At 43.6% G+C, this 70,016-nt stretch overlaps 1 protein-coding gene and 1 pseudogene across 9 annotated transcripts, besides 12 other annotated features; one reads left to right on the plus strand and one right to left on the minus strand.

Annotated features, from left to right (window-relative positions):
• Positions 379-1,006, minus strand: CCND3P1 (cyclin D3 pseudogene 1; annotated as a pseudogene).
• Positions 15,784-15,903: an enhancer, noted in NCBI's record as "active region_3209". NCBI's record gives its function as "activates an Ori minimal core promoter by ATAC-STARR-seq in GM12878 lymphoblastoid cells {active_cell/tissue: GM12878}" and the evidence as "EXISTENCE:reporter gene assay evidence [ECO:0000049][PMID:35858748]".
• Positions 15,944-16,013: an enhancer, noted in NCBI's record as "active region_3210". NCBI's record gives its function as "activates an Ori minimal core promoter by ATAC-STARR-seq in GM12878 lymphoblastoid cells {active_cell/tissue: GM12878}" and the evidence as "EXISTENCE:reporter gene assay evidence [ECO:0000049][PMID:35858748]".
• Positions 28,789-28,848: an enhancer, noted in NCBI's record as "active region_3211". NCBI's record gives its function as "activates an Ori minimal core promoter by ATAC-STARR-seq in GM12878 lymphoblastoid cells {active_cell/tissue: GM12878}" and the evidence as "EXISTENCE:reporter gene assay evidence [ECO:0000049][PMID:35858748]".
• Positions 29,356-30,237: an enhancer, noted in NCBI's record as "H3K27ac-H3K4me1 hESC enhancer chr10:30721100-30721981 (GRCh37/hg19 assembly coordinates)". NCBI's record gives its function as "activates a minimal SCP1, AML or CMV promoter by ChIP-STARR-seq in primed H9 embryonic stem cells {active_cell/tissue: H9 hESC(primed)}" and the evidence as "EXISTENCE:reporter gene assay evidence [ECO:0000049][PMID:30033119]".
• Positions 30,909-31,048: an enhancer, noted in NCBI's record as "active region_3212". NCBI's record gives its function as "activates an Ori minimal core promoter by ATAC-STARR-seq in GM12878 lymphoblastoid cells {active_cell/tissue: GM12878}" and the evidence as "EXISTENCE:reporter gene assay evidence [ECO:0000049][PMID:35858748]".
• Positions 31,089-31,328: a silencer, noted in NCBI's record as "silent region_2267". NCBI's record gives its function as "represses an Ori minimal core promoter by ATAC-STARR-seq in GM12878 lymphoblastoid cells {active_cell/tissue: GM12878}" and the evidence as "EXISTENCE:reporter gene assay evidence [ECO:0000049][PMID:35858748]".
• On the plus strand, positions 31,206-59,018 carry MAP3K8 (mitogen-activated protein kinase kinase kinase 8). Of its 9 annotated transcripts, none has more exons than XM_047424624.1 (9): positions 31,206-31,563; positions 31,822-31,933; positions 36,101-36,459; positions 44,967-45,134; positions 47,443-47,704; positions 48,823-48,929; positions 55,269-55,421; positions 56,440-56,686; positions 57,891-59,018. In XM_047424624.1, the coding sequence occupies exons 3-9, from the start codon at positions 36,124-36,126 to the stop codon at positions 58,019-58,021; spliced, it is 1,404 nt and encodes a 467-aa protein (XP_047280580.1). In that variant the 5' UTR covers positions 31,206-31,563; positions 31,822-31,933; positions 36,101-36,123; the 3' UTR covers positions 58,022-59,018.
• Positions 31,769-31,868: an enhancer, noted in NCBI's record as "active region_3213". NCBI's record gives its function as "activates an Ori minimal core promoter by ATAC-STARR-seq in GM12878 lymphoblastoid cells {active_cell/tissue: GM12878}" and the evidence as "EXISTENCE:reporter gene assay evidence [ECO:0000049][PMID:35858748]".
• Positions 32,159-32,208: an enhancer, noted in NCBI's record as "active region_3214". NCBI's record gives its function as "activates an Ori minimal core promoter by ATAC-STARR-seq in GM12878 lymphoblastoid cells {active_cell/tissue: GM12878}" and the evidence as "EXISTENCE:reporter gene assay evidence [ECO:0000049][PMID:35858748]".
• Positions 32,333-32,870: an enhancer, noted in NCBI's record as "H3K4me1 hESC enhancer chr10:30724077-30724614 (GRCh37/hg19 assembly coordinates)". NCBI's record gives its function as "activates a minimal SCP1, AML or CMV promoter by ChIP-STARR-seq in primed H9 embryonic stem cells {active_cell/tissue: H9 hESC(primed)}" and the evidence as "EXISTENCE:reporter gene assay evidence [ECO:0000049][PMID:30033119]".
• Positions 32,871-33,406: an enhancer, noted in NCBI's record as "H3K4me1 hESC enhancer chr10:30724615-30725150 (GRCh37/hg19 assembly coordinates)". NCBI's record gives its function as "activates a minimal SCP1, AML or CMV promoter by ChIP-STARR-seq in primed H9 embryonic stem cells {active_cell/tissue: H9 hESC(primed)}" and the evidence as "EXISTENCE:reporter gene assay evidence [ECO:0000049][PMID:30033119]".
• Positions 32,959-33,048: an enhancer, noted in NCBI's record as "active region_3215". NCBI's record gives its function as "activates an Ori minimal core promoter by ATAC-STARR-seq in GM12878 lymphoblastoid cells {active_cell/tissue: GM12878}" and the evidence as "EXISTENCE:reporter gene assay evidence [ECO:0000049][PMID:35858748]".
• Positions 34,662-34,861: an enhancer, noted in NCBI's record as "active region_3216". NCBI's record gives its function as "activates an Ori minimal core promoter by ATAC-STARR-seq in GM12878 lymphoblastoid cells {active_cell/tissue: GM12878}" and the evidence as "EXISTENCE:reporter gene assay evidence [ECO:0000049][PMID:35858748]".

Here is a 70,016-nt window from a genome sequence, read left to right on the forward strand (position 1 = left end):
GAATTGCCTATTTTGGACATCTCATATAATTGAAATCATACCATATGTGGTCTTTCATGATTAGCATCTTTCATTTAGCATAATAGTTTCAAAGTTCATCCATGTTATAGTGTGTTTAGTACTTTATTCCTTTCTATGGCTGAATAATATTACATTGTTTTTATTTTTTATTTTATTTTATTTTTTTAGAAGGAGTCTCACTTTGTGGCCCAGGCTGGCCTTGAACTCCTCGGCTCAAGTGATCCTCCCACTTTGGCCTCCCAAAGTGCAGGATTACAGGCGTGAGCCAGCATGCCAGGCCATATTCCATTGTATTGATATATCTCACATATGGTTATCTGTTCATCAGTTAACAGGCATTTGGGTTGTTTTCACAACTGGATGGTGGGTACATGGCAAAGGTGTAATCTGTAGCACAGACAGCCAAAAAGATCTGGGCATGCTTTTTGACCAAGGCCTGTCGGTCGGTGCAGAATGAGGGCCAAGAAGTCATGAGCAATCACAGCGGCCAGGTCCCATTTGAGCTTCCCCAGGACCATCACCTCCCAGTCCCGCAACTGGCAGGGAGAGACAGCGTGGTCGGTGTAGATGCACATTTTCTCAATGGTCATGGGCCCAGTCTTACGCAGCTTGGAGGCCAGCCGCATGGAGACCGCAACCAAGAGCTGCAACTGTGCCTTTCGGGTGGGTGGGGACGTAGGACAGGTAGCATGCAGGTGGTTCATGGCCAGGGGAAAGACTTCCTCCTTACAGCACTGCTCCTCCTCACAGCACTGCTCCTCACACACCTCCAGCATCCAGTAAACCAGCATCTTCCGCATGTGCGGCTTGCTCTCCCTTTGCACGCACTGGAAGTAGGCGCAGTGCACGCAGCGCTACTCCAAGGGGAGCAAGCTCTGCAGGACGCGCTGATCCCCTGGCGTCTGCGGGTCCTCGAGCCTTCGCAGCATAGCAGCTCCACACTCGGGCAGCGCACAGGCAGGGCGGGAGTGCAAGCTAGCGCCCATCATTTGTTTCTAAGTATTGTCATTCTTTGTGATACTATTAAAAATAGAATTATATTCCCAGTTTTGTTTTGGGGTTATTCATTGTACATGTAAAGAAATTGAGTTAATTTTTGTATATTGATCTCATAGTCTACAACTTTGCAGATTATTATTATATTAGTTATAATAGGGTTTTTTTGTAGATTCCTTAGGTTTTTCTATATACAAGATTGATACGGTTGGGCATAGTGGCTCACGCCTGTAATCCCAGCACTTTGGGAGGCCGAGGTGGGCGGATCACGAGGTCAGGAGATTGAGACCATCCTGGCTAACACGGTGAAACCCTGTCTCTACTAAAAATACAAAAAATTAGCCTGGCATGGTGGTGGTGGGCGCCTGTAGTCCCAGCTACTTGGGAGGCTGAGGCAGGAGAATGGCTTGAACCCGGGAGGCAGAGTTTGCAGTGAGCTGAGATCGCGCCACTGCACTCCAGCCTGGGCGACAGAGAGAGACTCTGTCTCAAAACAAACAAACAAACAAACAAACAAACAAAAAATATTTGCCAGGCGTAGTGGCAGGTGCCTGTAATTTCAGCTATTCAGGAGTCTGAGGCAGGAGAATCGCTTGAACCTGGGAGGCTGAGGTTGCAGTGAGCCAAGATCACACACCACTGCACTCCAGCCTAGATAACAGAGTGGGACTCCATCTCAAAAAAAAAAAAAAAAAAAAAAAGAATAAGAAAAAAAAGATTGATATGGTTTGGCTGTGTCTCCACCCAAATCTCATCTTGAATTGTAGCTCCCATAATTCCCATGTGTTGTGGGAGGAACACAGTGGGAGATAATTGAATCATAAGGGCGTTTCCTCCATACTGTTCTCCTGACAGTGAATAAGTCTCTCGAGATCTGATGATTTTATAAGGGGTTTCCCTCTGGCGTGGCTCTCATTCTTTTCTTGCCTGCTGCCATGTGAGATGCTCCTTGCTCTTTCGCCATGATTGTGAGGCCTCTCCACCCATGGGGAACTGTGAGCCAAACCTCTTTCCTTTATAAATTATCCAGTCTTGGGTATGTCTTTATAAGCAGCATGAGAATGGACCGATCATGTCATCTGCAAATAAAGATAGTTTTATTTTTTCTTTTCTAATCTGGAAGCTTTTGTTTCACTTTCTTGCGTAATTACCTTGGCTAGCACCTCTAGTACAATGTTGAATAGAAGTGGTTGGAATGCAGCTCCTTGTATTGTACCTGACCTTAAAAGAAAAGCATTCAGCCTTTCACCATTATGTATGTTAGCTGGGATGATCTGTAGATGCCCTTTGCCAGGTTGAAGAAGTTCCTTCCATTCTGTTTGTTAATAATTTTTATCATGAAATTTTGTCAATATTTTCAGCTTACATTGAGATGATCATATGGTTTTGTCCTTTATTCTGTTAATAAAATTATATTGGTTAATTTTCAGATGTTAAACCAACCTTGCCTTCCTGGGATTAATCCCAATTGGTCATGATATGGGCCTTTTTTATATGTTGCTGCATTCTGCTTACTTATATTTTTGCCATAACCTCTTAACTTGTTTGCATCTCTATTCCAAGCTCCTTACATTCTAGTCTCAGCACACTGGCTAGAGTGTTGTGATCATGCTACACTTCTTTTTTATATCTTCCAGGGGCTTCTTTCATACTTGAGTAAAAGATAAATTCTATATATATATATATATATTTTTTTTTTTTGAGACAGCGTTTCCCTCTGTCATCCAGGCTGGAGTGCAGTGGTGCAATCTTAGCTCACTGGAGCCTCCAGCTCCTGGGCTCATGCAATTCTCCCACCTCAGCCTCCCAAGTAGCTGGAACTACAGATGTGCACCACCACACTCAGCTAATTTTTGAATTTTTTGTAGAGATGGGGTCTTGTCATGTTACCCAGGCTTAAAAGCTAAACGCTTGCAAAACCAAATGTGAACATGCTTCCTACATCCTTTCTAGCACATTTCCTGGCACTCTCTGCCTCAACTACTTGGCTTTTGCTATACTAATCTCCTTTCTATTTCTCAAACATCCAAGAAAATTTCCACCTCAGGATATTAGCGCTTACTGTATTCCCTTCCTGGACGTGTACTCTCCTATATGGCTTACTCCCTTTCTTCCTTCAGGCTTCTGTTCAAATGTTGCCTTATTAGAGAAGCATTTTCTGATCACCCTATAAAATAGCAACCCTTTTACCTCTAAGCATGGCATGATATTCTCCATTCTCCTAACTGCTCTTTTTCCATAGAATGTGTTACTATGACATTCTATATATATATATATATATTATTATTATTATTATTATACTTTAAGTTTTAGGGTACATGTGCACAATGTGCAGGTTAGTTACATATGTATACATGTGCCATGTTGGTGTGCTGCACTCATTAACCCGTCATTTAACCTTAGGCATATCTCCTATTGCTATCCCTCCCCCCTCCCCCCACCCCACAACAGGCCCTGGTGTGTGATGTTCCCCTTCCTGTGTCCATGTGTTCTCATTGTTCAATTCCCACCTATGAGTGAGAACATGCAGTGTTTGGTTTTTTGTCCTTGCAATAGTTTGCTGAGAATGATGGTTTCCAGCTTCATCCATGTCCCTACAAAGGACATGAACTCATCATTTTTATGGCTGCATAGTATTCCATGGTGTATATGTGCCACATTTTCTTAATCCAATCCATCATTGTTGGACATTTGGGTTGGTTCCAAGTCTTTGCTATTGTGAATAGTGCCTCAATAAACATACGTGTGCATGTGTCTTTATAGCAGCATGATTTATAATCCTTTGGGTATATACCCAGTAATGGGATTGCTGGGTCAAATGGTATTTCTAGTTCTAGATCCCTGAGGAATTGCCACACTGACTTCCACAGTGGTTGAACTAGTTTACAGTCCTACCAACAGTGTAAAAGTGTTCCTATTTCTCCACATCCTCTCCAACACCTGTTGTTTCCTGACTTTTTAAATGATCACCATTCTAACTGGTGTGAGATGGTATCTCATTGTGGTTTTGATTTGCATTTCTCTGATGGCCAGTGATTATGAGCATTTTTTCATGTGTCTTTTGGCTGCATAAATGTCTTCTTTTGAGAAGTGTATGTTCATATCCTTCGCCCATTTTTTGATGAGGTTGTTTGTTTTTTTCTTGTAAATTTGTTTGAGTTCATTGTAGATTCTGGATATTAGCCCTTTGTCAGATGAGTAGATTGCAAAAATTTTCTCCCATTCTGTAGGTTGCCTGTTCACTCTGATGGTTGTTTCTTTTGCTGTGCAGAAGCTCTTTAGTTTGTCTTTCCTCAAGTAGAATATAAGCATAAATTAATTCATTTAACTATATATTGGACAACTATTACTCATTTATCAGGCAAGCGTGGTGGCTCATGCCTGTAACCCAGGCACTTTGGGAAGCCACATTGGGTAGATCACCTGAGCCCAGGTGTTTGAGACTGGCCTGGGCAACATGGTGATGAAACCTCGTCTCTACCAAAACTACAAAAATTAGCCCAGCATGATGGTGCATGCTTCTGGTCCCAGCTACTCGGGAAGCTGATGCAGGAAAATCACCTGAGCCAGGAAGGTGGAGGTTGCAGTAAGACAAGATCATGGAACTACGCTTCAGCCTGGGCAACAGGGCGAAACCCTGTCTCAACAACAGTGACAAATTTATTACTATTGGCAATGCTGTAGATTCTGGGAATACAATGGTGACAAAAAAAAACAAAAAAATCCTTCCTTTTATAGAGCCTAACCTATAGTGAAGAGAGAAATTCAATAAACAAATCCAAGTAAAATATGTAGTATGTCAGTAGTGATAAGTGCTATAGAGAAATTGATGCAAGAAATGTAGAGATTGGGGTGGGGAGGAAATGGGGCGATGTAGGTCAAAAGATACAAACAAGCAGGCCGGGGGCAGGGAATGGCTAATGCCTGTAATCCCAGAACTTTGGGAAGCTGAGGCGGGTGGATCACTTGAAGTGAGGAGTTCGAGACCAGCCTGGCCAACTGGTGAAACCCCATCTTGACTAAAAATACAAAAAATTAGCCAGGCATGGTGGCACATGCCTGTAGTCCCAGTTATTTGGGAGGCTGAGGCAGGAGAATGGCTTGAACCCAGGAGGTGGAGGTTGCAGTGAGCCGAGATCGCACCACTGCACTCCAACCTGGGCGACAGAGAAAGAGACTCAAAAAAAAAAAAAAGGAAAAAAAAAAACAGATACAAACAAGCAGATATGTAGGATGAACTAGAGATCTAATGTACAACAAACACTGCAGTTAGTAAAATTGTATTGTATTAGGGACTTTTGTTAACTAAGCAGATTTTAGCTGCTCTTGTCATAAAAAAGTAACTGTGAGATGGTAGGTATGTTGATTTGCTTCACTGTAGTAACCATTTCACTGTCTATATGCATCCTATAACATCATGTTGTAAACTTCAAATATACACAATAAAATTTATTTGGAAAAAAAGAAATATAGAGGTCACTGATGTTCTTTCTAAAAAATAAATAAATAAATTTTTTGTAGAGATGGGTCTCACCATGTTGCCCAGGCTGGTCTCCAACTCCTGGCTTCAAGTGATCTTCCCGCCTCAGCCTCCCAAAGTGCTGGGATTACAGGTATGAGCCACCGCCCGCAGCGTCTGATGTTTTGTTTGTTTGTTTTTGTTGTGCAGGAGACTGAAGTTTTATTATTACTCAAATCAGTCTCCCCAAGCATTTGGGGATCAGAGTTTTTAAGGACAACTTGCTGGGTGGGGGGAAGCCAGTGGGCCAGGAGTGCTGATTGGCTAGGTAGGAGATGAAATCATAGGGAGTTGAAGCTGTCCTCTTGCTCTGAATCAGTTCCTGGGTGTGATGTTCTTAATGAGAACATTTTCAATGGAGAAATGGGCATTTAAACCTTACTGGAGTAGATTCAAATACAAATGAAAAGACAGAAATTAAAACAGAGCACTGAAAATGATTTTAGGGATTTTACTATAAAGTTGAATAGAGAAATGGGGTGTGAAGAAACACCATGTTTGTATGTTGATCAAAATTATCCAGAATAAATAGAAAATAAGTGATATGGAAGAGAGAAGAGAAAGCTGCTGAGCTATGTCCTTGTGTAAGTCTTGGAGAGGGATGGAGTCTAGTTCCCAAGTAGAGGAAATGGACTTGATATAAGGCCTAAATGGGATGATGTAGGCAGGTGGTATATTTGTTAAACGAATCACTGACAGTTCATCATAACAGTAAAGTATTTGCCCAAGGAAATTCCACCCGATGGCATAGCATCATAGGACTTCCTCTCATCTTCTTTTTAAACAGAGTCCATTTTTGTATGGCACATACTCAACAGGGTTGTAGTCTATAATAAAAATTTAAAGTTCAGGTTCAACTGCTGCTTGTTATGATTTCCTGAAGGCTATTGCAACAGTTATTTTACTTGGGACCATTTTTTTTTTTTTTTTTTTTGAGACAGAGTCTTGCTCTGTTGCCTAGGCTGGAGTGCAGTGGCGTGATCTTGGCTCATGCAACCTCCACCTCCCGGGTTCAAGCAATTTTCCTGCCTCAGCCTCCCAGGTAGCTGGTATTACAGGCACCTGCCACCATGCCCAGCTAATTTTTATATTTTTAGTATAGATGGAGTTTCACCATGTTGGCCAGGCTCCTGACCTCAGGTGATCCACCCGCCTCGGCCTCCCAGAGTGCTGGGATTACAGGCGTGAGCCACTGCGCATGGCCTACTTGGGACCATTTGTCATGTGATATACTAGGAATCCAACTGAAAATCATGTAAATTTCGTTTTTGTTTTGTTTTTTTGAGAGTGTTTTGCTCTGTCACCCAGGCTGGAGTGCAGCGGCACAATCTCGGCTCACTGCAACCTTCTCCTCCTGGGTTCAAGCAATTCTCCTGCTTCAGCCTCCCAAGTAGCTGGGATTACAGGTGCCTGCCACCATGCCCAGCTAGGTCTTTTTTAAGACAGGGTCTGCCTCTGTCCCCAGGCTGAAGTGCAGCGGCACAATCTCGGCTCACTACAACCTCTCCATCCCAGACTCAAGTGATCCTCCCACCTCAGCCTCCTGAGTAGCTGGGACAACAGGCACAGGCCACCACATCCGGCTAATCTTCGCATTTTTGGTAAAGATGGGGTTTCGCCTGCGTTGCCCAGGGTGGTCTTGAACTCCTGGGCTCAAGCAATCCTCCCACCTTGGCCTCCTAAGGTGCTGAGATTACAGGTGTGAGCCACCTCACCCAGCCTCTAAATCATGTAAATTTTAAATGCATATTCATGCCTTTTATCTAACATTTCCATTTCTAGGAATTCACCTTATAGACAGACTTTCACAAGCATGCAATGTCATATGTAGAAGGATGTTCACTGCAGCATTTTTTTGTGATGGCAGAAGAATGGAAACAACTTAAACATAAGTGATTCACTACATAAACTTTCGTAAAGACATGTTACAGAACTCTCTTCCCTATTCTAAGGAGGGATGCACTTGTCTAGAGAGTACTTGTGGCGTGGGAAGACTTTAAATTTTTTACTCCATATAAGTCTGAATTATAAATATTTTATAACGAGCATGTATCAATATATTTTTGCCATTAAAAATAAATATAAGGCCGGACACAGTGGCTCACAGCTGGAATCCCAGCACTTTGGGAGGCAGAGGAGGATGGATCACTTGAGGTCAGGAGTTTGAAACCAGCCTGGCCAACATGGTGAAACTCTGTATCTACTAAAAATACAAAAAATAGCTGGGCATCATGGCATGTGCCTGTAATCCCAGCTACTCAGGAGGCTGAGGCGGGAGAATTGCTTGAACCCAGAAGACGGAGGTTGCAATGAGCTGAGATCGTGCCACTGCACTACAGCCTGGGCAACAAACTAAGACTCTGCCTCAAAAACAAAAATAAATAAATACATAAATATATTGGGCCAGGTGCAGTGGTTCACGCCTGTAATCCCAACACTTTGGGAGGCTGAGGCAGGCAGATCACTTCAGGTCAAGAGTTTGAGACCAGCTTGGTCAACATGGTGAAACCCCATCTCCATTGAAAATATAAAAATTAGCCAGGTGTGGTGGCACACATCTGTAGTCTAAGCCACTTGGGAGGCTGAGACAGGAGAATCACTTGAGCCCCAGAGGCGAAGGTTGCAGTGAGCTGAGATTGCGCCACTGCACTCCAGCCTGGATGACAGAGTGAGGCCCTGTCTCCAAAATAAATAAATAAACATAAAAGCTAAATACATAAATAAGTAAATATATTGGGCCAGGCACAGTAGCTCACGCCTGTAATCCCAGCACTTTGGGAGGCAAAAGCAGGTCAATTGCTTGAGCCCAGGAGTTTGAGACCAGGCTGGGCCACGTGGCAAAACCTCGTCTTTCTACCAAAAATACAAAAATTAGCCAAGAGCAGTGGTACATGCCTGTCGTCCCAGCTACAGGACAGTTTTGAAACACATGAACTATCACAATCTTGCAAATTCTATGAAACTGTGTCTTTTATTTTTAAAATCATGAAAGTTTTGCATTTTCTCCATTACTTCTATGTTTGTTACAGTATAACAATGACACTTTCCCTAACTATACAGTTAAATTACTTCACATTTCTCCTCAAATTGGCTGAGTAAAATTGAAAGTCCTCCACTCTCATGCCTTCCCCCAGCCCTGACTGCAGAGATTCCTGAGCTCTTATGTGAGATGCACAGCTCTAATGCTGGGGGCTTCTTCTATTTTTTGTTTTTGTTTTTAGACAGATTTTCGCTCTTGTCACTCAGGCTGGAATGCAATGGCTTGATCTTGGCTCACTGCAACCTCTGCCTCCTGGGTTCAAGCAATTCTCCTGCCTCAGCCTCCCAAGTAGCTAGGATTACAGGTGCATGCCACCACACCCAGCTAATTTTTGTATTTTTAGTAGAGATGGGGTTTCACCATGTTGGTCAGGCTGGTCTCAAACTCCTTCCTCGGCCTCCCAGAGAGCTGGGACTACAGGCATGAGCCACCGCACCCAGCCAGGACTTCTTGATCTCCTTTGTCAAATGCCTGAGTGTTCAATGAATGATTGAACATGTCAAAGTCAAATAAAATATAGAGATGAATTTCTACGTTTAAAAAGTCTTATTTGGGAAGCAAAAATTGCAATTCGAGCACACAGGCCGGGTGTCCTTCAATTTGAAAAACAGGCAGTTACAGCAGCCAGGTTTGCAGAGAATTGCATTCTTGGAGCAATGTTTTGTACCCTGAGTGCTTTTTCACTCCTTGCTTCTCCATCTTTAATTGGATATAACAAGGATGATCCAATTTGTATGATCAACTTCCATGAACATTATGTTGTCTAAATAAGGAGAAACTCCTATGGATAAATTGCCCTTAGTAACCAAACAGTTGACTTCACACAGCCATTCAGTTCACACTTAAAAGGAAAGCTCACAAACCTCTTTCACTGGCTTTAGACCAATACATGTAGAAAGATTTACTTATACATTAGGGAAGCCAAAATATATGTTTATATTAATTCCATTCATTTATTCATTGCTTAAGTCCAAGGAGAAAATTTCATAGTTCTGTTCCTTGTGGCTTAGCCTAGCATCTTGAAAAAGGATAATCCCTAAGTATTAAGTAAAGATCAGGGGATCTTCAAGGTATAGTATAAAAGGCACTGGCCTGGGAATCAGAAGAAGGGAATCAGAAGAAGTGGGTTCTAGTCCTCCCTCTACTAGGAGCCTACCACCTGTCATTAGGAAAGAAATTTAATGTCTTTTTCTTTTTCTTTTCTTTTCTTTTCTTTTCTTTTTTTTTTTTTTTGAGATGGTGTCACGCTCTGTTGCCCAGGCTGGAGTGCAGTGGCACAAATCTAGGCTCACTGCAACCCCTGCTCCCTGGGTTCAAGTGATTCTCATCCTTCAGCCTCCCAAATACCTGGACTACAGGTGTGCACCACCATACTTAGCTAATTTTTGTATTTTTAGTAAAGGCAGGGTTTCCCCATGTTGGCCAGGCTGGTCTGGAACTCCTGGCCTCAAGCGATCCACCTGCCTCGGCCTCCCAAAGTGGTGGGATTATAAGCGGAAGGCACCATGCCTGGCCAAAAGCTTATTTTAAAATCATATTTTCTTTCATTTAATCTTTATGAGTGGATTGTAGAAACCATGGAATTGCTTAAGATTGACATGTTTTCTGAACTAAAATGAGTGAAATGTGTATATTCATCATCTGACAAGCCAGTTGTTTAATGTAGTCAACATGCTTGTTATGTAATCACTTCTGGTTGTATTTCTAAATTCTGGGCCTCCCAACTTCTCTAGCAGGTCAAGCCAGGAGGACTTTCATGAACTACATCAGCATGCCAATCCCAACCATTCACTAAGATTCACTCTTAGATTTTGCTGGGAAATATAAGATACAAATAAAATTGCCAAAGTGACTCCTCATGGTTATATTATGCAGAGAGATAGACTGTTGTTATGTTGTTTCCTTAGAAATCATTACAAGCTGCTTCACGTGTGTGTGTGTGTGTCACAGTATATTACATGTGCAATATATTATACATGCAATATATTAAAAGATACAGGTTGGTCACTGTGGCTCAAGCTGTAATCCCAGCACTTTGGGAGGCTGAGGTGGGTGGATCACCTGAGGTCAGGAATTCGAGACCAGCCTGGCCAACATAGTGAAACCCTGTCTCTACTAAAAATACAAAAATTAGCCAGGCGTGGTGGCACACACCTGTAATTCCAGCTACTTGGGAGGCTGAGGCAGGAGAATCGCTTGAACATGGGAGGCAGAGGTTGTAGTGAGCTGAAATCACACCACTGCACTCCATCCTGGGCAACAGAAAGAGACTCCATCTTAAAAAAAAAAAAAAAAAAAGATTAGCAGGGCCCATTATCTCTTTCCTGAACTTTGTCTGTATCAAATTATTCAAGAATCTCATGGCCTGACACGGTGGCTCACGCCTGTAATCCCAGCACTTTAGGAGGCCAAGGCGGGCAGATCATCTGAGGTTGGGGGTTGGCAACCAGCCTGACCAACATAGAGAGACCTCATCTCTACTAAAAATACAAAATTAGCCAAGTATGGTGGCACATGCCTGTAATCCCAGCTATTCGGGAGGCTGAGGCAGGAGAATCGCTTGAACCTGGGAGGCAGAAGTTGCGGTGAGCCGAGATTTTGCCGTTGCACTCCAGGCTGGGCGACAAGAGTGAAACTCTGTCTCAAAAAAAAAAAAAAAAAAAAGAATCTCGGGCACAGGCTTTGGCCATCCAAATGGACAGTCCTGTTAACAAACACCAAAGAAAGAACTGATAAATCTGGTCATTTCTGACAACACGTGTTTTCTGCCACTGCTATTTCTATTATGGCCACATGGAGTCACTGTTGAAAACTGTCCAATGCTTTCTCACCCAATGCTAGGATGAAGCAATGCCCTGCTGTTTCAAATGTCCTCATAAAAACAGCTTACATTTACTTTGAACATACTGTGTGACAGTATTGTGTTGTGTCTAATTACATCACAATATGCCTGTGAATGTTGTTGTTATCCCCATTTTATGGATATGAAAATTGAGAAAATTAAGCAAAATGACCAAGGTCATAGAATAAGTGGTGATTCCAACACAGATTTGACTGACTTTCTAATCATTGTGATTATAGGTCCATCCCTTAAACTTGTTCATGCTTTTTGATCTAGTAATTCCATTACTAGAAATCTATCTGAATTAGAGATGCACATGAAGGTACATACAGGAATTTTCAATGCCATATATGTAGGAAAGTTAGAAGCAATCTACAGTTCCAATGTGAGGAGGGGACTACTTAATTTGTAATCTATCCACAGATTAGAATACTATTAGATTATAAATATAGATCTCTATTTATACATATGTTACATATAATTTATATGTAATATATAATATGTATTATACTACATATTTATATTATATATAATATAATTTATATGTAATATATGTAAATATAGATCTCTATTTTTATATGTTACATATATGTATACATCATATGTATATATCATATTTATGTTACATATGTTATATCATATTTACATGTGTTACATCTGATATATATTTTATGTAACAATATATAAACATGTGTAATATGTAAACATGTATATTATATATAACACATATATACATATTACATTGTATGTAACATATATGAAGAGATCTAAGTTTATATGTATATCACATATATATGTATATTTACATATATACACACGTATATACACATACACACACATATACACATACACACACACACACACACACACACACACACACACACACACACACACATATATATTTTAGAGACAGGGTCTACTATGATGCCCAGGCTGGAGTGCAGTGGTTGTTTACAAGCACAATCATAGGTCACTGTGGCCTAAGACTCTTGGGCTCAAGTGATCCTCCTGCCATAGCCTCCAGAGTAGCTGGAGCTACATACATGCCACCATGCCCAGCTAACATATTACATTTATTAAGTGATTAATATTAATATTAGCCACTTATAGTTCTAAGCATTTTAGGTATATTGGCTCAGTTAACACCCACAAAACCCTAGGATACAGGTAGTAATAGAATATTTTATCTAGCGTAAGAAATCATCATTATGAAACACTTCATTATTTTGGCCAGGTGTGGTGGCTCACACCTGTCTGTAATCTCAGCACTTTGGGAGGCTAAGCCAGGGGGATCACTTGAGACCAGGAGTTCGAGACCAGCCTGGCCAACATGGCAAAACCCCGTCTCTACTGAAAATACAAAAATTAGCCAGGTGTGGTGGTACGCACCTGTAATCCCAGCTACTCGGGAGTCTGAGGCACGAGAATCACTTAAACCCAGGAGGCAGAGGTTGCACTGAACCAAGATCACGCCACTGCACTCCAGCTTGGGCGACAGAGCGAAACTCCATCTCAAAGAAAAAAAAAAAGAAGTAGCATTAACAATTTTCTTATTTCCTCTGTGATTTCTTTTTCTAAGCCGTTGTTGCTATGGAGACCATGAAGAATCAGTGAGACTGAAAGTCATGTACCAGTGCCCATAGGCAAATGTTTTAAAGTGTGAACATTGGATTTTGGAATCTGACACTAATGTTCTTGCAGTTTGGCTTTGTGTATTCCCAAGTAAGTTTTCTTTCTGTTTTTGGGAGACTATAGTTTCTAAAGTTGGTCCAGGGAACTGATTCGTGAGTCAGAAGTATTTGGTGAGCTTACTAAAATATAGATTTCTGGGCTGCACCCTTAGAATTACTTCATCAGAATATCTAGAAGTGCGATTCAGGAATCTGTATTTTTTTTAAAACAAGGTTTAGCATTTATAAATGGTTTTAGCTAAAGCATGAGAACCATTACTGAAGACCATCACTGGATGTGTGCCAATAATTCATGGAATTCTAGATTTACTTTTTAATTTACTTTTCTTTCTCTCTTTTTTTGAAACAGAGTTTCACTCTGTCACCCAGGCTGGAGTGCAATGGTGTGAACACAGCTCACTGCAGCTTTAAACTCCTGGGTTCAAGCGGTCCTCCCCCGTCAGCCTCCCAAGTAGCGAGCCTCCATACCTGGCTAGTTTTTGTATTTTATGTAGAGACAGATTGTCTCCATGTTTCCCAGGCTGGTATCAAACTCTAGAGCTCAAGAGATCTTCCAGTCTTGGCTTCCCAAAGTGCTGGGATTATAGGCATGATCCACCACACCTACTCTTTGTATTTAATTTTCTGAAAAGGATATGGTCTTCTTTTTTCATTTTATTTCATTTTATTTTATTATTTTATTTTTATAGAGACAAGGTCTACCTATGTTGCCCAGGCTGGCCTCGAACTCCTGGGCTCAAGGGATCCTTCTGCCTCAGCCTCCCAACGTGCTAAAATTACAGGCATGAGCCATAACGCACAGCGCTAAAGAGTATGTTTTACCACATGAAAAACATCTCATCAAATCCAGTTATTGCTGGAGTTAAGCACTTTTCTCCATGCAGACCAAGTGGATGCTTTTTTTCTATGCTTGCTTCCATATTAATTTTTGACTTAGATTTCAGAGACTTTTATTAATTTACTTACATGTGATTTTCAACTGTGATCCCCTCTTTAGTAATGAGTTCTATGAACTTAGACCCCAATAATTCCATGAATTCAGATGCACAGTCACTCATACAAGTACAGCATTACTCATTTCTATTATTTTGTTTGTTTGTTTGTTTGAGATGGGGTCTGACTCTGTTGCCCAGGCTGGAGTGCAGTGCAGTCTGGAGCTCCCAGGCTTAAGTGATCCATCCCCTCATCTCGGCCTCAAGAGTAGTTGGCACTACAGGTGGATGCCACCATGCCCAGCTAATTTTATTTATTTATTTATTTATTTGTAGATACAGCGTCTCCCTATGTTGCCCAGGCTGGTCTTGAACTCCTGGGCTCAAGCAATCCTCCCCACTTGGCCTCTCAAAGTGCTAGGACTACAGGAGTGAGCCACCGCGCCTGGCCCACTATTCCTGCCACATTTAGTACTAACTCATGTCTTCTTTTCTTCAGAATAAGAAAGGAAGAAAAGTGTCCTTGGAAGAGACAAGAGACAAGAGAGATTGCTGTCCCGTGTTTCTTTCCTCTGCAGGCTGTTGTATCCTGTCAGAGCCATCTGTCACTGGATCTCTTAGGAAATGCTACTGCTGCCAGACTGTCTTGTGGGCAGAAGTGCCTGTACCTGCCAGTGGTTGCAAGGCAGAGGAAACAGCCTCTAGTTGGATGGGGACCAGCATCTGGGAAATACTCTGACTCCACTCCTGGGGATAGAACCCATGTTTTCTTCCTGGGTCAAGCCACTTCTCGTTGGTCTATGGCAATCCAGCTGGGTTAGGAAAAGAAAAGCCCGCCTGGGCAGCCACATAGCTAAAGGCTCAGGACATTAAACACTAGGCTTGCTCTTCTTTGTCCCAGTGTATTAAAAAACAAACACTCCATGTAGTTCCCTGAGACACAAAAACAGGCCTTTAAACTGACCTTTCTAAAGAAACTGTTAGCTGGGCATGGTGGCTCACACCTGTAATCCCAGCACTTTGGGAGGCCGAGGCAGGCAGATCACTAGAGGTCAGAAGTCCAAGACAAACTTGTCCAACATGGTGAAACCCCATCTCTACTAAAAGAAAAAAAATTAGTGGGGCATGGTGGCAGGCGCTTGTAATCCCAGCTACTCAGGAGGCTGAGGTAGGAGAATCGCTTGAATCCAGGAGGTGCAGGTTGCAGTGAGCCAAGATCACGCCACTGCACTCTAACCTGGGTGACAGAGCTAAACTCTGTCTCAAAAATAAAAAAGAAAGAAGGAAGGAAGGGAGGGAGGGAGGGAAAGAAAGAGGGAAGAAAGAGAAAGGAAGGAAGGAAAAAAGGAAGGAAAGAAAGAAAGAAAGAAGGAAAGAAAGAAAGAGAAAGAAAGAAAGAAAGAAAGAAAGAAAGAAAGAAAGAAAGAAAGAAAGAAAGAAAGAAAGAAAGAAAGAGAGAAAGTAAAAAAGAAAGAAAGAAACTGTTGCCAGGGGAGGTGACTCAGGCCTGTAATCCCGGCACTTTGGGAGGCCAAGGTGGGCAGATCACCTGAGGTCAGCAGTTTGAAATCAGCCTGACCAAAATGGTGAAACCCCGTCTCTACTAAAAGTACAAGAATTAGCCAGGCTGTGGTGGCGCACACTGTAATTCCAGCGACTCAGGAGGCTGAGGCGGGAGAATCGCTTGAACCCTGGAGGTGGAGGTTGCAGTGACCCGGGATTGTGCCACTATACTCCAGCCTGGATGACAGAGGGAGACCCTGTCTCAAAAGAAAAGAAAAGAAAGAAAAAAAGAACCTGTTAAGATCTCCTAAAGCCTCTGCAAACTATGTCAAACATTCAATAGTTCCTTAGTTGGGTATTTTCTTAAAATTTTCCTGTTTCTTATCAATGTTAGATATTTTTCCAAGAACTCAAGGGAGATTTGCAGTGGGATAATCCAGTTCACATGGTAAAAATGAAACCACTACCACATAGCTTGTGATGCAATAAAGTAAGTGAAATAAAAGAGGCACAAAAGGAAACCGGAAGTTTCCATATCTTAAAAAGAAAAGCCACAGTGATAAGGCTTCAACCTGCTGAGTCGGTTACCCAGGTTTCTCCAGGCACTGGAGAAACCTCCATGCGGGGTTTCTGTTACTAACAGAGCCCTATTGAGTTGAAAGAAAAACCCATCCACCACCAAGCGCTACTCTATTTCTCTGGCATCAAGAAGGTTAACTTTTTTCACTCTATTTATGCCTTTTTTTTTTTCCTATAATCAAGGAAAGTAAAGCTCAAAGGGATTAAATAGCTTTTCTAAATCAACAGCTAGTATCAGGCCAAAAAAGAAAAAAATTGGCATCTGGATGTTATATAACACTAAAGCCCATATTTTTTTCTTTTACCTCAGACTTTCCACCAGGGACTAAAACAGGTTCAAATACTGTGTAATTGATTGTATTTGATTATGGTGTATTTATGGGGACTATGTAAAGCAACATTTCTTTATAATATTATTTTCTTTTCTTTTTTTTTTTGAGACCGAGTCTTGCTCTGTTGCCCAGGCTAGAATGCAGTGGCAAGATCTGTCCATATCAATTAATAACAAAATTGAAACACGGACTTAAGTGACAAATGTTTATTCATCCACAGTGACTTTTGACTTATACCAGGCTGCTATAATCTAGAACATTATGTTTATGTGAGCGTCACAGTCTCAGAAATATTCTCCCTGACCTAAGTAAGTTCTAGTCCCAAAGTATCTCTCCCCATCCCATTCACTTCCTTCACCTTGTTCATTTCCTCTTGAAACGTGTCATAAATTGTGCACTTATGTGTATTTATTTATTTGTTCAGTGTCTCTCTCTCCCTGACAAAACTCTAGACTCCATGAAGGCCATTGAGTTTTGTGCACTGCTGCTCCCCAGCACCTAAAACTGTGACTGGCATATACTACACACTCAAATATTTGTTGCATGAACGGATAAAGGAGCAGAATTGTCTTTTAAACGATATAGTGGTTATTCTTTTCTTCTCACTTGCAAAGCTGATTTTAGAAGCAGGTGCCAGAGATAAAGGTTACAAAATCTTAATATCTGTGCTTTACAAAATCAGAACGATGTTCACTAAAATGTTGACAGCAATTATTGTTGATCTGAGTGTTGGGATTGGTGGGTAAATTTCATTATCCCTATTTTCTAGCAAGTCTTTAGTAAACAGGAATTGTTTTGAAATCAGATTTAAGCTTTTAAAAAGTATAAACTCTTGGTATGCTCTCTAATTTGCTGTTCTTCTGAGAGCAGTTAGAGCTATAATCTGTGCATCAGGATGGGGAGCATCTGAAGTTTCCCCAAATGTAACTAACTAGAGCCAAGAAGGTACATCTCAATATTCCAGTATCTCCTTCTGCCAGGAGGTCTCTGCACCCAGACTATGCTCTGTGAATCTTGGATCTGAGGGATAAAACTGGGGGACCCAACTGGGCAGCAGTTGACTTAGCTAGAACCACTCATGGTGGTGGGTTTCAGGCAAACAAGGATGTGGGAGGCAACTTGGTGTCAACTGAGGGCTGCATGCATAAGTGAGGGGGACTGGCCAGTGGCTTCATGGTTGACAGCAGCCCATGAGTAATGTGGGCTGTACCTCCAATACCTATAGCAATCCCTGGGGCCCACTGATGTGCGTAAGTGTCTCTTGAATGAGTGGGTGACTTAGCACCTGCGAAGTCCAAGAATATAGTAACCTAATGGCTATATAATTTTGAAGGCAATATATTTGAGTTAGAATTTTGGCCATGTGTATTATCTGAGTGATCTTGGACAAGTTACTAATCTCCAAATTTCAGATCCCTCAAATACAAAACAAGCCTTGTAACAGCAACTTTCAGGGTCACTGCATCAGGGATATTAACTGAGTAAATGAAAGTATGTTTTTCAAAAACATTTTAGTACAGTATAAATACATGCAATACATGATTTCACTTTTCTCCTATGGTTAGAGCTGTAGGTTAAGAGGTTTTGATATTATGAAAAGTAAAATGAAAACAAGATAGCTTTTCTTTTTTCCATTATATAATAAAGAAACCAAAGCTCTACGAGTTTAAGTGACTTGCCCAAGGTCACATGGACAGAAAATGGGGAAGCAGAGATTTGAATTTAAAAAGTGTTCTTTTCACTTGGTTAGTATTTCCAAGGAACAGTCCCTTCTTGCTTTCTGAAGTTCAGATTTCAGGGGCCCAAGCCTACCTCTACTGAATGAGAATTTCCTAGGTGATACTTATAAGGCAAATGAGAATCACTGGTCCTAAAACCAAGCCATCATCAGCATGGAGTTAAGATTCTGAGTGAATGTGCCCCCCTGTGACAGGCTGGCCATGCCCATAAGGGACTATCCTAAGGCGACAGCCTGCCCCTCAAGACAGGTGACGGATAATCTCCTCTTCCCTCGATTATGTTGTTGGAATAAGGATGGAGCTACAGTAACAACTAATGAATTGAGGCCACAGTCACCATTTATTGCCTGTGATTTTGCTACACAGATAGAAGTAAGATAGGCAGATATGCTATTAAACATTAGAAAAGGGCCAGGGGGCTGGGCACGGTGGTTCACGCCTGTAATCCCAGCACTTCTGGAGGCCAAGGCGGATGGATCACCTGAGGTCAGGAATTGGAGACCAGCCTGGCCAACATGGTGAAACTCCATCTCTACTAAAAATACAAAAATTAACCGGGCATGGTGGCTCATGCCTGTAATCCCAACACTTTGGGAGGCCAAGGTGGGTGGATCATGAGGTCAGGAGTTTGAGACCAGCCTGGCCAACATGGTGAAACCTCATCTCTACTAAAACAAAAAATACAAAAATTAGTCGGGCATGGCGGCGGGTGTCTGTAATCCCAGCTACTTGGGAGGCTGAGGCAGGAGAACTGCTTGAACCCAGGAGGCGGAGGTTGCAGTGAGCCGAGATCGTGCCACTGTACTCCAGCCTGGGTGATAGAGCAAGACTCCGTCTCAAAAAAATAAATAAATAAAAAATAAAAATAAATAAATAAATATACAAAAATTAGCTGGATGTGGTGGCAGACACCTGTAATCCCAGCTACTTGGGAGGCTAAGGCAGGAGAATTGCTTGAACCCAGAAGGCAGAGGTTGCCGTGAACCGAGATCGAACTTTTTTTTTCTGTCTCAAAAAAAGGGCCACACTTTGGGAGGCAGGAGGATCGCTTGAGGCCAGGAGTTTGAGACAAGACTGGGCAATGGAGTGAGATCCTCTTCTCTAAAAAAACTGTAAAAAAAAAAAAAATAGCGGGGCATGGTGGTACGTGCCAGTAGTCCTAGCTGCTTGGGAGGCTGAAGACAGTGGATTGCTTAAGCCCAGCAGTTTCAGGCTGCAGTGAGCTATGATCACCACAGCACTCCAGTCTGGGTGACAGAGTGAGGCCTCGTCTCAAATAAATAAATAAATATTAGAAAACATAAAGTAGGTCAAAAGTACCAGAAAATACAAACTCTGCCCATTGGCAGTGGTGTGCTAGTAAATACTTAAGAATCAGCTTTCTGAAAGCCCTGCCCTGATGTGTAGTATTTGCTGATTTCTGTGATGTAAATTCTCCCACCACGACGTATTTCAAGTTACCAATGCGAGGCCACAGAATGCAATGTTGGAAAGAGAAGTACATCATTATGCAGTGTTTCCACCACACAGATATGACAGACCTAACTAACCTGGAGAGCCTCGAGAAGGGACAAATGTAACACGATTATCAGGAAGTGGTGAGTTTTTTGTATTTATTATCTTTGCCTTTAATATATACTTTACTTTTTTGGAATTTTTAAATTTTATTTTATTTATTGCTGAGACAGGTTCTCACTGTGTTGCCCACGCTGGAGTGCAGTGGTGAGATCTCAGCTTACTGCAACCTCTGCCTTCTGGGCTCAAGCAATCCTCTTACCTTAGCCTTCCAAGTAGCTGGGACCATAGGCATGAGCCACCATGCCTGGCTAATTTTTGTATTTTTTGTAAAGATGGGTTTTCACCATGTTGCCCAGGCTGGTCTCAAACTCCTGAGCTCAAGTGATCCACCCACCTTGGCCTCCCAAAGTGCACCCAGCCAGGAATTTTATTTTTAATAACGGCTATGTTTAACAACTCATTCTCACAGTTCCCTGAAAAGTTTAATGCTGGCTCTGGTTAAGGCCTTAACAAGGGATTGCAACAGGCCACTGCCTTTAGGAGTCTCTGGGCAGGGAACTGTTGTTGTAGGGAAAGTGTTGGCCTGGAAGACTGGGATTTGTGCTAGATCTGGCTGGGCAGATGGGAAAGATGCCTCCCTCTCCCTCAAACATTCTCGGGAACACCGTAGAAACAGGCCTGAAGCCCCAGCAATACCTCCTCCCACCTCCTATTGTCCCATCCAGAACTTCCTCAGCATCTCTGGATGAGAGGAGGCAGCACGTCTCTTTGTGTTCCTGCAAACCTGGAGAAATTAAGGCAGGACTACTTTAAGGGTGAGCAAAACTAGTGTCCTATTTCGAAGGTGTCCTGAGCTCAGCCCTCCCTCACATCCCTACTCCCAGGAAATAGCTGAAATTCCTTGACAGCCCCTCCCCTGAGTTAGAGATCAAAGATTAAAACATTAGACCTGCAAACTGCCTGAAACTCATTCACGTCTTCAGCCCGCATAGGAAAGAAGCTGGTCTGGGAGAGCAGGCTGAGGCATTTCACAACCGGCGCATGGCAACCCTGTTTTCCTCCAATGGGCACCAACAAACACCAGCTGCACACAGAGTTGCCTTTGCTGCAGGAGGCAGAGTCACTGCCTGTAGATGCAGGAAGTTGTTTATTTGAGTTTAGAGTCAGCCAGACATGGATTAGAATCGGGTTTCCCTGGACACTTAACCTCTTTAAACTCATGTAAATCCCACGCGTAAATGGAGAGAATAGGACCCACCTCAGGACTGTCGTGACAGTCAAAGGAGATAATCCATCTACAAGGCTTAGCAGAGTCCCTGGAACACAGTGTGTGCTCAAAATGCAGTTGTTATTAATGGTTTTCAAAAAATTTTTATCTATTTATTTATTTTTTAGGTGGAGTCTTGTTCTTGTTGCCCAGGCTGAAGTGCATTGATGCAATCTCAGCTCACTATAACCTCTGCCTCCTGGGTTCAAGCCATTCTCTTGCCTCAGCCTCTTGAGTAGCTGGGATTACAGGCCCCTGCCACCACACCCGGCTAATTTTTGTGTTTTTAGTAGAGACAGGGTTTCACCATGTTAGCCAGGCTGGTCTCAAACTCCTGACCTCAAGGGATCAGCCCACCTGGGCCTCCCAAAGTGCTGGGATTACAGGCATGAGTCACCACGTCCAGACTAAATATTATTTCTAATACAGTCAGAGTGTATGATGATGCTTCATTATTACAAAATTGATCAATCAAAGCATCTAAGTATTAAGGAAAAAATCCTTCTGGGCTGAGTGCGGGTGGCTCATGCCTGAAATCTCAGCATTTTGGGAGGCCAAGCAGGAGGATTGCCAGAGGCTGGGAGTTCCAGACCAGCCTAGCCAATATAATGAGACCCCTGTCTTTAAAAAAATAATAAAAATTTAAAATATTGTTTTAAAAAGGAAAAAAGTTCTGATGGGCATTACTCCATAGATTTAATTTAAAAAGGCAAGCAATCTCCCCTCACCACACTAAAGAAACTTAATTTGCTGGCAATTGCTTTTAGTACTGCAGCATAACTGCTATGGTTTGGATATGTCCCCTCCAAGATTCAGGTGTTGCCAATGTGATAGTGTTGCTGGAAAGAGGTCCCAGTCCAGACCCCAAAAGAGGGTTGTTGGATCTCATGCAAGAAAGAATTTGGGACAAGTTCATAGAGTAAAGTGAAAGCAAGTTTATTAAGAAAGTAAAGGGGCCGGCCATGGTGGCTCACGTCTGTAATCCCAGCACTTTGGGAGGTCGAGGTGGACGGATCACCTGAGGTCAGGAGTTCAAGACCAGCCTGGCCAACATGGTGAAACCTGTCTCCACTAAAAATACAAAAATTAGCCTGGCATGGTGATGCATGCCTGTAATCCCAGCTACTCTGGAGGCTGAGGCATGAGAATCGCTTGAACCTGGGAGGCAGAGGTTGCAGTGAATTGAGATCACGTCACTGCACCCCAGCCTGGAGGATGAGACTCTGTCTCAAAAAAAAAAAAAAAAAGTAAAGGAATAAAGAATGGCTACTCCATAGGCAGGGCAGGGGCTCAACGAAGGATACCTATAGTTATTTCTTGATTATATGGTAAACAAGGGGTGGATTATTCATGAGTTTTCGGGGAAAGGGGTGGGCAATTCCATAACTGAGGGTTTCTCCGCTTTTTAGACCATATAGGATAACTTCCTGCCATTGCCATGGCATCTGTAAACTGTCACGGTGCTGGTCACATGGTGCTCTTAACATGTGAATGCATTGTAATTTGCATATAATGAGCAGTGAGGACGACTAGAGGTCACTTTTGTCACCATCTTGGTTTTGGTGGATTTTGGTCAGCTTCATTATTGCAACCTATTTTATCAGCAAGGTCTTGTGCCGACCTCCTATCTCATCCTGGAACTTAGAATGCCTAACCTGTGAATGCAGCCCAGTAGGTCTCAGCCTTATTTTACCCAGCTGTATTCAAGATGGAGTCGCTCTTGTTCAAAAGCTTCTGACAACAGGATTAAGAGGTGGGACCTTTAGGAGGTGATCAAGCCATGAGGGCTCTTCCTTTGGGAATAGGATTAAAGCCCTTATAAAAGAGGCTTCAGGGAGCAGTGGCTCCATAGCCCTTTGACAATCCATCATGCAACAAGGCATCATCGTGGAAGGGGAGAGCAGCCCTCACCAGACAACCAAATATGCCCAACCTGCCAGTGCCCTGATCTTGTACTTCCCTGCCTCTAGACCTGTTCTTTATACATTCTCCTCTTTATAAATTACCTAGGCTCAGGTATTTTGTTATAGCAGCACAAAAAGGGACTAAGAAAGGAAAAGTCAAGGAACAAAATGTGTTTAGCTCAGCTTAAAACAAAGTCTCACATGAAGATAAGCACACCACATCCTTTTAAATCCGTTTCCCAAACCATTGCATGGGGAAAACACCATTTCAAAAAGACTAATAAATTATTTTTGAAGGGTATAATATTCTAGTTTTATTTTGTTCATTTTTTTTTATTTGATAGAGTCTTATTCTGTTGCCCAGACTGAAATGCAGTGGTGTAATCTTGGCTCACTGCAACCTCTGCCTCCCAGGTTCAAGCAATTCTCCTGCCTCAGCCTCCCAAGCAGCTGGGATTACAGGTGCACGCCCCCACACCCGGCTAATTTTTATATTTTCAGTAAAGACAGGGTTTCCATGTTGGCCAGGCTGGTCTCAAACTCCTGACCTCAAGTGATCTGCCCGCCCCGGTCTCCCAACGTGCTGGGATTACAGGTATGAGCCACTGCACCTGGTCACGCATGTTCTTTTTTTTTTTTTAAAGACAGAGTCCTGCTCTGTCACCCAAGCTGGAGTGCAGTGGCCTGATCACAGCTCACTGCAGTCTCGACCTCCTCAGCTCAGTCGATCCTCTCACCTCAACCTCTTGATTAGATGGGAGTACAGGTACCCCCACCACATAGGCTAATTAAAAAACGAATTTTTTTTAGAGATGGAGTCTCACTATATCGCCCAGGCTGGTCTCCTGGGCTCAGGTGATTCTCCCAGCTCAGCCTCCCAAACTGTGGGATTACAGGGTGAGCCACCATGCCCAGCCCTTTTTTCTGTTTTTATGCATTTACACTTGCATGTACAGGATGGGGATCAGATTATATATATATATATTTAACCAATTCCTCCCCCTGCCCAAACAATATGTTGACAGCAGTTCCCTCCCTTCACAGGCAGAGCCTTCACTGTGCAGTATTTTCAGGCCCTGCATTGTACTGAGGGGAGACAGGACTGTGAGGTTAATATGTAAAGGAGTGAGAGGAGGCACTTAAGGTTGCATATGGGAAATCTCCACCAACTCAATTGGGGCTACACCATAGCATTTAGCCCTAGGCAGTTTAAGGAGATAGGGAGTTGGAGAGAGCATGATTGCTGAGCCTTTCTCCCCCTTTAAAAGTTTAGCAAGTGAGGCCGGGTGTTGTGGCTCATGCCTGTAATCCTAACACTTTGGGAGGCCGAGGCAGGTGGATCATTTGAGGTCAGGAGTTCGAGACCAACCTGGCCAACTTGGTGAAACCCTGTCTCTACTAAAAATACAAAAAATTAGCCAGGCGTGGTGGCACAGGCCTGTAATCTCAGCTACTCGGGAGGCTGAGGCAGGATAATCGCTTGAACCTTGCAGGGGCAGAGGTTGCAGTGAGCTGAGATCACACCACTGCACTCCAGCCTGAATGACAGAGCAAGGCTCCATCTCAAAAAAAAAAAAAAAAAAAGTGTGGCAAGTGAAAGCTACTGCATGCGCATGAGGACACAGTCTTGCACAGTTCTGGGTGCTAGCAGTCCTATGCCATGTGGTCATTTCGGAAGGCCATGATCAAGAAACCCTGCACAAGGAGTTTCCATTTGGGAGGTGGAACACAGGAGCACAGACCAATAGTTCTGTTTTTAAAGTGCAGTTCGAGAACCTCAAATTTGGGGAAGCCACAACACTAAGTAAGTAATAAAATTCTTAACATTTAGCATACAGAATAATGCTATTTAGGCCCTTTGAGAGACCTACATTTTAGTTTTCTGCACATGAGAACAGATGGTCTTGGTTCATATACAGGCCCAATTTACACCCAGCCTTCAAGATAAACAACAGCCACAGCTGAGTGAATTTAGGAACTCCCCTTCCCTTCCCAGGGTTACCGGGGACTTCTCTCCCCTTCCCCCACGGGAGGACCTCATCTCTGCCTGGGGCCCCATTTCCCTTGCTCAGTTGCTATTTTCACTTTACACAGGAAAGGCAAAAGCTGGTGAGCTACCTCCCAAAGGGGAGGAGAAGGAAAACGGAAGGAGGAGGATGGAGAAGACTGTCCCTTTCAACCTTGTCTGCATTCCTCCCCCATAGTCCTAAGGTGGATGGGAAGGGAAGAGGGTTGTAAGAGCTGAGGGCATAGTCTTGCCTATTGCTGTACCATGAATGCATTATAGATACTCATCTCTATTGCTTAAGGCAGGCAGGTGGGCCTGTGGCTCTAGGGCCTGGTGTCTTTCCAATCTCACCTGGGTTGTCTTAGAGGGCTGCTGGGGGACAGCAGAATCTAATGAAGCACCCTGTGGTCCCCACAGGTCTGATGGATGGCTCTGCTCCACCTCAAGATGCTAAGTGAGGCTGAACAGGTTCTCATGACTGCATGGTCATGAATAGAGGGCCTAGCCTGTGTTAGAGGAAGGAGTTTATGTTTTAGGTATTGGAGCAGATGGCCATAGTCCAAGGAGCAGTCAGTGGCAGAGGTGGGGCATGGGGTGGAGCTGTTCGTTCCCACAGTGGAAAAGGCAACCCTAAATGTCTACCTCCGTTGGATACTTCATTCTTTGGGCCGATGTGCCTTTTCAGTGGTATCCAAGGTAACTGCTCTAAGGATGCATGCATTTTCTGCATGTTACTTTGTCATTTTGAAAATCCCGCCCCTCTTTTTTTTTTTTTTTTTGAGACAGAGTCTCACTCTGTCACTTAGGCTGCAGCACAGTGACATGATCATAGCTCACTGCAGCCTCAACATCCTGGGCTCAAGAAACTGAGGACCAGAGAGACTGATATGGAGAACAGGAGGATTGTTTATTTTAGGTATGCACCAGCTCAGTGGATTCGCATCCAAAAAGCTGAGCATTGAACAAAGACTGAGTGGGGTTTTTATAAGCAAACCTACAAAAGCCAAACAAAAGCAATTAATCATACAGTAACAGGTCACATAATCTATAGCATAACTGTTGACTTAGCATAACTTGTGGCCTTGCCTAGCTAGTGACCTTATAGCTGCGTCAAAAGAAAAATAAGAACTGGCTAAATACAGAGATTTGTAAAACATAATCATGCTTAAGAAACCAGGGAAAGGAGTAACAGTAAAAGAATTTGTCTTTTTCTTCTTTTTTTTTTTTTCCTTCAACCTTTCTCTGGAGGGGGGTGTTGTCTGGAGCCCATTCCTTTGTCCTTGGCTTTCTGGACAGCATTATCTTATAACTCTTCTTGAAGTGAGCTTGCTAGGCAGAGGAAAACTTGAAACTTGTTCTTTTCTTTTTAACCTTTGCCGTGCCTGTTACTTTTCTTACAGTGAATGAATGCATATTTATTTTTAAATTTCTGCCTCATCTCAGCCTTCCGAGTAGCTTGGACTACAGGTGCGTGCCACCATGGCCAGTTAATGTTTTAAATTTTTTTTTTTTTTTTTTTGTAGAGAGAGGATTTTGCCATGTTGCCCAACCTGGTCTTGAACTCCTGGGCTCAAGAAATCCTCCCCTGGCCTCCAAAAGTGCTGGGATTACAGGTGTGAGCCACCATGTCCTGCTTGAAACTCTTAATATAAAAAAAATTGCCAGATGTGGTGGCTCACACCTGTAATCTCAGCACTTTGGGAGGCTGACGTGGGTGGATCACATGAGGTCAGGAGTTTGAGACCAGCCTGGCCAACACGGCAAAACCCCATCTCTACTAAAAATACAAAAATTAGCCTGGCATGGTGGCATGCACCCGTAATCTCAGCTCCTCCGGAGGCTGAGGCAGGAGAATCGCTTGAACCCGGGAGGCAGATCTTGCAGTGAGCTGAGATCGTGCCGCTGCACTCCAGCCTGGGCGACAGAGTGAGACTGTGTCTGGAAAAAAAAAAAAAGAAAGAAAGAAAAGGGAAAAAAAACCAGAAAAACTTTAATTATTTTTATTTTATTTTTTATTTTTGAAATGGAGTTTCACTCTTGTCGCCCAGGCTGAAGTACAATGACACGATCTCAGCTCACTGCAACCTCTGTCTCCCAGGTTCAAGTGAGTCTCCTGCCTCAGCCTCCCAAGTAGCTGGGAGTACAGGCATGAGGCACCACACCCGGCTAATTTTTGTATTTTTAGTAGTGATGGGGTTTCACCATGTTGGTCAGGCTGGTCTCAAGCTCCCGACCTCAGGTGTTCCCACCTGCCTCGCCTCCCAAAGTGTTGGGATTACAGGCATGAGCCACCACACCCGGCCAGAAAAACTTCAATTATATCTGAAATCCACTCACATTATCATAAGAAACTTACACATATCAATGAAAAAAAAAAGAGATACTGAATTTTTAGAATCCAATTTCAAATTGTTCACAATTTAAGACAATAATAATAGTTGTAAATGTATTACCTACGTGTCTGTACAGCTTCTCACCTGAAAGTTATTATCAAAAGTATAAAGAAGTTGTTGTTGAAACTCTTAATCTGTATAGCTGTTTCAACATGAAACCATAAAGAAAAAGTTATGATCATGAAATCAGGCTCAAGTTCCTCTTAACTTTAAAAATATCTCATTTAAAGCTTTATTCAAATTATCTACTTTCAATACTTTGTATTTTATTGTTTTTTTTTAACAAAAAACAACATATTTTCGCCAAGTGACCTATAGCTATGCTCCCAATTTATTGCAGTTATTTTATTCACAAAATTCCATATTTTATGAATATAAAAAACTGAGAAACAATGCCCCATATCATATTAATTAGTCTAGAGCACAATTGTGGTTACATCGGTTAATGGGCCAACAGGGTTACCTACCCATTGTTAATAATTTTCTTTCTGTGAGTAAAATAATTTGGATTTCCAAACTACAAATTACAAACCCATTAATGTCCCAACCTATGAGATGGAGCAAGCTTCTTCAGGTAAACTGCAATCGGTTACAGCCTTATTTGCAAATGCATTTTGCTTGCTTCAAACAGCTTCTAGAGAGCTGTTTCGTAATGTGCTTTAGGATCACTTCCAGAATAACCCCCTATGGTTGTGTGCACTGTGGCTCAAGGGACTTCTCATTGGTAGGTTTAAAACTCACTTAGCTCGCCCCTAGAAGAGCAGGATTGTTTTTGTAAGCCTGCATAAAAAACAAAAAGCCAGACCAGAAAAATGCAAGGAGTCTAGGCAAGGTGGCTCACGCCTGTAATCCCAGTACTTTGGGAGGCTGAGGCGGGCAGATCGCTTGAGCTCAGAAATTTGAGACCAGCCTGGGCAACATGGCAAAACCCCGTCTCTAACGCTACCCAAAATACAAAAATTAGCCGGGTGTGGTGGCATGCGCCTGTAGTTCCAGCTATCTGGGAGGCTGAGGTGGGAGGATCACTTGAGCCAGGGAGGTGGAGGTTGCAGTGAGCTGAGATCGCCCCACTGCAGTCCAGCCAGGGCGACAGATCCAGAACCTGTCTCAAATACATCATACATACATACATACATACATACATACATACATACATACATACAGGGAGTCCACAGACTTTTTCTTTCTTTTCAGTTGCTCTCTCCCTTTTGGCCTCCTTGTTAAAAACTCTACATACGTTTTCAAGTAAAACCTTCTAATTTACCCCAACAGATGAACCTGCTCTGGATTAAGCCAGAAGCAAGAGAGAACCCTGCTAGACCAGCCATTTCACCAGCTCCCTAAAATGCAGCTATATTTGGGAGACTTCTGTGTAGGAAGTAAGGCTAATAATGCAGTTCCCAGAAGATTAGGTGTGGTTTTAATGAGCTCACACAAGGCGGGTGGGGAGGGGAGTGGTTCCATGGTTCTATTTTTAAAACTCGTGTAAAGATCATCCTTTGTTGTCTAAACACGGCAGTAGAGAAAGAGACGTCTCTGTTTCTCACGTTACAATCAGAGGTAACAACCTGTGCTAACCTGGTTTCCAGCGAAAAGGCCAAAAGTGTACTGATAACTTCGGCTTCAGCTGAGACTGGGATAACCCGCTTGAGCCAGTGCCAAATTCCACCCATCCGGCGCGCAAGCGAGCGGGGCTTCTCCTCCCCAACCCCGGCCCAGGCTGCTTCTGCCGGGTCAGTGCTGCCGGGTTGGTGGAAGCTGCCTTCCCTCCCTCCAAGATCAGAAAGGCGGAGGGTTCAGGAAGGGGTTCTCCTCTAGGTGCAAGGGACTGCCTGGATATTTGGAGGGAATGGCAAAGCCCTGCTTCATGAGGTGAATGAATATAAATTAAATCGCTCTCGTATTTAAAATAACTTGACGGATGACAGTGCCCATTCAGTCAATCGGCCCTCGACGTTGGATTTGCTACCTGGGCTTGTTGTCTGCGAGTTAAGGTCCTGCAAAAAGCCCCTGGCTTGTCACCTCAACTAACCTATCTCCTCCAGCAATTCTCTCAATACATCCTCGGGTTGTATTGTAATTCATTTTCCATAGCAGAAATGTGGAGGGCTCTAGAGAAGGTACAAGGCAAATTTTTTTTTTAAATTTTATTTTTGGTTGGCCGCGGTGGCTCACGCCTGTAATCCCAGCCCTTTGGGAGGCTGAGGCGGACGAATCACCTGATATCGGGAGTTTGAGACCAGCCTGACCAACATGGAGAAACCCCATCTCTACTAAAAATACAAAATTAGCCGGGCGTGGTGGCGCATGCCTGTAATCCCAGCTACTCGGGAGGCTGAGGCAGGAGAATCGCTTGAACCAGGGAGGCGGAGGTTGTGGTGAGCCCAGATCGCTCCATTGCACCCCAGCCTGGGCAACAAGAACGAAACTCAGTCTCAAAAATTTTTTTGTTTTATTTTATTTTTTAAATTTGAGACAAGGCCTCGCTCTGTCGCCCAGGCTGGAGTGCCATGGCGCAATCATAGCTCACGGCAGACTCGAACTGCTGGGCTCAAGGGATCCCCCTACCTCAGCTTCCGAGGAGCTAGGATGACACGCGTGAGCCACCATGCCTGGCTAATTTTTAGATTTTTTGTAGAGACGGGGTAGCTATGTTGCCCAGGCTGGTCTCCAACTCCTGACCTCAAGTGATCCTCCCGCCTCGGCCTCCAAAGCGCTGGGATTACAGGCGTGCGCAACCGCGCGGAGGCAATCTAGAAACTGCAGAGGGAGCACGGACCTGGGCACTGGGAAGAATAGGGCGTGGACTTGGAGTGTGACCGCGTTTGAATCTGGGTTGTGCCTGGGACACCCCACCTCCTGGGCCGTAGGTGGGGGGGGAGAGAGAGAGAGAGAGAGAGAGAGAGAGAGGATGTCGACCTTACATGGCTCCTAGCTCTCCGCGCTCTAGCCGAATGCCTGGTTCCTAGTGGGTGCTTGATACGTGGGAAATGTAGGGGGAGGGGGTGGCGGGGCATTGGGAATGTCCCGCAGAGTGGATTTCGGGAGAGTGGCGCTTTTCTCTAGAACTCTCTTCCGGTTACACCTGGAGTAAAAGCTTGACACTCTAGAAGGAAAACCCCAGATGAGCAGCTAGGACTGAGGGTTAGCGGTAGGCGGGAGCGGGGAGATAGTACAAGTACGCTTCCTAATGAGGCGGTGCCGCAAAATAACCAATTTTAATAAAGACTGCAGAGAAGAAAACCAGGTTCTGCTGGCGGAGTGCACAGGCTCCCAGCCGAGCGCCCAACAACCAGGTTCCGGGCCCACCCTGCCGCAGCCTCTTGGAAATCTCTAAGTTGGAATGTGTGCGTGCGCACCACGGGTCACTGCCCTCTTTGTGTGTGAATTTGAAGCGAAATCTGGGCGAGGCGGGGCCGTGCTACTAGCAATCGGACCCACAGTCGCGGTTCCAAGAAGCCCCGAAGCTTCCCCGGCTTCCCGCAGCACTGCTGGGAGGGCACACGGCGCCTCTGTCCCCACCCCAGAGCGTGGGGCGCGCGGAAAAAGGTCTGGTGACTGCCCTCCCCGCCGCCCCCCGGGAGCGTGCCCTCCCGCCGGACCCTGGGACTCCAGAGAAGCGCCGAGGGCGCGAGTACACTAAGATATACGACCTTCCCTGGGGACCGGGAAGGGCACAACCACCTCTTGCAACTCCGCCACTAAGACGCCTTGGGTCACCAGGCCCGGGGGAAAACTCGTCCCCGTCCCAGGCTCTCGATTCGGGCCGCAGCTCACGTCCCGCGCTCCTCCCTGCGCGCCGCTCTGCTCCTCCCTAGTCCCGCCTCCAGCTCCGCCCGGGCGCCCAGAGGGCAAATGAGGGGCGGCGGGGTGGCGGGTGGGGGGGAGACGCGGAATTTCCCAGCGCGGGGGCTCTGGCTTACCCTGCAACCGGGCAGTCTCTTTCTGTTTACGGAGAGAAAGGGGAAATGGAAAAGTCGGGGAGGCGGTGGCTGGCGTCCGCTGCGCCGCCCCTGGGCAGGCTCAGACGCCGTGAGTCAGGGGCAGAGCAGGGCGGTCTGAGCGTGCGGGCGACGCGGGTCTCACTCGTCCGCTCCGCTCTGGACTGCGCGCCACGCTCTGGGGTCCGGCGCCCTGGTTCCTGCTTCTGCCGCTGCCGCCGCCGGATCCCAGTGGCCCGGCGTGCTCGGCTCCCACAGGCCTGCAGCCAGCATCGCACCGAACCTTCGGGGGGCCGCGGCTGGAGCGCTCGGCCGGCGTGGGAGCGCCAAGGCCGCAGGTAATCCAGGGTTGGGGGTCTCCGGCGTGTCTTTCGGGTCGCGTCCCGCCTGGGTGCCCCGGGGATTCCCATGCAGAAATGGAGGGTGCCCCCAGCAGAGGGGAAAACTCTGGCGTGGGAAGAGGTGGGGGCGTGCCCACAGCTGCGCTCGCGGGTCGCCGGCTGCACCAGGCACAGCTGGAAAGCACCTTGCGCAAGGGTCTCACGGGGTGCAGACTCGCGACTCCTCCCCCTTCCTCCTCCTTCCCGTATCCGCAGCGCCAGGGCAGTGCTGGTCTGGGCAGTGCGCGGGGAAGCGGGGACCCGCTGTCACTGCGCCTCCCGCTGCCGACGCCGCCTGGACGGCCGCACTCTCCCTGCCCGAGACCCGGTGAGTGCAGCTCGGAGGCTGGAGGACCCGATCCTCCCAAATGCTGGGTGCTTTGATAATTTATAAGCCTTTTAGGCTCCCTTGACTTAGAGAACCAGGAGGAAAGGAGTGGGAGTGTGGGTTGGCGGAGCCCAGAGACTTGTGAATGGCTGGAACTAAATTCAAGTTTGTAACCCGGACTCTATCCCATGACTAAAGAGGTCATAGCAGAACACGAAGGCTGGGCTTTTGGTCTAAGAAAGAATACTAGGAGAAAAAAAAAGTTATTTTCACGGAAGTTGTTTTCGAGCGATAGTGCATGATCAGGACTCTGAAATTTTTCTAGCTCTGGGCGGAGAAGGACGCCTAGGGATTGTCTCCATAGTTAACAGGGGAAGGCCACCGGCTGCCTGTAAGAGAGAAACGTTGCGATGCTTGTCTATTTCACTTTTGGGAAGACAAGATTAAAGGCTGCTCTTGATAAAAAACAGGGACAGAAAGGCTCTTGCAGTTGCTTTACATACCTGTGGCCTGAGTCGTTTGTGCCAAGGAGAGTGTAATCCACTTCCAGCTGACGCCCCCAGCTCTCTGCGACGGATTGAGGTTTGTGTGCAGGACGTCTGGCATACGGCCCATGAGGACTTTGTCGTGTAAAGCAAATGGGAACGTTGAGGCATGTAGAGGTTTTGAAGCAGAGTGTCGGTCCTTCCTTCCATACGCCTGAAACGCATAATCCGGGGCTTTTTGAGAGCAAAAACATAGTCAGAAATGTGCCCTGAGGGAGAATGTACTATTTTGGCACACATATGTATATATGTATATATAATTTTTAAATTTTTTTTGAGAGGGGGTTTCACTCTTGTCGCCCAGGCTGGAGCGCAATGGCGCGATCTCGGCTCACTGCAACCTCCACCTCCCGGGTTCAAGCGATTCTCTTGCCTCAGCCTCCCGAGTAGCTGGGATTACAGGCGCCCGCCGCCACGCCCGGCTAATTTTTGTAGAGACAGGGTTTCACCATGTTGGCCAGGCTGGTCTTGAACTCCTGACCTCAGGTGATGCACCCTCCTTGGCCTCCCAAAGTGCTGAGATTACAGGCATGAGCCACTGTGCCCGGCCTAAAAAAATATTTTAAATGAGAAATAACACAAGTAATAGTCATTCTTTGTTAGGCAGAAGCATATGCTGTTATGCTGGCCATTTTCATTCACACTTGCCAGGAAACACTCACATTTTGTTTCTGTATATGGAGGCAGCCAAGAGTATTATGTTAATGTTTAGGAAGAGAATTTCCTCGTGATTTTATTGCTGATTTCTGAAATAATTCAGTGTAACTAATTTTGACTGTATTTGCACATCTCTCCAATTCCAAAAGCTGGCATAATTTTCTGTTTGGTTAGGAAGTAGGAATTTTATGAGGACTTTTATTGTAAACTGTGTCAAGGGAAAAATCATCTTATACTAAACGTCTTTATTGCCAAACTAGAATACCTTCACAATCTGAACTTTCTCTAGATGGGCACAGATCATGAATAACTCAGAAACCATTAGCATATTGTGTGCTTAATTAAGGCTGGAAAGTGCTGAGGCTTTTTGCAGGCGCAGTTAGCAGGCGAACTGGTCAGCAGGGTTTCTGGGGAACGTAGATTTGCGTGACAGGGGCCCTGTGTTGCTAAGGAATTACTGCAGGCACTGAGAAAAGTCTCAGCGTCAGACACTCCTCCACCTCCCGGGTCCTGCTTCCCTCCCTCTCCCCTTTCCAGGCAACTCACAGTTTAGGGGTGTGGTTGTGTGTGTTCAAGCTCTTGGGTTTTACATATAAATGCCTGAGACTTTTCTGCAGGGTTTAAAAACTAACATCTTGTCTTACAGCTCTTTTAGGATTTGTCTTTTAGAATCTCCAGTCCTCACAGGAAAACCCCCCAATTAAAAAAATAAAAGAATAAAGAATAAAAAGAATACCACTACTACTATAAAAAAAAAAAAAATCCTCTAAAATTTGTCTTCCCAGATCAGCAGAGTGAATTTGAACTGTGTGGACTTTTTTCCTCTTTCTTTCTTGAGTCATGTTAGTACTGAGAACTTTTTTTTTTTCTGTCAAATCATCTGTTTGATAAATAAGTCCAGGAGACTTGGATCCTTTCAACCCCTGAGGCCCTAAATTAGGCTGTTTTTTTTTTAACCTCTGTGTTTCCAGTAAATTCGACAAGCAGAAACTGCAACTAAACGGCTCAGTAAAACCGAAGTCAAATGTTCCTCCATTAATCTAAGAAGTTGCTCTCCTAACTCAGCAGACTCCAAGAACCTGAATCACAATCTCCCTCGAAGATGTACAAGATCTCAGGAGGGGAAGCTGCCCCCTCACTCTAGATTTCACGGTGGTGATAACAGCCATGAAAGCATTTCATAGGTTTCTGCCTTTTTTTTCTCTCTCTTTATGTCTTGTTTTAGATGCAATCTTCTTACCGCGAAGAAGCCAGGGGAATAGGTAGCCACATCTTGTTTGCAGATAAGAAAGGAAGCTAACGCAGTATCTGCAAAGCCAGGAGTCTGACTCAGTACTTTTCTCACTCATGCATACAAAGCAGCTAAAAATGACACAGCTTATTTACCATGCCCCTGACACTGCACTGAGCACTTTATGAGCTTGAACTCTGTTAATCCTCACGACCACCTCATGAGGTAGGTGCTGTTATTACTTCCATTTTACAGATGGGGAAAATTGAGGTCGAGAGAGGTTACGTTACTTGCTCAACGTCATGCAAGCAGTAAATGGGAGTGTGGGGGGAGGCAATGAGATTTGACTCCAAGCAGTCTGAGACCAGAGGAATGTTGGATTGCAGGATGCTAAACTGCTTTCCTCAGACACAATTCATACGTCAGAAAATGACCATCAAGTAAGTGAATGATGACACTAAATTGCATGGTTCTTTTGTCAAATGAAATTCACTGAGAGGCAGATGGCTGGGTCATGCGTGCAGGTGGCTCTGCAGTGGAGCATTTCCTGGAGCTTTGAAATGAAGCTCCAGATTGATCAGACGTGCGTGGCTTTAGCCCTGAGTGTCCTGTGTGTTAAAGGCTTGTGCTTCTCAGAACTTGAAATACCTTTCAGAAAGAGGCTATGCTTTTGGGAGTGCAATCGGTGATTTAAGTAAACCAATGTGCCTTGAAATTCTCTTAGATCTCTTAGGGCCTTTTGTCTTTTCTCCTTCAGAACAGAGTTGTTCTAAAATCCTGAGTAACAACGTCAGTTTTTACCCTTGCTTTACTTTCTTTTTCTCATCTACAGATCTCCAAGTGTGGCAGCTGATTTGTATATAAGAGCTGAAATGCAATTTTGGTTAATATAGTCACTTGGACTTGCTTATGATAAATTTGACTTTCCTGGCTTCTTTCTACTACTCACAGCTTCTAGAAGGCCATTTATTTAGATATTAATCTTCTGGGACCCTCAAGATGTTTGCTTTGCACTATTAAAGAATTCTGGTCCTAAGGGAGGACAGCTGAATCATAGGTTAAATGTATCATCATCTTTCTCATACTCATCACTGGGAGAACAAGGTTTCCTGTCATCCTTCCAATTAGCTGTTTAACTCATTTGCATAAGAATCATTCCTGAAACTTGACCTATTGCCATCAAATTTGTGTAGATTGAAATCCATTTTTCCAGCTTCTGGCTTTCAGGGCCTGAGTTTTATTTGCCAAGTTAGCTCCTGCATTTAGTGAAGAGGTTATTTTTCTTTAAAGTCACCAGAGGCATAAAAAAGCCATAGCGATTCTTGCAGGGAGGGTGCCACTTCGGGGGAATAGCTGGGTTGTGTAAGGTTGGAAGCCCTAAAGAGCCGGTAGCCTAAGGTCTTCAAAGATTTCTGAGCTGCTCTTGATTCGTGTGTATGTTTAGTGAAAGTTTGTTTTCAGTGCCTGTAGCTGATACCACTGACTCTGTGAGTAAGAGTAAGCTCTCTGGATCTCAGGTTTCCCTCTGCAAAGTGAGCTGGACTAAAGGTTATCTTAGGTCCCTTTCAACTCTGCACTGTCAACTTGAATTCATACACACAGTTGACACAGAACCCTCGTTTTCTGAACAAAAGCATATAAAATCCTGTTGCCAATCCTTGTATGTCAGTTTCCCATGGGTCTTGAATGCAAATACAAATATCGTAAACTAAATATTTGTGTTTTCTTTCCTAGACTCTCCAGAAAGAGCAACAGTAATGGAGTACATGAGCACTGGAAGTGACAATAAAGAAGAGATTGATTTATTAATTAAACATTTAAATGTGTCTGATGTAATAGACATTATGGAAAATCTTTATGCAAGTGAAGAGCCAGCAGTTTATGAACCCAGTCTAATGACCATGTGTCAAGACAGTAATCAAAACGATGAGCGTTCTAAGTCTCTGCTGCTTAGTGGCCAAGAGGTACCATGGTTGTCATCAGTCAGATATGGAACTGTGGAGGATTTGCTTGCTTTTGCAAACCATATATCCAACACTGCAAAGCATTTTTATGGACAACGACCACAGGAATCTGGAATTTTATTAAACATGGTACGTTTCTTTCCGATCAGTTGGGTGCTATGTGCTCAGCTTTCCTACTGCAGCTTCATTTAATGCAGAGTGGTGTTTGAATTTGGCTTAGATGGGCTGGCAGGCATGATTTTAAAAAATGTAATCATCAGTAAGAAGTACTTCCATGTTAAAGATGCAAAAAAAAAAGTCTTCATTAAAATTTCTATTTAAAGATTCTTGATCATATTTTAGTAGTATTTCTACAAATAGGTAATTAAGAAGAATGTATTTTGGCCGGGTGCAGGGGCTCACGCCTGTAATCCGCGCACTTGGAGAGGCCGAGGTGGGTGGATCACTTGAGGTCAGCAATTAGAGACCAGTCTGGCCAACATGGTGAAACCCCGTCTCTACTAAAAATACAAAATTAGCCTGGCATGGTGGCGGGTGCCTGTAATTCCAGCTACCTGGGAGGCTGAGGCACGAGAATCCCTTGAACCTGGGAGGTGGAGGTTGTGATGAGCCGAGATCACACCACTGCACTCCAGCCTGTGTGACTGAGTGAGACTCTGTCTCAACAACAACAAAGAAGAATGTATTTTAATTTAACAGTTCACTAAAAAGTTTATTCATCAGTTATGCAGAAAAGAAAGGCTTAATGAGACTCCTTCGTCTGAGAGGGGAATAAACACTTTGTCACTAATTAATCTTGAAGGCTGAATTATTTGTTCCTTTCTTGTCACATCTTGAAATGTTATTAATTCATTTCTTGCAAAAATGTAGTATGTAGGCAGTAAATAGCTATCCACAGATTCACTCTCTTTCATTGGCAAAGTATGAATGGCAAGTGATATATTTGCTTAATCATCGCAAGTATGCAAATCATGCAAAATATTGTGGCAACATTTTGTTGCCATAATAGTAGATCAGGTGATGTGTTTAGGTGTGCCTGGGATTCTGTCAGGCTTTTAGTATGTCAGAGGTGAACGTAGGTGCTGGCTAAAGGTAACCTAATATTTTTAAAAAGAATAATTTGCAAAGGAGTAGGTGGTAGCTTGCAAAACATGCTTATTGATGAAAGTGACGCCCTTTCTTTTGGTGTATCTAAATGGCAAAATGGCTAATGTTGGGGGAAAGTCGGTGCTGAATGAGTGCGGAGTCCAGAAAAAGTACTTAATTATTTTGCTTTTTTGCATACCACATTCATTTAATTAAAAACAACAGAGTAATTTAGGTCAGGTATGTAGTGAATTGTTTTGTCAGAAGCCAGTCATACTCAACCATAGCTCACAATGGAGCAAGATAATATTTTGCATTGTTGTGTGACTGCTTTGGTCTGGCTCTATCAAGCTCTATTTAATAGTCGACTAAGTACTTTACCTTCAGAATATTTCTTCCTTTTATAAATGAGAAATAATCATTTGAACTAGAAGCCATATCTGATTTTCCCAAATAAAGGATAGTTGGAGAACTCGGGTTCAAAGTTATATATATGTCTATACCGAGAAATATAATTGTTTGTGTATTTCTCTCATTTTTAACGTATTTATTTGTTAAAATGGGAATTAAATTTTTTTTAAAATCCTGCTCCTTCTATAAAAATGAGTATTTTAAATGAAAATATGCAGAAAAAAAACCAAAGTATTCTTGCTTGTAAATATGCAAAGACTTAGGTATGTTTGCTTATTCCGTGGCCTATCTGGGAATGTACAGAAAGAAATTCAGGAAATTTAGAAGAAATACAAAGAAACAACATTCTGAAGTCTTTTAGGAATGGGACCAGAAAAGTTAATCCTAAAAAGAAGAGAGACTAAGACATTAAGATGAGGATAAAATTGTATCAGCAAAGGGTTTGAGTAAAATGTTGTCATTACCTGCTGTGGGTCCTGTGCTCTTTAAAAGAACAAGTACATAATTAAGGAGAATTCTTTTTTTTTTTTTTGAGACAGAGTCTCGCTCTGTCACCCAGGCTGGAGTGCCGTGGCGCAATCTTGGCTCACTGCAATCTCCGCCTCATGGGTTCAAGCAATTCCTCTGCCTCTGCCTCCCGAGTTGCTGGGATTACAGGCCTCTGCCACCATACCCGGCTAATTTTTGTATGTTTAGTAGAGATGGGTTTTCACCATGTTGGCCAGGCTGGTTTCGAACTCCTGACCTCAGGTGATCCACCTGCCTTGGCCTTTCAAAGTGTGGGGATTATAGGCGTGAGCCACCGCACCTGGCCAGGAAAAATTTTAAGAATAAACAAATACATAAGTAAAGGCAGGGATCTTGAAAAACTTTAAAAAGATTTTTATTTTAAAATGATCAAGAATATAACATATAAAACAAGAAGACTAAAAAACAGAAGAGAATAAGAGGAGGACCTTAAAATCTATTGGATCTTAGATATGGCCTCGCTAGGCAAATCGACCCAGTGGTCGATGGCTCTGGGGGGCTGCGGTTGACTTTCCTGCCACTCACATTAAAGATGGACTACATTGCTGTGCCTGCTAGGTAACCCATCAGAGCTCCATGCTTCATAAATGATAGCCTAGGAATTGGGACTGTCATCTCTGATTGTAGTCACTTCAAGACAGTAGTGAGGGAGGCAAGGCTTGCTTTCGGCTCCCTTTCATCCTCACGTGGAACATTGGAACCACCCAATGTTCAAGATCTTTCTATTCCCATCATCTTCCACCCACTACCCTATCAGAACTTTACTCACTGGGCTTCATTTGCTGCTCTCTAACTCTCAGCTTTAGGAAAATAGCAGCTGATTGGTTCCTAGGTAAAATCCATCTATATGATGTATCTACATAGGGATGGGGAAACTTTCATTCAAGTATTTACCTATTCATTTGCTAGACACAGCTTGGACATCTGCAGTGCGTCGGGTGCTAGAGATAGTATGGAACAGTCTGTGCCTCTGGGAGCTTGCTGCCTGGTGCATGCAGGATGCAGTTGAATAGGCAGTTATAGCAGAGTATGCTGCTTCCCAGCACGTGTGCATGCTGTTTGCTCTGGCAGTGCACAGGCAGGATACTTTACATAGCCATGAGTGTGGTAGAAGGAAGGAGAATGTCAGCACAGCCTTCCAAGAAGGATTTATGCCTAAGCCGAGGTCTGAAGTGTTGAGTTGGAGTCAGCTAGATGAAGTGGACAGGGTCCAGGTGGAGAAAACAGCATGTGCAGAGGTCCAGAGACATGGAGACCTGATGTATTCAGGCAGCCAACAACCACAACACCATTGAGTTATTTAGACAGGGTAGAGAACCAGGAATTACAAAAGCATCCTGAAGAACAGGCATGTTCAGTGATTGTGTGTGTGATTTGACTAAAAATAATATTTGTTAAAGATCCCACCAACATCCAGCAAGATCTGGGGAAGAAGCTTTGGGAGACTAACCTGGGAATTGCTTTGGGTAAGAGTGCTGCATGTTATTTATCATCTACGCTGATTCATAACCTGGCCCGGGAACAAATAATCTAAAATGAGTTCCAAACACTCAACTCTTTGGTGGTTTTATGGGGACTGAAGGACCCCAAAACCTTCACCCCTTTTTTACAACTTTATATCTATAAGTGTGAGAGCTGAAGATGTTCCTTAGGGCTTAGTCATGGAGTCATGGCTTCTCAGAGTTGAAAAAGCCTTTAAGATACTTGAGTCCAGCCCTCCGTCTAGTACTCAAATCACCCTGTTCATCATCTCCAATAATTGGTAGAACATTTTGGTATGTTCTTGAAAATCTCCTGTGACAAGGAGCTCATTACACACTGGGACACAAAGTTTCCTATTTGTCCAGTCCTGACTGTAAGAAAGTTCTCTTCCTTATATAGAACCAAAATTCATCTCTGACCGTTTAGTGCAAGCCCTACTTATTGGCCATTAAAAAAAGTGCATATGATGAGCAGTGGTGAAGACGATGGGTCCTGAATTAAAGTACCTGGGTTATGTAGTTCAGCTCTGAAATGGATTGGCTGTGTGACCCTGGGCTGGTCATTTCACCTGTCTGTGCCTCAGTTTACTCATTCATAAAATGGATAACATCATGACACTCCATAGAGTTGATATTTGGAGCAATTAATGAATACATGTGACCTGGTTACACATAGTGAGTGTTAAATGAACTCGAGGCATTGTGGGAGTTACTGTTGTATACAATTGTTACACCCCTTCCTTATGACAGTCCTTCCAAAATTTTTTAAATTGCATGTTCCCCAGATCTTGTCTCTTCTTTCACATGCATTTCCAACTGTGTGCATGACTTCTCATGAATTGTACTATTAACTCTCTCATCATCTGGGCAGGACCCTGTGAACTCAAGCTTGTATTAGTGTCTATCTTAGAGCCATATTTTGAATGTGAGGATCCATTTGTTGTGATCAGCAGAGTGGGACAGAGCTAGCTTGGCCTTTGTGCTAGATAATATGCCTGCATGAATATAGATCGATACCATGTCTGTTTCATAGTAGCATATCACACCAGTCACTTGTGGAATCTATTCTTACTATAATACTTAAAGAGTTTTCTCAATATGCTGCTTCTTGGCCCAGTGTTGTTTCGTATAAATGACAGTGATCTGGATGAGGAGATAGGAAGTGTGCTTATAATGCCTGCCCTTACAGGTGATTTTGGTAAGTTGAAGAACTGGCAGAGATAAGCAGCATAGAGTTCCCTAAGATGGTTTGATAGCGCTGGGTGTGGTGGCTCATGCCTGTAATCCCAGCACTTTGGGAGGCTGAGGCCAGAGGATCACTTGAGCCCGAGTTTGGGACCAGCCTGGGCAACATAGTGAGACCCCCATCTCCACAAAAAAATAAAAAAGTCAGCCAGGTGAGGTGGCACACACGTGTAGTCCCAGCTACTTGGGAGGCCGAGATGGGAGGATCACTTGAGTCTGGGAGGTTGAAGCTGCAGTGAGCTGTGATGGGGCCACTGCACTCCAGCCTAGGTGACAGAGCAAGACCCTGTCTTAAAAAAAAAAAAAATTTATACGGGCCCCTAGAAAGAAGAAAAATACCCATCTAAAATTTAAATACAGGGTTCGAGACCAGCCTGACCAACATGGAGAAACCCCATCTCTACTAAAAATACAAAATTAGCTGGGCGTGGTGGCACATGCCTGTAATCCCAGCACCTTGGGAGGCTGAGACAGGAGAATCGCTTGAACTCAGGAGGCAGAGGTTGCGATGAGCTGAGATCGCCCCATTGCACTCCAGCCTGGGCAACAAGAACGAAACTCCATCACAATAAAATAAAATAAAATTAAATTAAATTAAATACAGGGGATCTGGGGCTAGGGGAAGAACCAGGCATTTGCAGAACTGCAAACTGGTCAGGACTTGCACATTACACTAGAAATTCAGGGCCCATCATGAAAAGAGCCTAGGAGAACTCATAGGCATTGAAAGCTGGTCCCCAGAATCTGGGAAGTTATAAAATAGGGGTGAATGGGGGTGAAGGAACTTGCATTATTTGATCTACAGAGGAGAAGGCTAAGGTATGCTCAGAAAATATGTAAACACATAAATAACTGAGTTATTTTTATAACCCGGCATTTAATAACTGGGTTTTCATCTTAGCTCAGCTTTAATTATGGCCTTCTGGAATATACAAGGCTCTTACCCAGACTAGGAGGTATGCTTTGGAGTCAGACAGATCTGAGTTCAAATCCTAATGCCAGCACTAACTAGCATGTTCCTTAACCTCTTGAAGTCAGTTTCCTCATCTGTGAAATGGAGATAAAAATAGTAGTTAAGCTCAGACTATTGTAGACTTCGATGAGATAATGTATTGAAGTACTGAGCACATTGCTGTACTTAGAACTCAACAAATGGCTGAAATTATCTTTTGTCCTCTTGGACAGAATAAGAGGACACTGGTTCGAGGTGGGTTATAGGCCAGGCACAGGTGGCTCACACCTGTAATCCCAGCATTTTGGGAGGCCGAGGCGGGTGGATCACTTGAGGTCAGGAGTTTCAGACCAGCCTGGCCAACATGGTGAAACCCCATTTCTACTAAAAATACAAAAATTAGCTGGGTGTGGTAGCACGTGCCTGTAATCCCAGCTACTTGGGAGGCTGAGGCACAAGAATGGCTTGAGCCTGGGAGGCAGAGGTTGCAGTGAGCCAAGATCTGCCACTCCACTCCAGCCACTGCACTCAAGCCTGGGTGACAGGGCGAGACTCCGTCTCCAAATAAAAACAAAAACAAACAAAAAAACCTAAACTGGGTTATAACAAATTTAGGTTGGTAAAACTTTCATGAAGATGAGTTAAACACAGAGATGGTTCACTGGAGGGTGAGGTGAAATCAGGCCTGTAAATATTTAATGACAAGAAACGGAAAATCAGCAAGTGCTCTTGAGTGTTGTGAGTAGGGTTCTGTCTAAATGTGAAAAGGGACTAAATCTATCATGTTCTCAGCATGCTGCAAAAGAGGCCTCCAGCAACCAGAGGCGACATACAGGTTATCTTTCAAACAAGGCAAGACCGCCATCTGCACTTATTCATGTTAGCTCTAGGGCCCTGCACAGGGTCTCACACAGCAGAAACACTCAGTAAATAGTTTCTAAATTTAATGACTTCATATTTCTAAGCATTAGAGTTAGTCTCTGCTTTATTCCCTGACTAATAGTGAACACATCTGTTTGTGGGATGTGTAGCTAAAATTAGCAGTGGTGGAGCTGACTGAATGGCCCTTACAGTTACTAGAACTATTTCTGTAGCCGTGTCCCTAATAAGAAGTCCCATGCATCTGCAGATGAATCAAGAGTTCATTCTCTTCCCATGTGGTAGATCTGGGGATTTGTCACATTCCCTTCAGCGGCTGCTGCTGCCTCTTTTAAGTTTTAAAAAAATAGAAATGGAGTCTCACTGTGTCACCCAGACTGGTCTTGAACTCCTGGCCTCAAGTAGTCTTCCCACCTTAGCCTCCCAAAGTGCTGGGATTATAGGCGTGAGCCACCGCACCTAGTTGTTCAGCTTCTTCTGTTACTTGAAATAAGTTAAGGTCCTTTAATAGTTTCACAATTCCTGAGCCAGGCGCCGTGGCTCACGCCTGTAATCCCAGAACTATAGGAGGCTGGGGCAGGTGGCTCACTTGAGGTCAGGAGTTTGAGACCAGCCTGGCCAACATGGTAAAACCCCATCTCTACTAAAAATACAAAATTTAGCCAGGCGTGGTGGTGCGTACCTATAATCCCAGCTACTCAGGAGGCTGAGATGAGAGAATCCCTTGAACCCAGGAGGCAGAGGTTGCATTGAGCCAAGATCGTGCCATTGCACTCCAGCCTAGGCAACAGAGCAAGACTCCATCTCAAAAAAAAAAAAAAAAAGAAGAAGAAGAAGTTTCATAACTCCTGAATTCAGAATCAGAAGCCATAATATTACTGATTACATTGAGGAGAAACTGGTACTGAGGCGATTTATCCCTTGAAAGAACACTCTGGACATGTTACAGGCACGCGTTCCAGATTGCATTTCCCATGAACTACCATATTATTTTGTTTTAATTTTAATTATTTTCTCTTCTAATTTTTTCCTCTTTAAAAATTGAAATATATTTTATATATAGTCAAATACACAGATGTTAAATGTCCAATTTTACGAGTTTTGACAAATGCATGTGCCCTTGAAACCCACATTGCTGTCAGAATAGACCTCTTAATTCTTGTTTTATTATTTTAAAATTTATATTGTGTTTTTATTTTTTTCTGTAGAAATGAAGTCTCGCTATGTTGCCTAGGCTGGTCTTGAACTCCTGGCCTCAAGATATCCTCCTGCCTCAGTCTCCCAGTATGCTAGTATTACAGGCGTTATCCACTGCTCCCAGCTGTCTCTCAATTTTTGAATCAACTAGTTTCAAAACTTCTAGTTCTAAGAGTTGGCTTGCTCATGAACCCTGGGAGGTCAGGGATCAGCCATCTCGTTTGTGGCTGCCTCCGCAGCACCAAACACAGTGCCTAGCACCTATTTTGCAAGCAATAGATAACAATGCATGCGATAGATATTAAGTGAGCAAGTAGATGCAAAGTAATTCTGCCCTCACTTAATTTACATAGCATTGTCAACTCATAGCTCTGACATACGCTGTGGTTTTCCAAAATCTTCCATGATCATCAGTTAATTTTGATGTTCTTTCTCTGTATGCGTCATGTGTGAGTAATAGCTATGTGGACTAACAGGTTCGCACATTGTAATAGAAACAAGTCAACCTGCAGGCACGGTTTATATTTACGCAATCTTTATTTTCAGCCTTTTGGTTGCCGTAGTCATGCTTTTTTAGATAAATAATTTTTAAAGTTCTATTTGGCAATTAATTACTCATGAGTAGGTGGAAATATGACCAGGTCTGACCAGGCACCTGCATCTGTTACATGCTCTCTCTGACTTCCTCAAGCTCTAAATATAGTCTCTGTACAGTTGGTAGGATTAAGCACAGTGACATTAATTTCATAACTGTGTATCAGAATGCTGCTAAAATAACCAGCTTCCTAATAGGTGGGTCTTAGAAAAAGCCAGCTTGACTGAAGTTCTCACCGTCTCACATTTTTATTTTGTTGTAGGTCATCACTCCCCAAAATGGACGTTACCAAATAGATTCCGATGTTCTCCTGATCCCCTGGAAGCTGACTTACAGGAATATTGGTTCTGATTTTATTCCTCGGGGCGCCTTTGGAAAGGTATACTTGGCACAAGATATAAAGACGAAGAAAAGAATGGCGTGTAAACTGGTATGTGTTTTCTACCTAGATAACCCACACTGTGTGTTTGGCATTCTGGCTTTTGTTTTTTTGTCCATTTGCATTAACCAAAGGTTTTTATCGTTTGATTGGGTCTTATCTGAGGGTGCACTGCCTCAAAGCATTTGTTTTTCTGAATTTATTGGCTACTTGGGGCCATTCAGCCCTAAAATCTCTGTTTAGGTGCATAGTTGATTTTAATCTAGATGATTAAAAGGATAAGTGCTGGTTTTTAAAGCACTGATTTGGATAAATAACATCATCACTCTTGGAGAGAAGTAGAGAAGAGCCATCCTGCAAAGTAGGAGCAATTCTCTGTGCTTCTCCTTTCATTCCGCCCACTGCAGAGGGGGCCAGGCAGAGGCAGAAACTGGGAAGGAGGTAGCCTTTTCAGGAAGGCAGATTTAAAGGGCTGAATTTAAATACATCAATGATTGAAAAGACCCTATCCCAAATTTATTATTATTATTATTATTATTATTATTATTATTTGAAACAGAGTCTTGCTCTGTTGTCCAGGCTGGAGTGCAGTGTCGGGGTCTCGGCTCACTGCAACCTCTACCTCCTGGGTTCAAACGATTCTCCTGCATCAGCCTCCCAAGTAACTGGGATTACAGGCACCTGCCACCATGCCCAGCTAATTTTTTGTATTTTCAGTAGAGACGGGTTTCACCATGTTGGCCAGGCTGGTCTCGAACTCCTGACTACAAGTGATCCACCTGCCTAGCCTTCCAAAGTGCTGGGATTACAGGCATAAGCCACCGCGCCCTGCCCTTATCCCTTCTTATTAAACAATAACTGCCAAGGTGCCACTACTTTGGAAAACTGTATCTACATAAGGTGAGCATTCACACCCCCTATGACTCAACAATTCCTCTCCTGTAGGTGCACTCACTCCACAGAGACCTGTCCACGTGGCCACCAAAAACTAAAAGCTATGTGGTAGCATGTTCATATCTGCACTATTTGTAAGGGTCCCAAACTAGAAACTTCCAAAATGCTGAAATGGGATATATTTACTTAGTGAAATTCTGGATAGTAAAAAGAATAAATGATTTACAACTATAATAATGTGGATTAATCTCATAACCATTATGTTGAGCCCAAATAGCCAGACACGAAATGAGATCTACTGTATGAGATTCTATTTATATAAAGGACCAAAACAGGCAAAACAAAATCTGTGCTACTGGATGTCAGGATGGTGGGTACCCTTGGAGAGTAGCGACTGGAAGGGGCCAAGAGGGGGGCTTCTTGAATGCTAGTAGACATCTGTGTGTTTTTTCTGGTTTGTTTTTCTTTTTGAGACGGAGTCTAGCTCTGTCGCCCAGGCTGGAGTGTAGTGGCGCAATCTTGGCTCACCTCAACCTCTGTCTCCCGGGTTCAAGCGATTCTTCTGCCTCAGCCTCCCAAGTACCTGGGATTACAGGCACTCACCCCCACGCCTGGCCTGACATGGTTTTTCATTTTGATTTAGATGGGGGTTACATTTGTACGTTCAGTTGATAATTCATTGAGTTGGACCCATCATTTTTACACTTTTTTGTATGTCTGTTTTACTTTAATTAAATTTTCAAAAGTATAACAAAATAAAATACACTCACTTTTGATTTAACAAAAAATAAAATAAATAATTGCCAAATATTATGTCTTGGTTTCTCTTATTGTAATAAGAGAGTAGCTGGGATTACAGGCATGCACAACCAATGCCTGGCAAATTTTTGTATTTTTTGTAGTAACGGGGTTTCGACATGTTGGCCAGGCTGGTCTCGAACTCCTAGCCTCAAGTGATCTGCCTGTGTTGGCCTCCCAAAGTGTTGGGATTACAGGCATGAGCCACCGCCCAGCCTCAGTGCTTATTTTAAATACATTGCTATAATAGAGTATGAACTGTGGCAACAAACACTTCATATTATCTCACAACCAACTGAAATATTGAAAATACAACCTAAACTCAAGGTACCATAGATACTGTTGTCTAATAGGTGGGAAATTATCTCTTTTTTGATTCATTCATAATTTTAAAACTTTGGATAGATTTCTGACTTCTAAATGAAAAGAGTAACTCATTATTTTGTTTTTTATTTTCTTGTTCTGAATTTTATACTTAAAGCTGACTAACATAGTTAAAGGCAGATCTGAGGTGAACATTATTGTAACTGGGCAGTCCATTTTCACACAGGGCAGAGTATTCTTGAGGGCATTTATTTGCCTTTTGTTTTTTGCATTGACCTATATTTTATATTTTTAAGATGACTTTGGGGTTATTTAGAATCTCGCTTGTATTTTTGTGTTCTAGATCCCAGTAGATCAATTTAAGCCATCTGATGTGGAAATCCAGGCTTGCTTCCGGCACGAGAACATCGCAGAGCTGTATGGCGCAGTCCTGTGGGGTGAAACTGTCCATCTCTTTATGGAAGCAGGCGAGGGAGGGTCTGTTCTGGAGAAACTGGAGAGCTGTGGACCAATGAGAGAATTTGAAATTATTTGGGTGACAAAGCATGTTCTCAAGGGACTTGATTTTCTACACTCAAAGAAAGTGATCCATCATGATATTAAACGTAAGTATCTTTGGACATATACCTTTTTGGCTCAAAGAGACTAGTTATTCAGGAGACAAACAAGCTCCTTCCTGTAATCTGAAGACCCTCCATGGAGGGTGGAAAGCTCCCTCAGAGCACCGTCCGTCTTCCTTCTCCAGAGACATATCTTAGAATCATGCGGGGTTACTAGAGCTTTCAAAGTCATAAGGAAAGATTACTTTCAACAGTTGTTGAAAGGTTATAGCTACATACCTATTAGGTACTGCTCTGTTAAAAAGGCTTTTAAAATTGCAATTTAGGCTGGGCACGGTGGCTCACGCCTGTAATCTCAGCACTTTGGGATGCTGTGGCAAGTTGATCACCTGAAGTCAGGAATTGGAGACCAGCCTGGCCAATGTGGTGAAACCCCGTCTCTACTAAAAATACAAAAAAAAAAAAAAAATAGCTGGGCATGGTGGTGGGTGCTGGTAATCCCAGCTACTTGGGAGGCTGAGGCAGGGGAATCATTTGAATCTGGGAGGCGGAGGTTGCAGTGAGCTGAGATGGCGCCATTGCTCTCCCAGCCTGGGTGACAAGAGCAAAACTCCGTCTCAAAAAAAAAAAAAAAAAGCAATTTACTTAAAAACATACAAACACAGAGACAAGTATTTTTGAGAAACAAATACCTTTTTCATTTTTTATACCAATGTAACAATAATCCATTAAACACACCTTTACTAACTGTTTTCTAGGAGTCTGATATGATGAGGAAATAGGTAAACCTTTAATAGCCAGTACTAAATTAGAGTGGCACAACTTTCACTGGGAAAAAAGATGGGTATTTTACTTTTCTGTTTTAGAAAAGTGGCTTGACAACAGTATGCTTATGTCTTAGAGTTTGAAATTCAAGTTCTTGAACATTATTAATGGCTACAATCATTCATACCCACATTGGCTGTATTCTTGATGGATCCAAAGTGATTTTCACCTCAACTCTGAATTTCATTCTCCTCTTTTGAATATAATACAACCATCTCACTAGAGGAAGCATTTCAGTCTTTTCTGATTGGAGATTCATTATTGTTTTAGATAATGTTTTCATTTGACTTATGGGTATATAAAAAATTTTATCTTAAAAATATTTCCTCTCATTTTAGCTAGCAACATTGTTTTCATGTCCACAAAAGCTGTTTTGGTGGATTTTGGCCTAAGTGTTCAAATGACCGAAGATGTCTATTTTCCTAAGGACCTCCGAGGAACAGAGGTAATTATGTTCACATGAAAAGGGTTACTATTTTATTAAGAATAAAAAGGAAAAAATGTTCTAGAATTATTGTGGGAACGAAGGACAAAGAAGGGGAAGAAACCCACTGCATTAAATCATTATTTTCCTTGGAACACATTTAATGAGCACTTGCTCTGTGTCAAGTACTAAGTTTAGCACTTGATTTTTTATTGTATTTTTTGCTATGTTATTTATAATACATAATAGTATTTGTAATATAATATACATGTTGATATATATAATATAGAACATTTGTACACAATGTCATGTCAAAATAGATCACATTGGCCAGGTGTGGTGGCTAATGCCTGTAATCCCAGTGCTTTGGGAGGCTGGGGTGGGAGGATCAATTGAGCCCAGGACTTTGAGACAAGCTTAGGCATCATAGCAAGACCCCATCTCTATAAAAAAAAACTGGTTTAGGCTGGGCACGGTGGCTCAAACCTGTCATCCCAGCACTTTGGGAGGCTGAGATGGGCGGATCACCTGAGGTCGGGAGTTTGAGACAAGCCTGACCAACATGGAGAAACCCCGTCTCTACTAAAAATACAAAATTAACCAGGCGTGGTGGCGGGCACCTGTAATCCCAGCTACTCGGGAGGCTGAGGGAGGAGAATCATCTGAACTCAGGAGGCAGAGGTTGAGGTGAGCCGAGATCGTGCCATTGCACTCCAGCCTGGGCAACAAGAGTGAAACTCCATCTCAAAAAAAAAAAAAATTAGCTCAGTGTGGTGGTACACGCCTGTAGTCTCAGCTAGTTGGGAGGCTGAGGTAGGAGGATTGCTTGAGCCCAGGAGTTCAAGGCTGCAGTGAGCCATGGGCATTCCAGCCTGGATGACAGAACGAGATGTTGCTTCAAAAAAAAAAAAAGCCCCCCAAAATAGATCATATCCACAGTTCGGCTTTATTTTGTGTGTTTTTGTTTTTGTTTTTGAGACAGAGTCTTGCTCCATCGCCCAGGCTGTAGGACAGTGGCGCATGATCTCAGCTCACTGTAATCTCCACCTCCTGGGTTCAAGCGCTTCTTAGTCTCCTGAGTAGTTGAGATTACAGGCATGTGCCACCACATCCAGCTAATTTTTTTTTTTTTTCAGTAGAGATGCAGGTTTCACTATGTTGGCCAGGCTGGTCATGAACTGTTGGCCTCAAGTGATCCTCCCACCTCAGCCTCCCAAAGTGCTGGGACTACAGGTTTGAGCCCCCGTGTCTGGCCCACAGTTCAGCTTTAATAATAATTATAGAATTAGAGTTAACTTTATAATAAGTTTAGCACTTAAAAAGCAGTATGTTATTTAATCCTTACAACAACCCAGTTGTTGCTATTGTTATTCTTATTTTACAATCAAGGAAATAAGTTTGCAGAGATTAAAATAAAGTGTCCAGAGTCACTCAGTGACAGACCCTGGACTTGAACCCAGTTCTTTCTAAGTCTAACCCTAAGGTCTAACTGCTACATAACTTTAAAAAATTATAATATTACATACATTATTAAAATATATTAGTGATATAACTAATATCACTGAGTTTTGGCTCAATGACAGTCTTAACTATGGTCATTAATATTTATGAGGACTCTAAAGGCCTCTCTTTGAGCCTAGGAATTCTATAATAAACCTCAAGTAGTGAGCATAAATGTATCTTATTTAAAGATGTAAAACAGCACTCATGTTTAACTCATCTGTGAAGCAAAAAACGACCCAGAAAAGCCTTTCTTTCCTGACTCTAAATGAGATTCTGAAAAATGCGTTCGCGGGCTTCCAAGTAATGTATTTAACATTCACATCATTAGGCTGACTGGGTGATTCAATTAGCCAGTGTCCACTGGGCATCTGCTATGTGGCAGGTTCTTGTGAGCACCAACGAGGAAGCATGACACAAGGCAGTGAGGAGCAAGCCTTAGTGGTACTCCAGCGATCCTCACTCTTTGGTGGGAGGACTTACTTTAAATTACCTGAATTATTAAAAGAGCAACCGTTTAGGGATGGGCGTGGTGTTCTCACACCTGTAATCCCAACCGTTCGAAAGGCCAAGGAGGTGGGGGTGGTTTGCTTGAGCCTGGGGGTTCGAGACCAGCCTGAGCAATAGAGTCAGACCTCATCTCTTTTGAAAAAAAAAAAGAAAAAAAGAAGGAAGGGAGGGAGGGAGAGAGAGAAGGAAGGAAGGAAGGAAGGAAGGAAGGAAGGAAGGAAGGAGAAAGAAAAAGGAAGGAAGGAAAGAAAAAGAAGGAAAGAAAGAAAGAAAGCATGCACAACAGTTTAGTTCACAGTTGATTGTGATGGGCACAAGGTTGGATGCAAGCAGGAAGGTAAATGGGTGTAAAAGCTGCCTCCTTGGCCCCTCACCACTACCGGGGGAAGCTGCACTGCCTGAGCCACTCAGCCCCATGCCCTTCTCTTTGCTGGAAGTGCCCATAGGAAATAGAGAGAGGGTCTTTGGCTGCACCTCTATGTCAGGATTACCAGGTCAGTCTTGGTGTTCAATCAGATGACAACCCTTAGTCTAGTCTAGCTAGTATACGTGTTGCACTGAACTGGATTGCAGCCACAAAAAAATTGTCTTCCTTTCAAACCAGATTCTTCCAGCCTGGGCAACATAGTGAGACCCCATCGCTACAAAAAGTAAACAAACAAACAAACAAAAACTTTACTTTTTGTAAAAATGGCATGGTGGTGCATGTCTGTAGTCCCAGCTACTCAAGAGACTGAGGTGGGAGGATTGCTTGAGCCCAGGATGAGGCTGCAGTGAGCTGTGATTATGCCACTGCACCCATAGCCTGGAAAATAGAACAAGACCTTGTCCTAAAAAAAAAAAAAACGCCAAGATTCTGTAAGTCCTTTCTCAACTCTCTCAAAGCCAGCACTCTCCCGGGCAGCAGAAGAAATCCTTGCTTTTGTGAATATTACTGAAGTTATTATTGAAAATGCTCGAGCGAGGATTCTTGACGGTTGTCTTTGAGCAGAACAATATTCAGAAGGGAAGCTGTACTTTTTTTTTTTTTTTAAGAATGCTTAGTCCCCAGATCTTAAGAATACTTTACCAAAGTGTGAGGTCTAATAAGACTTAATGCTTACGACATGTTTTCTTTGGAAAATGTTTCAGCATATTTGGCATTAGTCAGGAGTTCAGATATGTAATATTCCACCACCCTTTTTCCTGGAACCAGTTTGAAAAACAAACTATTTATGGTATTAAAGATGGAAAATACTTTTCTCTTCCTGGCAATGTGGTGAAGTTGAACATTTTGCAACATTGGAGAAAGAAGTGTTCTTTCTGGGGCTGTCTAGCGGAATGCATGGATATGAGATAATAACATATTTTACTCCTGAGTAGTATTTGGATCAGGTTTTTTTTGGCAAATGCAAATTGCTTTTTGTGAAGTGCAAAACTGTGCCTTGGTGTTTATAAATATAAACTCTCTTCTAATCAGCCTGCATTTAATATCTGCCTAGTACACACGAGTTGAAGTTTGATAATGAACAAAGTTGTGAAGTGACCAGTGAAACCTTTCAACAAGCTTGCTTTTACCCTTCCTACTTAAAGAGCCAGGAGATCTAATTAGTCAACTGTGCAGACTGGCTGATGTTAGAATTTGATCATGTGGCTACTGCACAGTCATAGACAATTTCTGATTTCTGCAGTATAGCTCCCAAATGCAAACCCTGGTTACCCCTGTTTGATTGCTCTCTCTAAGCATTGGTATTCAGAGCATTCTATTGTAACCATGTAATACACATCCAGGGTTAATCCAGCATATACAGAATAGACTGTTTTTGAGTTGCAAGGTACAGAGAGAGAATACATAGTGAATGCGAATAACAAATCAGAATTACTTTTAGAACTTGGTCCTTTTTGAAAAATCCTTCTAAGTCTGCTTGGTTTTACCTTTGTAAGTTAACATATAGTCATCACATGCACATATACGCACACACACGGTCTCTTTCCCTTTCTAATAAACATATTGAAAGGTGAAGGGTTCGATCGCTGACATCAAGGTTTTCTCTTGCTCCAGTGCCCTGCCCCGAGGGTGCAGAACTCTCAGAGAGCCCTGTGTTGGTCCCACCAGGGCTGTTTCATGCCTTCTAATCAGCCAGAGTGCTCGAACATTATGCCCTGCTGCTCCCTGATCTAACTGGTAGTTGGTAGAGCTTGAGGAACAAGAGCTCCGAGCCAGGAAGCTCTGGGGTTTCTACCTGAGTGGCAGCACCCAGGCCACCAGGCTTACAGATGTTCCATCCCCCCAGGCTGCCTAGGCGTGCAGTCACATAGAACCTGCAGAGCCACCTCTGCACAACCCCTGTGGGCTACACCAGCAGTGGGCACTCCGCCCAATCCTTGCTTTATTGGCAGGGAGGAGGGGGTACAGGAGAGAAGATAGGCATCCTCTATGGACAGTTAATAATACCCATTGCATTTCTTTTTCTTTTTTATTTGATTGTGGTAAGAACACTTAGCATGAACTCTACCCTCTCAACACATTTTTAAGTATACAATACACTATTGTTGACTATAGGTACAATGTTGTGCATTAATTTTTTAAGTTTGTGATATATTTAGTAGCAAAGTCCTTCTGGAAAGTCCTCTGGCTCTGCTGCAGGGAAAGCTTGAGAACGGGAGCTCAGTTTCACCTGTTTGCTGAGAGCAAAAGGAAGCTGGCCCGGAAGTGGCTTGCAGGAAGGAGTTGAGCAGGGTTAGGGTGGGGAGACTGGGCAGTTTCTCTGGTTTTTGTAAGCTAGTTCTCTAATTACTTACCCTGAAATGTGTTCCGGAAACACTGACCTCCATTCTCTTATTCACATGGCAGACAGTGTACAAGCTGTTTCAAGCGAAATACTGATAATCAGGATATTAACTACTATATGTCTGCACCAGCCATGAATACAAATCACTGGTCACCAGTGTTTGCTCTGTTCCTTTTTAAAAAAATGTTTAATTAAATTAGGTAACTAATTAATTTGTAAAGATGGGGGGTCTCCATCTTGTCCAGACTAGTCTCAAACTCCTGGGCTCAAGCAATCTTCCTGCCTCGGCCTTCCAAAGTGCTGAGATTCAGTGGCTCACGCCTGTAATCCCCACACTTTGGGAGGCCGAGGCAGGTGGATCACGAGGTCAGGAGTTCGAGACCAGCCTGGCCAACATGGTGAAACCCCATCTCTACTAAAAATACAAAAATTAGCCAGGCGTGGTAGCACATGCCTGTAATCCCAGCTAGTTGGGAGGCCGAAGCAGGAGAATAGCTTGAACCCGGGAGGCAGAGGTTGCAGTGAACCGAGATCGCACCATTGCATTCCAGCCTGGGTGACAGAGGGAGACCCCATCTCGAAAAAAAAAAAAAGCCAAAGTGCTGAGATTATAGACATGAGCCACCATGCCCCACCTCTCTTTGTTTCTTTCTTAAGTTTAGAAATAAATGCTCGTTAGAGAAACTATTTATAAAACCAGCCCTGTTTATTCAGCATGGACTCATGAGACCAAATATAACTTATACAATGTTAATATGGCTGCATTTAATATTTAGTCACTGGGCTACATAGTAGGTAAAAATAACAGATAGTTTGTAAAAATGACTCTTTAGAATCACTTCTACAATATTACACTTTATTTTTTAAGTTTTTCCCTTTCAAGAAATTTGTGTTAATACCCTATAGACTTCTATCACCTTTTATCATTGCAGATATTTAGAAGGTTAGCAGTGTAATGACAAACAGATAAAGAAGTCTGTTTGTAGTTCATTTAAATATAAAAGGAATTGGCGTTTTAGTTGAAAACTTAGCTACACCTGATCAGTGTACTGCAGAACTTTGATGAGTGGGAGTCCCTGATAGATTCCTGGTTCTAGGCTCTTTGCCACCAGATCAACCAGAAAAAGGTGGTGTTTTGTTTTGTTTTGTTTTGTTTTTTGAGACTGAGTCTCGCTCTGTCTCCCAGGCTGGAGTGCAGTGGTGCGATCTCGGCTCACAGCAGCCTCCGCCTTCCGAGCTCAAGCGATTCTCCTTGCCTCAGCCTCCCAAGTAGATGGGATTACAGGTGCCCATCACCATGCCCAGCTGATTTTTGTATTTTTAGTAGAGACCAGGCTGGTTTTGAACTCCTGATCCGCCCACCTCAGCTGGGATTATAGGTGTGAGCCACCGCGCCCGGCCAGGTGTTCTTCATCAGACTGCAGGGACACCTCCAGCAATTGCTGCATGGTTCCTGGGGAATGCCTGCATTATTCTCCTAGTTTAAGGCAAATGAGCCAATTTCCAGAACTGGATTAGGGAAATGGAAACCCACACAAAGGAGGGGAATGAAGCTGAATGTTTCCCACTTCTTTTTCAGATTTACATGAGCCCAGAGGTCATCCTGTGCAGGGGCCATTCAACCAAAGCAGACATCTACAGCCTGGGGGCCACGCTCATCCACATGCAGACGGGCACCCCACCCTGGGTGAAGCGCTACCCTCGCTCAGCCTATCCCTCCTACCTGTACATAGTAAGTGGGGTTCAACCAGGGCTGGGGGCGGCGGGGGGGGGCGTTGAGTTATGCATCCCGCAGGCTTGGGAGGGACTGCTCTGCCTTCTATACCACCCCCATCTGAATGAGGCAATGGTGAAATGACAGGTAGCTACAAGTTCTTCCCATGTAGAAGCAAGCTCCATTCTTGCAAAGAAAACATAGCTATTTTAGTGGGAGCTTACTAAAATGTGCATTGGGCATAATTTATGCTATTCCATTGTATGTGTAATAATGCAACACTACTTAGTAGCATCAGAGTAGCATAAATATTTCAGCAAAGGAAGTTGTATGTGTTCTTTGAACAGTTAAAACATTTTTTATTATTAATGTTCACACCAGTGTGGCTTGTAGTGGAACATGCAATTCCCATTTTACTGTTGATAAATTCAGGAGCAGACACTTCCCTGTTACTGCACAGTGACTTTTGGGACACTGATTTGAAGCTGTCACTGACATTCAAACCTATCACTTATCTTTTGTAACATTAAATCAGAAGATGGGTTTAACCTGGTATCCTTTAGAAATTAAAGTGGGCCAAGCACGGTGGCTCACGCCTGTAATCTCAGCACTTTAGAAAGCCAAAACAAAAGGATCTCTTGAGCCCAGAAATTCAAGACCAGCCTGGGCAACAAAGCAAGACCCCATCGCTACAAAAAATTAAAAAAATTAGCTAGGTGTGGTGGTGTATGCCCTGTGGTCCCAGTTGCATGGGAGGCTGAGGTGAGAGGATCACTTGAGCCCAGGAGTTCGAGGCTACGGTGAGTTGTGTTGGTGCCACTGTACTCCAGCCTGGATGACAGAGCAAAGACCCTGTCTCAAAAGGAAAAGAAAAAAGAAATTAAAGGGAAGCTTGCTTGCTTAAGGGCTGAACTGCATTCGTTGCAGGGCATGTGGTGGAAAACGGATTACTTTCTAGGTCCTGGTACTAGCATGCTTTTGCTGTTGAGGGTGTATCACCATACCTTTGATGCTAAGAGAGCTGGTTTGTTGATAGATCCACAAGCAAGCACCTCCACTGGAAGACATTGCAGATGACTGCAGTCCAGGGATGAGAGAGCTGATAGAAGCTTCCCTGGAGAGAAACCCCAATCACCGCCCAAGAGCCGCAGACCTACTAAAACATGAGGCCCTGAACCCGCCCAGAGAGGATCAGCCACGCTGTCAGAGTCTGGACTCTGCCCTCTTGGAGCGCAAGAGGCTGCTGAGTAGGAAGGAGCTGGAACTTCCTGAGAACATTGCTGGTAGGGACACCCTGCTGTGTGCCGCACACTTACTTCCCTTCTCTTTCTGTCCACATCAAACCTCTGATGTAGTTCATGAAAGCACTTGGAAAAAAAGGAAATGACTTCTTGAGTACCATACCTTGCTTGAGAAATTTCAGCAAGATTAGCAGAAGCATGTTTTTTTTTTTAAATTGGCTAATTTAGCACCAAATTATAACAGATTTTCAGTGCAAGTGTAGGTAGCACAGTCACTGGAAAATGCTTCTGACTTGCTTTTTTGCAACTTGCTTTTTTACAACTTTTGTCTTTGAAAACAGATTGAGCATGACAGCTTTGCAGTTGGTTCTTCTTAACTCACTTTTTTTTTCTTTTTTTTTGAGATGGAGTCTTGCTCTGTTGCCGAGGCTGGAGTGCAGTGGCATGATCTTGGGTCACTGCAACCTCTGCCTCCCGGTTTCAAGTGATTCTCATGCCTCAGCCTCCTGAGTAGCTGGGATTACAGGTGCCCACCACCACGTCTGGCTAATTTTTGTATTTTTAGTAGAGATGGGGTTTCACCGTGTTGGCCAGGCTGGTCTCGAACTCCTGACCTCAGGCAATCCACCTGCCTTGGCCTCCCAAAGTGTGGGGATTACAGGCGTGAGCAACCATGCCCAGCCTAACTCATTTATATTAAGCCACCCCAGTCCTTGGTGGGGGAACATCATGGCACTGCCCTGCACAGATAAAATACTCAGTTTGAAGTCAACTTGCATTTCCATCTTCCTTGGCTTAAAATCTTGCCAGTTGTAAATTTTTCCCACTTAGGAAAGTCAGTATGCTTTCCAGGAGCATTGAATATGCATAAAGAGGGATTTCCATTTTTATTAAAAGTCTGTGGCATTCTTAATCCATTTAGGTCCAAACCGAGATGTCAAGCCTGGTGCGCTTGTTTATATTTCTTTGCTGCTTGTCTAACTTTTGTGTATTTAAAGAGAGCAATCTGGCTGTTGGAAAAATATGCCAGGATTTCTAACTAATTTCTTGTCTCCATTGACTCCTGTTTGAACTTTTTGTTCTATGTCATATTATGTGAACTTAGCCATAGTGTTCAAAGACCCATCTTTCACGCTTAAGACACTGTTTTATTAGGCCCCAAAGATTTATTTCACTGCAGAAGGAACAGGTATTTATCATTTGACACGTTTTCTTGTTACTTACTTTGTAATGTTTTCCTTTTCAGATTCTTCGTGCACAGGAAGCACCGAGGAATCTGAGATGCTCAAGAGGCAACGCTCTCTCTACATCGACCTCGGCGCTCTGGCTGGCTACTTCAATCTTGTTCGGGGACCACCAACGCTTGAATATGGCTGAAGGATGCCATGTTTGCTCTAAATTAAGACAGCATTGATCTCCTGGAGGCTGGTTCTGCTGCCTCTACACAGGGGCCCTGTACAGTGAATGGTGCCATTTTCGAAGGAGCAGTGTGACCTCCTGTGACCCGTGAATGTGCCTCCAAGCGGCCCTGTGTGTTTGACATGTGAAGCTATTTGATATGCACCAGGTCTCAAGGTTCTCATTTCTCAGGTGACGTGATTCTAAGGCAGGAATTTGAGAGTTCACAGAAGGATCGTGTCTGCTGACTGTTTCATTCACTGTGCACTTTGCTCAAAATTTTAAAAATACCAATCACAAGGATAATAGAGTAGCCTAAAATTACTATTCTTGGTTCTTATTTAAGTATGGAATATTCATTTTACTCAGAATAGCTGTTTTGTGTATATTGGTGTATATTATATAACTCTTTGAGCCTTTATTGGTAAATTCTGGTATACATTGAATTCATTATAATTTGGGTGACTAGAACAACTTGAAGATTGTAGCAATAAGCTGGACTAGTGTCCTAAAAATGGCTAACTGATGAATTAGAAGCCATCTGACAGCAGGCCACTAGTGACAGTTTCTTTTGTGTTCCTATGGAAACATTTTATACTGTACATGCTATGCTGAAGACATTCAAAACGTGATGTTTTGAATGTGGATAAAACTGTGTAAACCACATAATTTTTGTACATCCCAAAGGATGAGAATGTGACCTTTAAGAAAAATGAAAACTTTTGTAAATTATTGATGATTTTGTAATTCTTATGACTAAATTTTCTTTTAAGCATTTGTATATTAAAATAGCATACTGTGTATGTTTTATATCAAATGCCTTCATGAATCTTTCATACATATATATATTTGTAACATTGTAAAGTATGTGAGTAGTCTTATGTAAAGTATGTTTTTACATTATGCAAATAAAACCCAATACTTTTGTCCAATGTGGTTGGTCAAATCAACTGAATAAATTCAGTATTTTGCCTTAGTTGTTGTGAAGCCTGTGATTCTCAGCTGGGACTGAGGATGGGCTATAGGAGTTGAGTTATAGATTGGAAGGAAATGTGTATCATAAGAAGGCAAAAAATACCAGGAGCTTTGCAAATTGTATTAATACACTCCTTTTCTATTGCTCTTGTATGAAGCTATTGTCAGCTGGAATGGTTTGCATCCCCCGGTACATTGAGGTAGAAAAAACAATTGTGGTTGTGCCTGTAATCCCAGCACTTTGGGATGCTGAAGCGGGAAAACTGGTTGAGCCCAAGAGTTCAAGACCAGCCTGGCCAACATGATGAAATCCCATCTCTACAAAAAATACAAAAATTTGCCAGGTGTGATGGTGCATGCCTGTAGTCCCAGCTACTCAGGTGGCTGAGATGTGAGGATCACTTAAGCCTGGGAGGCGAAGGTTGCAGTGAGCCAAGATCATGCCACACTACACTCCAGCCTGGATAACAGAGGGAGGCCTTGTCCCTGCTAAAAATAAAATAATAATTGTGTGCCACTGGTTTAGGGTTATGTGGTTCTATTTTGCACCCTGTTTTTATATATTTATACTATCCTTGAATACACGCTTGCATACTCTTTGCCCATTGTTATGTGGCAAGCTAATAACTAGCCATTGTAGAAGGTGGCTTTAACTCACATACATCAACTCTAGTGAAAACTGTTGAATGGAAGTCTGTCATCTACATAGCAAATAGTATTAAACACTTTTACATGTGTTGTGTAAAACATGCCATCCCTTGTAATCCATGTAAACACACATGAAATATGCATTGCTACCTCTTTTTTCTCAGAGAAGGAAATTGAGGCATAGTGAGGGTAAGTAACGTTATCCTCAAGACCGCAAAGCAAGTGAAGAAACAGCTGGTATTTAAACCCAGTCCTTTCTGGCTCCAGTACACATGTTCTCCCTCGTACGTTGCTGCTTGTAAGTGAGAGATCAACACTGCAGAGGAAACAATTTCCTTTTCTGCCCCTCTGGTAAGGGCAGAGGCAGACTGACCATGAAGCTAATGAAGCTTCAGCCTCAGGGCTCCTCACTTGCATGGGCCCCTCCATAGCCCTGTGCCTGATTTTTTTTAATGTATTTTTTATTTCAGTGACTTTTGGAGTAGAAGGGGTTTTTGGTTACATGAATGAGTTATGTAGTGGTGAATTATAAAACTTCAATGGACCCATCACCTGAGTAGTGTATGTTACACTCAATGTGTAGTTTTTCACCCCACACACCTCCCCCCCTTTATTTTATTTTTTTTGAGAAGGAGTCTCACTCTGTCACCCAGGCTAGAGTGCGGTGGCATGATCTTGGCTCACTGCAACCTCCGTCTCCCAGGTTCAAGCAATTATCATGCCTCAGCCTCGATAATCCCAGTAGCTGGGATTACAGGCATGCACCACCATGCCCAGCTAATTTTTGTACTTTTAGTAGAGACGGGGTTTCGCCATGTTGGCCAGGCTGGTCTGGAACTCCTGACCTCAAATGATCTGCCCACCTTGGCCTCCCAAAGTGCTGGGATTACAGGTGTGAGCCACTGTGCTCAGCCCCACCCTCCCCCATTATTTCACTCTGTATGCCTTTGCGTATTCATAGCTTAGCTGCCTGTGCCTAATTTCATATCACCCTAGATCAGGCCCAACAAAACTTGGACCTGCTCTTGGTTAAAGGTATACAGCTTTTGATAATTTTCATGAGATACTCACATAGTCAATATGAATTGAGTTCTAGTTAACAAATTCCATTTGGAGAAAACCATTCTCTCTTTTTTTTTTTTCTTTTTCTTTTTTTTTTTTAAGATAGAGCCTCACTCTGTCGCCCAGGCTGAAGTGCAGTGGTGCCGTCTCGGCTCACTGCAACTTCCGCCTCTGGAGTTCAAGCGATTCTCCTGCCTCAGCCTCCCGAGTAGCTGGGACTACAGGCATCCGCCACCATGCCAGGCTAATTTTTGTATTTTCAGTAGAGATGGGGTTTCACCATATTGGCCAGGCTGGGAAAACCATTCTTTTGAAATAAATTGGAACTCTAATGGAGAGAAATGGGGATGATTGCTAAGAGCTGATCAATAGTGTTGGTGGCTGAGGAAGCGGTCGTGAGAGAGAACTATGAGGGGAAGTTCGGGGCTGAGAGCTCTGTGTGCACTGAGGACTTGCAGAACTGTTCACCTGGGAGGCCAAAAGTTGCACCCTAGGATGAGTCACCAGAGAATCAGCTCAAGAGGAGCAAGGAAGCCCCAAGTGAATTCCAAAGGAATGCACTACTCACCCCCTTATGAGAAGATGGGCAGTGGGGCTGTCAGGCTTGAGTATAGTTAGAATAGAATAATCATGTCCTGAAAGCTCAGCCTGGGCAACATTACAAGACCTCATCTCTAAAAACAAAAATTAGCTGGATGTGATGACTCATGCCTGCAGTCCCAGCTACTTCAAAGACTGAGGCAGGTGGATTGCTTGAGCCCAGGATTGCAAGTCTGCAATGAGCTATGATCATGTCATTGCACTCCAGCCTGGGCAACAGAGTGAGACCCTGTCTCTAAAACAAACAAACAAAAACAAAGAAAGCAACTTCCAGCCACTTTGATAATTCCTGCTTCGGGAATTGGATGGAAGCACTGGAATGCACTGCAGAATGTATACAGAGCTTTTCCAGCTCAAGCCTTAGAGATGATCTTATTTAAGCACCTGGCAAGTTAGATGGGTAGATGAACGTGCTTGCTGGAGGTCCCACAACCAATGCTAGTGCCTCATCTTCTGATTGTCACCACCTCCTTTGTGTTTTCCTTGAGGTCTGTGAAATATTCAAAAGCAGATGATGGAGATCGTACCAGGAATTTACTGGACCTGATGGGAATTTGCCTAGCCTTGGAGAGATGCTTCTCATCTGGGGATCAGCCAGTGCCCCTTGAGCTAAGTTTCTACTGATGACTGCCATGTCACCGAGCACCACAGTGGGACCTGGAAGGGATTCTGTCAGTCCCCTGGGTTCCTTGCTGATGCATGCTCACTGTCTGGCAGACACAAGGAATTTGGTCTTTTATTGACAGCAAGTTTCTGTGGTGTAACTCAATATGAAAGCCAGTGTTTTCTGGCGGGCCTGGGGGATATTTTTCATAGGTCTGCAATGTGACTAGCAGTAAAGATTGCTTGATGCCCTGCCCCATGGGCACCCAGGAGGGAATGTGCCCAGCAGGAGAGCGGGCCTATTAATGGAGAGTTGAAGTTTTATGAGGACCAACTCTGGGCAAGCAACTGTGCTGGGCCCTGAAGGAGACATAAGTGAGAGAAGATTCTAGTCTCTCTTACTTATCCACTCTCTGCTGAAAGGAAGCACGTTCCATTTTGGAATTGTTAGAAGGTTCTTTGATTTAATGCATATTCCCATCTGCCTCCAAAACGGCTTTTTTCATCAAGTATTTACTTGCAATTTTACCTTTTGCCTGTGAGCTGGCTTTCTAAATGTCCATTGAATCGCCAATGCATAAGAAGATGATGACTAAAAGGTTTAGGCATCAGCATCAGGTTTCAAAAGCTTGCTTTGTGCCGGGCACAGTGGCTCACACCTGTAATCCCAGCACTTTGGGAGGCCAAGGCAGGTGAATCACCTGAGATCAGGGGTTCGAGACCAGCCTGGACAACATTGTGAAACCCCGTCTCTACTAAAAATACAAAAAACTAGCCAGGCATGGTGGTGCACGCTTGTAATCCCAGCTACTTGGGAGGCTGAGGCATGAGAATCGTATCAACCCGGGAGGTGGAGGTTGCAGTGAGCCGAGATGGCGCCACTGCAGTCACTGAACCTGGGCAACAAGAGCAAAACTCCATCTCAAGAAAAAAAAAAAAGGTTTGCTTTGGGCCAGAGAGAGGAGAAATGCAAAGCAGTCATTTACCAAACATTTTTTTTTTATGTTTTTGTTATATGTTATATGTTTTTGTTTTTTTATGCTTTTGTCAATTTTGTCTAAGATCAGTTGGCTATAGATGTATAGCTTTATTTCTGGGTTCTCTTTTCTGTGTTCCATTAATCTATGCAATTGTTTTTATACCAGTACCATGCTGTTTTGGTTACTACAGCCTTGTAATATTATTTGAGGTCAGGTAATATGATGCCTTCAGCTTTGTTCTTTTTCCTTAGGATTGTTTTGGCTACTTGGTGATTTCATATGAATATTAGGGGTTTTTTTTTAATTCTGTGAAAAATGACATTGGCATTTTGAATTGCACTGAATCTGTAGATTGCAGATTGCAGATTGTTTTGGGCAGTATGGTCATTTTAACAATATTGATTCTTCCAATCCATTAGCATGGGATATTTTTTCATTTGTTTGGGTCATCTCTGATTTCTTTCAGGAGTGTTTTGTAGTTTTCCTTACAGAGATCTTTCACCTCTTTGGTTAAATATATGCCTAGGTATTTTTTTTTTTTTGGTAGCTATTGTAAATGAGATTGTTTTCTTAATTTGGTTCTCAGCTTGATTGTTACTGATATGAATAAATGGTACTGATTTTTGTATGTTTATTGTGTATCCTGAAACTTTCCTGAATTCATTTATCAAATGTAGGAATTTTTTTGGTGGAGTCTTCAGGGTTTTCTAGGTATAAGACCTTATCATCAAGCATTTTTGTACTCATCTGTGAAACACCCTCATCCGGATTTGTGCTCAGCTCTCTCTAGGCAGGGTGTGCAGATACAAGCGTGGACAGGAGAGAGAATCACGTTCCTGTTCTGTTGGACAATGGTCCTCAGCCCCGGGAGCAACAGCTGCATTTTCAACAACTGGAACTTGGAGTATAGATTCCTTCCCACATTGCCTATGTTTAACCCCTTTGTGGGAAATCTGTTTTGTCACACTTCAAAATCACAGTGAGAGATGACCAGTCATAGCCAGCACACCTAAGAACACAGCATGCGCTGCGTTTATTTTCAAGGCTGGGATAAATTCTGAGTACTTAACCAATTTCGAGACATCTGCTTCACCACATATTACAGAACCAAAGGTGATAATAATTGGCTATCTGGCTGCCTGGAGCATAATTGCTGATTGAATGACATCTTGTTCATCCTGGTGACTGTACAAGGAGGCCAACTGGAAATACAAATCAATGCATAATCAGCTAAGAGCATAGCGGTCTCTCATTACGGCTCTACACCAAGGTACCCTGAGTTGGCCTAGCAATTGTATCATTATACAAATAACATTAAAGATTAGGGGAGATATGGAATTTCCCTACAAATGTTGGCTATTATTATTGTTTTAATTCATTAATGCTAAATGTTCTTTCTATGAAGCTTAATGAAATTCCGCTTTATCTTTCCCATATGTATGTAGAATTTCAGACAGCATTTCATTGGAACATACCTTCATACTGGTCCATTTATAAATCTGAATAGGCTTGACTCTTTTCAGCCTAATTAACGTTCTTCCAAGGCATCAAGGGAGATGAGAAGGAAGAAGAATATTTTCAGCAAAAAGAGGGGTAATAGGCACTACTGAAAGAAGGCTTGGAGCTTGCAGTGGAGTTAACTTTTGGTTCATTCTTGCTTTTTGCAAACGCACCAGTGACGGTGAGCCCATCGGACTGACGCTAATGGAAAGAGGGCTGAGAATGGTGGCTCTTGCCTATAACCCCAGCACTTTGGTAGGCTCAGGCAGGAGGATCGCTTGAGGCCGGGAGTTCAAGACCAGCCTGGGCAGCAGAAAGAGACCCTGTCTCTACAGAAAATAAAATAAAAACTTAGCCAGGCATGGTGGCATGTGCCTGTAGTCTGAGCTACTTGGGAGGCTGAGGCAGAAGCTTTTAGCACAGAAGTTCAAGGGTGCAGTGAGACATGCTCATGCCACTGCACTCCAGCCCGGGCAACACAGCAAGATCCTGTCTCAAAAAAAAAAAAAAAAAAAAAAAATGGAGAGAGGCTACAGGATGGCAACAGCTGGCACTAGGACAGTCTTTTGTCAATGGGCTTGTGGGAAAAGGAAATGGTGTCAACCTCACATACACACACAACTCACCTCTTGCTGCCTAGGTCTTTCTTCTTATTGGAAATTTGCATCTTGCTCAAGTTTTGCTCCCAATAGGACAGAGGGCTGGGAGCTGATTCCAAGCCTAGGAGGCTCCCAGAATCTCTCACAACTTCCCTATGTGGATTAATTTGTGATCACTTGCCAGGGCCAGCGAGCAATAAGGCACCAATTGCTTCTATCTTAATTAAGTTACTTAGGGAAGAAAGAGAAAGAACAAAGGAATTAATTCAGATTTTCTCACTGAAACTGAAAGTTCTTTTTTTTGGTCTGGCCAGTAAGCAAGAGGGAACAGAAAGATTTGGCTCGTGCCTTCCTCATTCGCCTCTTCAGCTTGTCCCTCTTCCTCTATACACTCCCCCACATTCTATATGCCCCAGTTCTGTTCTCCAGAAGCAATTGCTGCTAGCAAAGATAGTCTATGCATACACAAACATATGTGATTATATAATGATTATATAACACTCTTCTTTATAAGCAACAACAAATGTGCACATGGTAGCATACTTTATACATAGCTCTCTATATTTTTGTTTGTTTTGTTTTGTTTTTTGAGATGGAGTTTTGCTCTTTTTGCCCAGGCTGGAGTGCAACCTCCGCCCCCCAGGTTAAGTGATTCTCCTGCCTCAGCCTCCCAAGTAGCTGGGATTACAGGTGCATGCCACCATGCCCAGTTAATTTTGTATTTTTCAGTAGAGACAAGGTTTCACAGTATTGGCCAGGCTGGTCTCGAACTCCTGACTTTGTGATCTGCCTGCCTGGGCCTCCCAAAGTGATGGGATTACAGGCGTGAGCCAGCATGCCCAGCCCATCTTGTTTTTTTGACAGACTGTTTCCCAAAAATTATGAGGAAGTATGTAATTTAATTAGATGAATTCATTCATTATTATTTTTTTCTTTTTTTCTTTGAGACAGAGTCCTGCTCTGTCGCCCAAGCTGGAGTGCAATGGCACGATCTCGGCTTACTGCAACCTCCACCTCCTGGATTCAAGCAATTCTCCTGCCTCACCCTCCCAAATAGCTGGGATTACAGGCGTGCACCACCATGCCCAGCTAATTTTTGTAATTTTGGTAGAGACGGGGTTTCACGGTGTTGGCCAGGCTGGTCTTGAACTCCTGACCTCAAGTAATCCGCCTGCCTTGGCCTCCCAAAGTGCTGTAATTACAGGCTTGAGCCACCACGCCTGGCCCAGTTTATTGTTTGAGATAGGGTCTCACTCTGTTTCACAGGTTGGCATGCAGTGTTGCAATCACGGCTCACTGCAGCCTCAAACTCCTGGGCTCAAGTGATCCTCCTGCCTCAGCTTCCTGAGTAGCTGGGACTACAGGCATGCACAACCATATTCAGCTAACTGTTAATTTTTTTGTAAAGACAGGGTCAGCTGGGTATGGTGGCTCACGCTTGTAATCCCAGCACTTTGGGAGGCCGAGGCAGGCTAATCATGAGGCCAGGAGTTTGAGACCAGCCTGGCCCATATGGTGAAGCCTCGTCTCTACTAAAAATACAAAAATTAGCCGGGCATGGTGGCATGCTCCTGTAGTCCCAGTTACCCAGGAGGCTGAGGCAGAAGAATCGCTTGAACCTGGGAGATGGAGGTTGCAGTGAGCCGAGTTTGCACCACTGCACTCTAGCCTAGGCGACAAAATGAGACTCTGTCTCAAAAAAAAAAAAAAAAAGAGCCTTGCTATGTGGCCCAGGGTGGTCTGGTGTCAAACTCCTGGCCTCAAGTGATCCTCCTGCCTCGGCCTCCCAAAGTGTTATAAACATGAGCCACCATGACTGGCCTGGAACTATTTTAATAAGAGCAATCCCCTGATACAAGTCTTACTTTGTAGACAAAGCCTTTTCCCAATCATTTCTGCCATGAGGTTGGAAGTTTTCGTTAGGCTTCCCTCGTGCTTCTTCTCTTTCCTTTTCTGGAAAATGAGACGTAGAACAAGATGACTTTTCAAGTTGCTTCCAATCATTGATTCATCTTATAGGACAGGAAATTGGATGGCAACAAACTTGTTGATTTCCTGAAAGTCCAAATGTAATTGTCTGCAGAGCAAGGGTGGGAACCAAAGTCCTTGACTTCTAACCTCAGGGTTTTGCCACCAGACCATACTGCCATTGCTGCTTACCATTCCTCTTCTGATGCCTACAGCCTGGGAAGTCCCAGAGCAAAAGTTTATACTTAGGCTAGCTTTTGAGTGTGGGGAAGTGGTAGGAATTATTGGGCTGGATGGATCAAATTTCCTTTCTATTGTTAGGAAGAGGCTGGATCCTGTCTTAAGTCAATGTCATGAGATCTGATATGGGTGGATGAGAATAGGCTCTGGGGTCAAGGATGGAGGGAAGAAGAGACTCTAGGCCAGATGCGGTGGCTCACGCCTGTAATCCCAGCACTTTGGGAGGCCGAGGCGGGCAGATCACGAGGTCAGCAGTTCGAGACCAGCCTGGCCAACATGGTGAAACCCTGTCTGTACTAAAAGTACAAAAATTAGCCAGGCGTGGTGGCAGATGCCTGTAATCCCAGCTACTCGGGAAGCTGAGCCAGGAGAATCACTTGAACCCAGAAGGCAGAGGTTGCAGTGAGCCGAGACCATGCCATTGCACTCCAGCCTGGGCAACAGAGCGAGACATCGTCTCAAAAAAAAAAAAAAAAAAAAAAGAAGAAGAAACTGTATGCATGAATGCAAAATCAAGGTGATACTAAAGGAGACGAATCAATGAGGTTTGGCGCAAGAAAATAAAGTCACGAGCTGCTCATTAAGGTTAACAATGACATAGAATGTTGCCATACCTGTAATGGGCTCAAGAATTGTGGGATGCAGCCGGACGTGGTGGCTCACTCCTGTAATCCCAGCACTTTGGGAGGCCAAGGTGGGTGGATCACTTGAGGTCAGGAGTTCAAGACCAGCCTGACCAATATGGTGAAACCCCATTTCTACTAAAAATACAATACTTAGCTGGTCGTGGTGACACATGCCTGTAATTCCATCTACTCAGGAGGCTGAGGCAGGAGAATTGCTTGAACCTGGGAGGCAGAGGCTTCAGTGAGCCGAGATCGTGCCATTGCACTCCGGCCTGGGCGACAGAGTGAGACTTTGTCTCAAAAAAAAAAAAAAAGAGAGAATTGTGGGATGCGGTTATGGGTAGACACAGTGAATTTACTCTATGGCACTCAAACTCCTTTTTTTTTTTTTTTTTTTTGTCAGAGTCTTCCTCTGTCACCCAGGATGGAGTGCAGTGGTGTGATCTCGGCTCACTGCAAGCTCCGCCTCCCGGGTTCATGCCATTCTCCTGCCTCAGCCTCCCGAATAGCTGGGACTACAGGCGCCCACCACCATGCCTGGCTAATTTTTTGTATTTTTAGTAGAGATGGGGTTTCACCGTGTTAGCCTGGATGGTCTCAATCTCCTGACCTCGTGATCCGCCTGCCTCGGCCTCCCAAAGTGCTGGGATTACAGGGGTGAGCCACCGCGCCCGGCCCAAACTCCTTTTTTTTTTTTTGAGACGAAGTCTCACTCTGTCACCCAGGCTGGAGTGCAATGGCAAAATCTTGGCTTACTGCAACCTCTGCTTCCCAGGTTCAAGCGATTCTCCACCTCAACCTACTGAGTAGCTAGGACTACAGGCGCGGGCCACTACGCGCAGCTAATTTTTGTATTTTTAGTGGAAATGGGGTTTCACCTTGTTGGTCAGACTGGTCTCGAACTCCTGACCTCGTGGTCCGCCCACCTCAGCCTTTCAAAGTGCTGGGATTATAGGTGTGAGCCACCATGCCCAGCCTCAAACTCTTTTTTTTTTTTTTTTTTTTTTTGAGACGGAGTTTCACTATTTTTGTCTAGGCTGGAGTGCAATGGCGCGATCTTGGCTCACTGCAACCTCCACCTCCCGGGTTCAAGCAATTCTCCTGCCTCAGCCTATCAAGTAGCTGGGATTACAGTCATGTGCCACCATGCCCGGCTAATTTTTGTATTTTTAGTAGAGATGGGGTTTCACCATGTTGGCCAGGCTGGTCTCGAACTCCCAACCTCAGGTGATCCACCCACAGCCTCCCAAAATGTTGGAATTACAGGCGTGTGCCACCGTGCCGAGCTCAAACTCCTTTTAAAAAAAAATATTTATTTATTTTTCTGAGACAAGGTCTCTCTCTGTTGTCCAGGCTGGAGTGGAGCAGCATAATAATAACTCACTGCTGCCTCGATCTCCTGTAATCAAGGGATCCTCCCACCTCAGTCTCTCAAGTAGCTAGGACTACAGATGCGCACCACCGCAACTTGCTAATTAAAAAAAAAATTGGTAAAGATGGGGTCTTGCCATGTTGCCCAGGCTGGTCTTGAACTCCTGGGCCCAAGTGATTCTCCTGCCTCAGCCTCCCAAAGTATTGGGATTACAGGTGTGAGCCACTATGGCTGGCGTCAAAATTCTTTAATTAAATTAAATTAAATTAATTAATTAACTTATTCATTTGCTTATTTTTTGCTAGTTAGAGTCTTTCTTGGACCAGGCTTCCTAGAAAACTGAGCATCAGGCAAAGCTTAAGTGCTAACATTTCATGAGAGGCCCAATTCCAGGTCAGTGAGAGTAAGGAAAGAGGGAAGTGGGAAGTGGGAAAAGGGAATCGCCTCAGGAGACGAGGGGAAGCAAATAAAAGAAGACATGTTCCAGAACTGGCCATGGCTTCAGGAAAACACACAGCTAGTTGCTTAGTCACATGGGTTGTCTTCAGAGGAGCCATAGAGAACACAGCATCCCAGTACAGCCCATTGAAGGGGAAAAGGGAGAGGAATGTATTTTCTCTCTCTCTCCTCTCTCCTGTCTCCCACTGGTCAGGGTTCTCCCATGAGTATTCACTATCCTGCCTTTCTGGATTGTGTCTCCAGACACTTTTGTGCAGCTGCTGGGGAAGCCAGTTTCCACATGCTACAGTTCAGCACTTCCTCCAAATCCATCAGTGAAAGGAAAGACCAGAGCCTTCCAGG

The sequence above is a fragment of the Homo sapiens genome, chromosome 10 (assembly GCF_000001405.40).
Source record: "Homo sapiens chromosome 10, GRCh38.p14 Primary Assembly".
NCBI lineage: Eukaryota > Metazoa > Chordata > Mammalia > Primates > Hominidae > Homo > Homo sapiens.

Excerpts from the sequence above, each read along its gene's own strand:
- MAP3K8 (XM_047424624.1), top strand. The coding sequence starts at position 36,124 with ATGGAGTACATGAGCACTGGAAGTGACAATAAAGAAGAGATTGATTTA. Across the intron at positions 48,930-55,268 it reads AGGACCTCCGAGGAACAGAG|ATTTACATGAGCCCAGAGGT; the intron begins GTAATTATGTTC and ends CTTCTTTTTCAG. Across the intron at positions 56,687-57,890 it reads ACTTCCTGAGAACATTGCTG|ATTCTTCGTGCACAGGAAGC; the intron begins GTAGGGACACCC and ends TTTCCTTTTCAG.